This window comes from Falco rusticolus, chromosome 6 (genome assembly GCF_015220075.1).
Source record: "Falco rusticolus isolate bFalRus1 chromosome 6, bFalRus1.pri, whole genome shotgun sequence".
NCBI classification, from domain to species: Eukaryota; Metazoa; Chordata; class Aves; order Falconiformes; family Falconidae; genus Falco; species Falco rusticolus.
The window spans coordinates 36,390,198-36,441,592 of record NC_051192.1 but is presented as its reverse complement, the minus strand read 5'-3'; the positions used below and the strand labels follow the sequence as shown (position 1 = coordinate 36,441,592).

The 51,395-nt window shown below is 40.9% G+C and overlaps 1 protein-coding gene across 2 annotated transcripts; it reads left to right on the top strand.

Annotated features, from left to right (window-relative positions):
* Positions 1–7,124: 7,124 nt before the first annotated feature.
* On the top strand, positions 7,125–40,100 carry STX7 (syntaxin 7). 2 transcript variants are annotated; one of them, XM_037392118.1, is made up of 10 exons: positions 7,125–7,254; positions 14,418–14,558; positions 27,571–27,640; positions 29,545–29,635; positions 31,331–31,468; positions 32,153–32,205; positions 32,952–33,042; positions 34,924–34,996; positions 35,952–36,034; positions 38,681–40,100. In XM_037392118.1, the coding sequence occupies exons 2-10, from the start codon at positions 14,477–14,479 to the stop codon at positions 38,804–38,806; spliced, it is 807 nt and encodes a 268-aa protein (XP_037248015.1). In that variant the 5' UTR covers positions 7,125–7,254; positions 14,418–14,476; the 3' UTR covers positions 38,807–40,100. The 2 variants fall into 2 exon arrangements, with proteins under 2 accessions (XP_037248015.1, XP_037248016.1); XM_037392119.1 differs by lacking the exon at positions 7,125–7,254 and adding an exon at positions 7,606–7,752.
* The last annotated feature ends 11,295 nt before the right edge of the window (positions 40,101–51,395 follow it).

Sequence of the window (51,395 nt, the reverse complement as noted above, 5' to 3'; positions counted from 1 at the left end):
CTGTCTGATAGCTGTCTCTGTAATGTCCATGTTAAGACAGGCCGTTCCACTGCATCAAAGAAATATCACAAAGACATCCAGGAATGAAGGCTGGTGTATCCACATCTTCAGCCAGCTTATACTGTGGATAGAAATGAGGACTGCTACGGAGGAAACAAGGAAAATCCAGAGGTACCTGATGTACCTCCTTCTGAAGTGAAAGACATGATTTTGGGGAGACTGAGGCTCAGGAGCAGGCAAGGGAGGCCTCCATGGGGTGAGGGTCACCGATGCTCCAGGATGAGCTGGCATTAGCTGCATCTTCTTGCAGGAAGACCCAAAGAAAGAAAATTCACAGCAACCTCTGCTATAAATCTTCAGAGATTCAACATTGACTGTAATCAGCTCCAAAGAGGACCCTGTCCGTACTTTTCCTGAAAGAGTTGCTGCCTGTTTCTGAAGAGACTTCCTTCACAGGCAAATGTCTAATTTTTACACAAAGCAGGTGGTGCTGATTTACAAAGTTACATGGGGCATATGTCGTTTTTTAAATACGAAAAGGCATAAGGATGCAACTACAGGTGAGACAAAATGTCTACTTAAGCTAGTGGTCAACAGTAGACGAGAGAGCAAGGTTATACCATTATTTTTTACATTATTTTTCTAGCCCACAGGGACATGTCCCTAAGCCAAGGGCTACATATGGAAGACACTATCCTGAATTCCTCAGTATTGACCTTGAAATCCATGGAATCTTTGTTTGATCTGTGTGTGCAAGAGGGCTACTCCATACCTTTGGACACCCTTTTTGCATTGTTCTCTATGTTTTCTACTCCTACTGCATAAAGAGAGTTAGAAGAAGGGGGAAGACGGACAACAAGAACTGCACGGGGTACTCCAACTCCAGATATCAATAGATGTTACAATGTTTTATGTTTTGTTCTTTTATTTTCTTTCCCCTGACAATCCTGAGATTCCACATGCTCTTTTGTGTGTTTGTTTCCAAACACATGAGCAGGCCAGCTTACAGACATAACTCATGCTTACATATTTGGGCTGAGCAAAGTATGTCAGCATAGGTTCTCAGTTTTCTTCAGCTATGTTTATGTGCTTTCATGAGGCCATTTTTAAAACTGTAGGTGCTGATGAGTTAAGATCTCTGTTCAGCAGCAAGCTGCATGGTAAAATTTTGTACTATTCATAAGGGAGTAATTTTCTACCTCACTATTATGAACATTTTGTCAGAAAAAAATTACATTGTAGTAAGCAGTCTCTTCTATAGAAAATTAACAAGCAGCCAAATAACAACTCCATTGATTTTGTCTTCTTTTTCTGTTAGTTGTATGTAAAACTATTATTGGGTTTGAAGGTTGTTCAGATTTTTAGTGCCTTCTAAAAAAAGTCATTCTGTCCTATAGTCAGCTGCATATTTTCTGAGTCACAAACACTAAAAGAACAAACAGCTACAGAAAGCACGCAACTAACAGTACAAGAGCAGCAGATGCCCATAGCTGACTGAGAAGAGTGGTCAATTTTTCACTACATGCAGCAGGCAATTGAATCAGGCCTTACATGTGTGAGAACAAAAGAAAGGAATTGCACATCAGATATTCTATAGGAAATCAGGGCAATACACTGATTGTTGTAGCAGCTGCATATTTTAATATATGCAATAAACTAAATAATAAAACTTTTTTTCCCTCTTTTTTATCTTCTTGGTATGTTTTTTGCATGGCAAGAACAATTTTATCTACTGGTACAAATGAGCTACATCTTTGGGATGTTGTAATCTGTTCTGACATCTGTTCATCTCAAATTCTTCTCAGTTTCATCCATAATCTTAAGACCCTGGTCAGAAAAAATATCAGTATTCAAAATACCTAAAGCTAAAGCATATGTCTGGAGGAAGGAGAGGAGAAAGAGGGCTTTTGTGTTATTTTCAGGGATGACCTGAATAGAGTGTGACCACAAAATATTAGTGTTTTTAAAATGAGACATTTATGAAGCCTTGTGCTTGGAGTTGCAGTGTCATTCCATCTTACCTCATTCTCCCAGTGTCTAATATCCCCCCAGTTTGCTATATTAGTCTCCAATGTTTCTTAGGACGGAAGCCAAGGCTTCTTCTACTGTTCCTCTGCCTATTCATGCTGTAGCAGAAGGTAAAATCCTGACCCCCACTGCATACAGCTGTAGATTTTCTATAATAAGGGTACCAAACCCAGGCTAAAGAGTGAAAGGCAGAATCAGATTCTTAGAAAAATCAGGTGTCAAATTACCATAGAAGTATATAGGAAAGCTGTAGTACATCTTGAAAGACCTAGACTGTGGGACAAATTTCGAGACTAAGGCAAATGTAGTGTGTATGGGTAGGTGTTTATATTAATGGTAAATGTCTAAGCACTGATTACAGCTACAACCAGAATGGCTGTTTAAGCTCAGGCTGTAGTCCGTGGATATTTAGAGGCTATGAATAGTTTGCCTAGTGACACCTAAGATGCCTTAGGGAACCTGAGCTGTCTACATGGGGCTAGCATCCAGCACCAATGAAGCAGCACCTAAGAGTCGGGTAGAACAGATCTGGACATCTAAAATGGTGTTAGATACCCATCTGTGGGGAACCAAGCTTAAGCAAGGCATATAATAGAAGTTTAGACATTCAACTATGTAGAAATTTGCAGGTTTCAAACCCAGTCATGTCTTCGGGTCATCTTAACATCTTTCATTGACACCTTTTGCTCTGAACTCACTGCAGAAAAAGCAACAAAGGGAGCTTCCACTGAGTTTCTGGTTGTTTTTTGAGACATTTTCTACCAGTCCTCAACAGATTACAGAGGGTATATGCCATAAATGCATTTAATCAGCCACTCCTTTTTTTAGCCCCATTGCATAATCTGTCTTTTATTCTGTGGAAGTGGATGAGCCTATTTCTTTGGTGGGTTAACGCCGCCTATGCTGCCACGTAAGGACTATGCCATAACATCATCCAATTGTTGACAGATCTCCATTTTGGCTAAACAACAAACAAGGCTGGAACAATGGAGAGAGGGAAAAACAGAACCCGGAATACTGATATGTACAGTGACAATGGCAGAGCAAACAAGTGAGAAGGAAAAGCTGCTAAAACTCTGGGGGTAACCAGAACTGCTTTCCCGATTTTCTGACACCACATTTTGCAACTATCATTAAATAACAGTTTAATAACTATCCGCCTCTGTCCCCCTGCTTTTGGTGTCTGTTTGGTTTACCTAGCCAAACTCTGTCAGAATGCCTTTGTGTGGTTTTTTTTCTTCTCCACGTTTCAAAAAGCAATGAAGGTAATTAAGAATTGTAAAATGAGAAGGAGTTGCTTCATCAAATGATGAAGATTGATTGCTCAACAATGACCTCAAATTTTCCAAATTAAAATCTATTGGATTCTATCAGAGCTAGTTGCTGGCCTCAAAGTCCCTATATTTTCTTCTTTTTAATATTTTTCCTTCTGTAGTTTTGTATTTATTTATCTGAATAAAATATTGCCATTTAATTTTATGCCCTTTATAACTCTTTTATCATTTCTAAATGGTCTGGCTTAAGTTAAAAAGATTATGTATTTGCAGGTACTACTTAATTAAAGATTGGGCTTTGAAATTATAATGTCAGCTCATTTCATTAGTGCAGATAAAATGCATATAATATGGTCTTCGAAAATTAAACAGAAAGGCAAAGTAAGACAAAGGAAGATTTGAAAATAAGTTGATAGTAAACTTTTTTCTTTTTTTTTTTTTTTTGTTAGGAAACATTAATATTGGGAACAGATTTTTTCTCTGTTTATTTAAAACATATGCTACAGTGTTAATTACTGCTGCTGGAGACCAAGTACCAGCCTAAAAAGTATGCAAATGGTCAATACAGGTTTTTTTAAACAAATTTGGTTTACAGGCCATTCTGCAATATAATTAACCCATAAGCTTGTTCAGGCTGGCAACTGTCAACCATCATAATTTTGACAGCATCGGGTGTAATAGGAACTTAATCTCATTTCAGGTTCTGCAGCAGATATTTTAATTAAATTAGCAAATGGAGATGATGACGACAATAAGAGGAATTCTTCCTGATGGTGGAATGCAGTAAGAACTACCTGGAGAGCCCTGCTCAGCGGTTTGCCGTCGGTACCAAATACTGGCAGCATTGCTCTTAATACCTAAAGGTAGAGGCACTCAAGTAAAATACGATAGCAGAGGATGAGATTTCCCCATAAGGTAAATTACACACCACGCCTTGGAAGGAGGACACTCATCAGGAATACAAGGCCAGGGCTGGGCTGCTTCCCCTTCATTTCATCATGCGTTGTGCAGGCATGGGGAGCTGCATGGAAATGAGTGCTTCGCTCCTGTGTCACCAGCAGCCTCAATGCTTGTGCCACCCACACTGCTGGGCCCACGTATGTACTGGTTAGGTGTCAGGGCAGAAGTAGGAGAGGGGAGGCAGAAATACAGATTCAGGAACATGGGACAGATTTGGATACTGGGCTAGGAAGAAGGTGTGCTCTTTCAAAATTGAACTGTGCTGGTGTGGTTTAACTTCCAACTCTTTCAAACATCTTATCAAACATACAGATATCAAACAGCATGTGTTTGAAGTGACATCCCTTTTAGTTCAGTTTTACACACAGTAACAGGAATATAACTAGCAAATACTCTGATCTTTGGTCAGTGAATATCCAGAGCATCCTTCATGGTATGCCGTGCCTATGCATAGCAGAGTCTCAACATTTTCCCCTTTCTTTCCCCAGAGCTTTCCCTGTTTCTTTGAATCAATTGATATCTGATCACACTCCAAAAGTAACAGGAAAAGTAAATGAATACATGATTCTGAACTCAATCCCCAGGCAATGCTGTTGGAAGCTCTAGAAAGAAGCTGATGAAATCAGTTTAGAGACAGAATTGTATAGCAGCACTTCATTTCAGCATCTCTGACAGTAACATTTAGAGATGGCTTCTTTACAACTCCTCTCCGTGCACCATTGCTAGCAGAGGAAACTAAAGGAATCTTCTTGTTTTATATAAAAGGGCAAAACAGTGCACGTTCTCCAAGTGAATGGCTTTTCTACAGGAGTAAACAGAAATCTTCCAAGGATATAACATGCTCTTAGCAGTATCTGATCTATAAATAGGACTTTCTGGCTGGTCTAGTAACTGTATCTTCATAATCATTCCATATGATTATATTAAAGAGGCTATTTAAATATTTTCGTAGTACGGACAACATTTTAATGAAAAGTTTGCTTTAGAATCCAGATTTTCCTCCCAGGCTGTAACATCTTTGCTGGAACCAGTTAAGTTAAAGAATGATATCACAAATATTTTTCATTATTTAACAATAAAAGGTGGATGATGATGGTAAGTGAGCTAACAGCAGGTGAACACCAACATTTTGTTCATAAAATATCCAGCATCAGTAGAAAGCATTTGGATACCCCTTTTCCATAGCATGAGAATGAACATTGATCAGTGATGACTGTGATGCTTCAAAAAATATACCCAAGTAGTCATTGCAGATGAAGTATTCTCAGTAATGAAGAGTCACTTCTTTTAATGGGAAATGCATATTTGAAATCAGATAGCAAAAGATTTATTGTTTTGTGGAGAAAAACTGACAGTGATCTTATCTGAAGGTTTATAAAGCAAGAGTGACTGGGCTCAATCAATGGAGTTTATATATATAGACAAGCATTTGGAGATAAAAATCAAGGTTAGGCCTTAATTCAGAAGGGATGTTCATTATACTCTCATTAGTGAACCATCTAGTGAGATCATTTTTGATCAGCTTCAGTATGTCAACAGCATGGGGGCAAAGTCCTGCACATGTAGCAGCATTAAGATTACTGCTAATCAAAGTAACCTATTAAAACTAGAACGAAGATGTATACAAGATTCCTGCAGCAAATAGAAGTATCAGAATGTTTTTTTTCCTTAGTAACTGTAATTTATGGAAGTGAGAAAGACATTTCTAAGCACCAGTTAACATAAGAACTAAATACAGGCATACAAGTCTCAGAAGGTATGTTGTCTCTCCTTTCAGCATGCTTTGAGACACATCAGGAACCACCTATGTAAAGGGTAGCCTTGTCTACTTCAGGCCTCAAACTTCACTCTATTGCGCTAGCAGTTTATTGGTCTTTTCTGTTAAGTGTTATTTGGTTAAGATGTTATTAACATTTCCACTTCTCTAGTTATTTCTAAATCCTAGCAATGACCAAGATCTGTGATGTGGCAGAAATAGACTTGCACTTTCCAGCATCTGCAGCTCTTCCCTAGGCAAGGTTGGGCTTTGTGGGGGAGACGGTATTCCCAGAAATCAGGTGCCATGTGCTGTTTTGTCTGCAGTATTTAATGCACTTGGGGGTACGCTGCAGATGAAGCAGCCTAACGCTGGGGCTCTGGGGAGCACCTGGTCCTGTAATTTTCCGTCTGAGGAACTGGGGAGGATACAGAAGCACCCCAGCTGCTCCACAGGCGGCCTCAAGGCTCACCTGCCGCTTCTTGCCAGGCAGCTGGCTCAGGCGGAGGGCAGTTTCCCTGTGTCCCTGCTCCCGCCGCTCCCAGGAGCCACAGCTGCCGCCGCCCTGGGGCCTGCTGCCGCGGCCTGGCCTGCCCAGCCCAGCCCAGCGCTGGGCACCGTGTCGGCGCACCCCTCATCTGTCATTGTTCTGGCATCGCTTGGCCCCTCGCTCAGCTAAATATAAATCTCTTCATCTAGTGGCACCTTTAAATGTACATTTTCGCTCACCTTTTACTAAGTGTCCATTCCCATTTAAAGACAAAGAGACCAAACTGAAGGCAGCGCTTCAAAGCAGGGTATTAATGTACTACCGCTGTATTTTTCACTGTAATGTTGTTTTCTTACTCAGGTTTTCCCCTCAACCCCCGGCACAACAGAACCTTTCCCTTACATTACACTCTCCCCCGCTCCACTTTTGCCACCCGCACAGGGCTGCGGCTCCCGGAGGAGCCTGCGCGGGGCGGGGTCTGCCCCGTTCCCGGAGGGAGCCGCCGGGCCCTGTCAGCACCCGCAGGCCCGAGCGCGGCCGCCCCTCAGGCGCCGCAGCCCGGAGACCCGCCGGCCCGGCCCCGCCCGCCCAGCCCGCCGGGCGGTGCAGCGGCACGGCCCCGCCTCCCCACGCCTCCGCCGTCACGGCCGGCCGGGGCGGGAACGGGCCGGGGCCTGGCCGCCCCTCCCCGCCCTGCCGCCGCCGCCGCCCGCCGCGCCCGGTGGGAGCAGGTTCGTCAGGGCCGGGTAAGAGCAGGGAGTACCGGCTGGGTGCTGGGGGTGTTCGCCGCCCGCCGGGAGGAGGAGGCGCTCAGGGCGGTGGCCGGCTGGCCGGGAAGGGGCGGCCGGCCCGGGGGAGCCTGTCAGAGGGCGGCGGGCAAGGCCGCGGAGCCCCGCGGCCCTCGCTAGGGTCGGGGCCGCCGCCCCCTCCCCCGGGCCGGGACGGCCCGGCGGTGCCGCCTGGCCTGGGGCGAGAGGGACGACTGTGGGCGAGCGGGGGTGACCGGGCTGTGAGGTGGGCAGGGCCGGGGCTGCGGTCGGTTGTGTCACCGCCACCCTTTCCCCCGCACCCATCGCCGTGACAGCCCCCCGGTGTCGTGGCCTTGGGCTTGGCGTTGACCCTGATGCTCCAAGGAGAGACTCGGGGCCTACAGCCGGGGTTTTACAGCAGCTGATGTCGAACCGTAAGGCAGGATGGCCACCTTTACTGTGTCGAAATGCTCTCCGAGCTGTTCCAGATCCGAGGTGAGCAAAGCACATCAGTAGGAGGAAGGCAGATATAAAAATCACCTGTGTAAATAGTGAGCCTGGGCCTGGTGCATCAGGCCCCAGGCCCGACGTTATGACTGCTTGCCTGGTGAACCACCTACCGCTGCATCAGAAACGGGCACTTCTTGAAACTGTAGAAGGAAGCGAAGGGTTTCATCCTGCTTTGCATGGAATGCAAGGTTCTGTGTCTTGACTGAAGCTCATTTATAAAATCCCAGGATACTTTTCCAGGAGTGATGTGCTCACGTGTTGCGAGCCTCTCCACTGATGAACAAGCTGTGCAAAGGCAGCATGCCGTGCCAGCAGGGCGAGCAGAGCCCTCCTGGCCGATCGTCATCCAGGTGTGTGCTTTGCTGGCAGCACAGCCCTTCTGCTTGGAGCTTGAGGTTTTGTTCAAGTGCTGTTAATAGAAAAGAAGAAGAAAAAAAGTTATATGCTATATGTTAAAATTAGAAGAAAGTGATGCTAAATGGTGGCATTGTTACAAACTGTATTTGTGTTCCCGTCACGAAGACATCTCTTGTGATCTTGTATCTGAATATTAAGTAATGCTCTTTTTGGTGGCATACATTGAAGTGAAACTCTTTGGGGGAGGAGAGGAAAAAAAGGAGACCATGAGCTATATGTAGTCCTTGGCATCCTGGTTGACCTCAGAGAGACTAGACATCCAGCACAGTCAGATTTTGTGCGAAGATACCTTCTGCCTCAATGTTCTTTACCTGAGCATTTGGTTCAAAGTGAACAAGCTGCTGTTAGGAACTGCTGGACATCTTGTGGTTCTGGTCCTGCTTCGTTTTCCCATAACATGTTGTTTGTCTACTAGCAGTACAAGAAACTGTCATCTTGGGTCCGTTTTCAGCCCTCCTGTTCCCTCCCCTCCACAGTAGTTCCAGTGCCCAGTGCTTGTTTTCCTATCTACTGTCAGGCCTCTAAACACTCTGTGCACTCCTAGGGAACGTAATTCCCTTACTCAAGGCATTTCCTCAAGAACTGATATGTTATGTTACGCTTCTGAAAGCTATGTGCTTCCTTCACCTAGTTCCTTATAAATACCGGCGTGGATAAATTAGACAAGCATAATTTTTTTAGCTGTATATGCTGAGTGTTGGTGATACGTTATGCTTGATAGTATTTTAGGCTTCTGTAATTTAGTTTTGCACATTGGGCAGTTCTAAATGCCACTGTGTTATATTACATCTTTGTTTGTAGGGAAAATGGCTAAAACTAACCAGTGGCACAACCTAATAATTTTTTTTTCTTTCTAAAAAAACCCCCAACTTCTAGCCATTACACGATGTAAGCTTGACTTTGGTGTGTTTCAGGATGACTAATGTGGCAAGGCTAACAGAACTGGGCAGAACGGAACAAAAAATTGCCCTTTGTCATCTTTTATGTTAGTGTTGCTGCAGTAGAGCAAAGACAGTTTAAAATAAAATAAACTTTGCTTGCTTTTCCCTACCCTGTATGGTTTCAAGTTTGACTTCTGCCTGAAACTTGATGATAAAAGAAAATCTGGAAACTTTTTTTTTTCTTTCAGCAAAAGGAAGGATTTAATTTACTGCTATTTTGTTTGCTTGTTTATTATACTCCATGGTTGGTTTTGTATTATGGAAGTCTCCAGCCTGCCTTTGTGGACCAGGATTCCAGCACATTAGAAGTTGTAAAAACACCAAGCAGGAAATGCAATCTCTATCTTTAAATATTTCAGCCTAAATATAAGAGGAAAAAAATAGTTAAATTCAGAAAAAACTTCACCTCCCTCATCCCCACTAGAGGAAATAGTGACAGATTTAATGCTCACCTGTATATTGCAAAGTCAGTTGGTATGAGTCAGTTATAAGAATCCCTCAGGTGCTGTAACAGAGTACTTATCTTACAGCATAGGGTCTGCCCTTTATTCCAAGAGTGCTGGGTTTTTTTTTAAGGTTAATTTTGCTTGCTGCAAAGCTGCTGCTAAGGTCAGCAGGAGATGCTGTCTGAAGATGGTGATGTGTTTCAAGTTGGCTTAGGTAGGTGCCAGAGTCACTCCAGCGATTTACCTTGTCTCATCTCAGTATTCGGGTGGTAAAACCTACTGAGGTGAAATAGATCAAGCAGTGTTATGTTGCAGAAATTGTACTAATCATGGACGTAACCATGATACAAATTTCCTGTAGCTAACATTGTGACTGGCTGCAATATTTTTTTGCCAAAGTTTTTCAACAGTTTTTCATCTTTGCCTGTGTTTTCACCCTGTTTGAAGGGTTTTCACTCTTTCTGGCAGTAGTTTACAAAGGAAGTCCCATTTAGAAGTTATCTGGAGAAGCTTTGTTTCTGTGACTTTTATTTAGGAAAAAAAAATAATCACATACAAGTCCCATGACTTGCCTTTGGATATTTAAAGGCATTAAATCCTAGTTCAGATCAGCTTTAAATTTTCAAGTGTTTCTATGGAATGCAGCATGTACATTTTGTTCTTTGAAAGTGAAGGATCCCTGTAAACATTTCTAGGTACTGATGCTGAAGAATTGCTTAAACACTAAAATTATTGCTTAAGGATTCTTATCGTAGTGTATATGGGCTAGATTTATAGGACAGAAGGAAAACTTAAAATATCTAAATGAGAAAATACAGAATAGATTAGGTATTTATAAACTGTAGCAGACTGGAGCCTGCAAGATATTTAGGCAGCTACTGCTGAGATCTAATGTGTGCTGTGCTTCTCACACTGCATTATTTTGTCCTGATGGAACTTTTGAGAATGGCATTGGGGAGCTGCTCGGTGGTGGAGTTCCTGTATTCTTGTCTCTTTGTTCAACAGTGATCTGACTGGAAATACCAGAGGAAAAGTGTGTCTTTTCCTATGACTGACAAACAACTTTTCTAGAAAGCATGTTGATGATAAGGTTCATTTTTCGCTTGGATACGGAGTGACAGTGTGATGCAGGAAGCAGTTAATGCAGAAAATTAGGAAAAATGTATAGCAAACCTTTGAATTCTTTAAACTTCAGGTATGTACAGAGAGGTCTTGCTTCAATGAGTGTTGATGAAGTGTTCTGATTCTTTGTTTTGTTTGTGCCAGTAGTTCTTCAGACTTCCTTCAGCAGCTTGACAAGCCCAGTTGCCACTAGGTATACTTCCATTCAAAGACAGAGATGTTGAGTGGAAGATGAAAAGTACAATCAGAAGCTTACACCTGACTGAAACCTTTAGGGGAACTGAAGACTTACCACAGATGCAGCTCTGTTCCAGTTTGAATGCAAAGTGTACTTCCCTCAACTGCAGCAGGCTATTAACTTGCCCATTTTAAAAGTTATGCAGGCAATAGTACCAAAATATGTCATGACAGGGTACTTAAATGCTGTGGAAGTGAGAAGGGGTAATTTCTATGGAAATTCAGAGTCTTGATGAATGAATGATCCTATCACCTTGGTATGGAAGGAAATGCTTGGTGCACGTTTGTTTCCTTGTGATTGAAACCCTGACCTTGTCAAAGTCATTAGCAAAACTCCAGTTGACTTCCCAAGGGCTCAGCTATCTGTGCTTTCAGAGGAGTTTGAGTAACTCGTCGCTAACAAGCTAAGGGTGCGTGCGTAGAAGTAGGGTGTTAGTTTGGTTCAGATGCCCATGTTGCTGTGAGAGGTAGAATGGGGAGGATTCACACTTCCCATTTAATAATAATCAAATACAAAATGTATCTTCTCTATGAGCAGTTCAGTTTTGTTTTTCTTGACTTGGGGAGTTTGTGGTGAAGGCTGGAAGGTGATGAGAGCTGATGGCTGAACCATTACCTTTCTGTTTGTTCCCCAGACCAGTAGCTTACCTTGTTACCAACCTGTATTATTAATGTGCTCAGAAATAGCATTGCTGGTGGATTGATGAGTTTGTATGGAGTGAAACAGCTGTGAATTTACACTGCTATCCTTCAAATTTGCTATACATTTCAATTGAAATATGTGTGTTGATACAAAGAATTGTATCAACAATAAAAGAGATCTACACGTGCAGTCAAAAAGCTGAACTATATCCTGTGGACTTTGCAGTCATTCGTCTGAACATCCTCTCATTATGTGTTGTGTTTGGCTGCCCAACTATGTAGCTAGAAAGTGGAAAAGCTCAAAGTCTTATGTATTGTACAATTTGTCCATTTGTCAGCGTAGCTAGTTTAAAGAAACTTGGCTGTAGAAATTGTCAAGACAAAAAAAGAAAGTCAATCACTTCTTTTGTCAAGACTTGGATGAAATATTCTGTGTCTATCTCTTGATTGTAATGCTGTTGCTGAGGACAGTGTTACAGGCAGCTGTCTGGTGAATACAAATATGAAGGAATTAAAACCAATTGTAAAGAACGATTTCAGTTAGTTCTGTAGGCTTTCTACAAAAGGTAATTTGGTCTTTTGATGTCTCTTCTCTCATACAGCTGCATTTTAATGTTTAACATTTAACATTAAATATAATATTTAATTAAATGCATTTTTAGCCAGTGCTAGTGATGTAGTTAGCATGCTACTAACATATCTAGAAATAGCTATAACTTTAAAAGAAATTGTCAACAGTTCTGAGAAATCTTCTTTTTCAAACTAGCTTATTTTAGGTGGCTTCTTTGGATTTTATGCCTACAATTGTATTTTCCACTAAATTTGTAGGTTTTCCTTACGTGTGAATACACCAAGGCATAGAGCCATTTATTTGCTATGAAGTTTGCATGGGTTTGGTCTTACAATACAAATTCAATGAAATATTACCTAGAATTTCCAAAAAAGATCAAGGGTTGTTATGCCAGCCTCAGACCAGATAAGTGGGATTTAGGCTGGTTGACTGACTACGGTCTTCAGTCTGTGACCCAAAATAACTTGAATCTGCATGTGGTACAGACAAAGACAGGAAACAATACTGCAGAGAGCTAGCATGGCTTGGACGCTATTGTGCAGCAAGTATGTAGAAGAGTGCAGATACACTCCCTGTGGCCTCATCTGCAATCAGGTTGTTCATTACTAGGGGATACTTCAGGGCCTGAAGACTCCAAGCACAATTTGGGACCCTCATGCAGCAGCCATTTCAGAATCATGCAGGGTTTGTCTTCATGGTAGCTGCAGCTTATCCAACCAGCAGAGGTAACATAACCTGCAGGGCGGCAGGGACGAGCCTGACCTCTGTAGTTACATCCCTGGTGAAGTTCTGGTGGAAAGTGCCTGACCAGTGCAATGTCTTGGCAGCTCCACTCTAGAGATACTTCATATCAGAGAGAGGTGAAAACAGTCATGTTTAAAAAAAAAATAATCAGGATGTTGTTGTGCTGTTAATACAGGCATTTCCAAAGGTAAAAGAATATATTTAGCAACAAGGACTGTTTATTTGTTTTAAAAAAAGGTTCGTAAGGACTTGAGTCTTCAAACTGTAGCACAGCTGGTATCACACTTGACAAATCAGTTGGCCTTTTCATTTCCTTCTTTTCTTTTTAAACATTTAAATGTACTTTTTTTCTCTCCCTGAAACTGAATTTTGGCAGTACCTGTAACCAGAAGCTGACAGGCCAGGAGAAGAGGCTGGTGCTTGGAAGGCATGTGGTTTGGGTTGAACAGTGTAACTGCAGGGAACTGGTGAAGTTAAAATGTTCAACCCATGAAACTGGGGTGCAGGAGGGTGGAAAGGATAAAGTTAAGACTAAGCACAGCCTGGGTGAAACTGGGGGATTGTGTTGGGTGTGCATGTGTTTGATTAGCCTGCATTCTCACTGCAGAACAGATAAATTGCCACTGCATGTTATCCTTAGGTGTGTACTGTTAATTTAGATTTAGAGTATCTTTGAGCTTGTGGTGAAATGGGGTCTGTATGGATGGAAAGAAGGCTAAGACATCTCTAGTAGTTACATGCTGCATGATGGTATATGTGGGCTTTTAGATCAAATGAATTGGTGTGTATTTGTGTTGTCAGATTTTGATCTGTTTAGATAAGATATGATAGCTCTGGGTGCAAAAAAACCCCACCTCTAAAAATGGATTTGTATACCCACGTTGTTGAAGAATTAGTTTGTATTGAGAAACACAGCAGCTGAAACAGGATAAAACAAATGATTGCTGTTTAAAGGGAAGTAGGTACCTCCTTCATTCTGATCTCTTGTGTGATATCTGCTGGATTTTCTTCCAGTGGTTTATATATGCTAGGTTTTATTGGTGGGATGGGTGATGCATGGTATGGAAATAACCATATAATTGGCTTGGGATGTAATTCATCAGAGGACTTGGCATGGACATAAAATGTACAGCTTTTTTCTGGAATGGCAGCTAATGAAAATGCGTACTTCTTCTTTGCTTACAGTGGGGGAAATACATAACAAGTTTGTCAACTGATGTAATTTCTGTGATATAGCTGCTGTAGAGTAATTGCAGATCTGAAGCCATGTGTATTACTAAGAATCTTAATAGATTTATTACAGGAAATTCAAAAAGGATGTCATATTCTTATTTAATACTTTTCCAAGAAAGCATTCCCTTAAATTCTGCATTTGCAGTACTGTGTTTTTGGAGAGGCTAAATGTTAGTATATGGAGTTTTCTGTAATCTTTTCCTGTGTATTATTCTTTAAGATTACGAAGACATTTGTAAACCAATGACCAAGACATAACTCTGTTTTCTGGGGTGGGGGGGTTGGTGTCCTTAACAGGTGGAGACTGTCTGCCTTATTCCCATCGTGGATGACTGTGACAGCAAATCTACTCAGCCATGTCGTACAGTGCAGGTTTTGGGGATCCTAATCAACTAGCCCAACGCATAACTTCTAACATCCAGAAGATCACACAATGCTGTAAGTTGCATTTATGAATGTTTTATGTAGAACTTTAATAATGGTGGTGCCCTCCATTCAAAGTTAGCTTCTCAGATCCGTTCATGGGGATTCATTCTTTGACTTCATCTGCTCATTTGACAGATTTGTGGCACCCCACACAGCAGATGGTAGATTGAGATGTTTGCTGAGCAAGGATTATGTCAAATATTTCCTGGAGCTTGAATTGTTTAGCAGGGACAGAAGCTGTGCCTTGCAGCTTACCCTTGGAAGTATATATTAGATATGAAATAAGATTTTGCAAGTTTTAATATACCTGTGCTTAGATTAATGCCACCTAATTTTTTTAGCCACCTAACAGGAGTGTTTGTGTTAGCAGTAAGTTAGGCTGCTAAGATTTTCAGTCCTTTTCCCTTACCCTCCGTTTTCCATTATATTTTTAATGTGTGTGTATATATAAAGCAAATAGAACTTGATCTCACAAATTAAGCCAAGTGTACTGTTCATCAGAAGGGAGCTAACCACAAATAGCATATGGCTAGGTTTTGACATGCATGTTTTTAATGTTGTGCAGGACATAGTGTGCATGAATAAACCGGTAATTTATTATTAGAATTCATTTGCAGTTTTGTTTGGTGAAGTATGTCAGTTTTTATGAAAACTTCGATCTTTGTTTCTCAAGACAAGTTCTAGGAGTTGGTGTTTATAGCACAAATTAATGGCACAGATTGGGCTTTTGCCTGGTTTTTCATCTACTTTTTATTTCTTCCAGAAAGAATTTCTTTAAATCTCAACAGGAAGAAAAATTGCAATTTTGCTTTATTGAAAAGTTTCTGTTCATCTGGGTTGTATTTCCTCAACTTAAAATTCTCAAACTGTCTCTATAAAAGCTCTTGTACTTTGTTTCCTAAAATCTGCTCAGTGAACTCACTCAGTCTCATGGTTTCTAACTTGGTATTCCAGAGAGGCCTGCCAATTGTGTCAGATACTGAGGGTCCAAGATGTAAAAAAGAAGTCTCAGTTGTCAGGTGAAAATGTAAAGTGAAATCAGTGGTTGAAACTGGAGCACTGTGAAAGCAGTCTCTGAACGTAATTAACCAACTTGTTCTGGATGCAGTGAGTCCTTAGTCTCATCCTGCCTCTTCCATCTCCCTTCTTGCTTCTGCTGTGTCTCCCTTCATGACAAACAAGGCATACTGAAAGCAAGCCGCCGAGGCTTAGGAGAGACATGCCACAAGGCTTACCTGCAATCCTGCTTTCCTTTCCTTTTTTGAAATTTAGATGGCTAAAATATGAGCAATAGACAGGTCTTCTGCCATTCCAAGACCCAGACCCAAATCTTTCTTAGCCCTACTGCTGCCTGGCTTCAGAAACAGGAGCTTTGCCTTTAAAAGCTCCAGCCAAGCGCTTTTCAAGGACTGGTAGGTACACAGCTGGATTCAGTCCCTCATTCTTCTGTGGATCTGACTGAACTGTAGCCACCCAGTTACTCTTACAGTCCATTCTCTTCTGGTAGATTTTATGAGGATCTGGATTCCATGGGCGCACTGAACATGTTTTCTGGACTGAGCTCTCTAAGGGCTTATGTACACTTTTTTTTAGCTGTTTTGTTTCCATGTGTAGTATGTGTCTAGGTTTCTGTTCGAAGGTGTGAGCTGCAGGAACTTCCAGGTCAAATGGGGAGAAACCTGCAAGCTTAGGGACCTATAGTGCTAGACAGCTGCTGAGCAGGTGTCTCATAAACTGCAATTTGCGATCTTGGTTAGGGAGGGAGAGGGACAGAAATAGAAATCTTGACCCTAAATCCATGTATTTCCTTCTAAGCAGTTGTCTTGATTTTGCACTTCTGTCCAGAAATGCTTAGCATTTGTGAGATGTGTCAACACGTTTGAAATCTTGGTTAACCTGGACTTGTGTAGATATTCTGGTTTTCAGAGTGAGATTAATAGAGTGAGAGAGTTGTTTCAAATTACCGAACCATTTCAGGAGGTTCATCAATACTAATTTACACTTGTACTAACATGTAAGCAAACTGTGAATACTACTACAGAGATATAGATGAGATACAGATCAGTTGGAAGGAAGCTGGCCCTTTAACTTGTGAGAGAAACACAAAAGCACTTCCTATATTAGACAACATTCTGCTGCCAAGATTTCATAATACACCAGGGTTTTATAGGAAGTAACATTGGTCAGAACAAGTTTTTACTGTAACGTTTCTTCAGGGTTGAATTATTACAAATACCTCCTCTAAGTAATAAATTTGATGGTTCTTGATTAACTGTTTTTAATATGCCATACATATTTAATATGTATACAAGTAAAATACATATATTAAATACCTCAAATTTCATAACGCATCCACATCAGGCTGCTGTTGTATCAGTACTTCTGATCCTTACCTTCCATCACGTTCATGTAGCCCACTGTTACTGATTGGCAAGCAAAGCTCATCTCTGTGCTGGTTTAGCACACCAATAATTGAATTGCAAGAAAGTATGCTTTTTGGTTTGGGTTCTGTGTTAATGGAGAGAACCTTTATTTGTTTCAGGTAACAGCTGGGTTAATTTGGCACACTTTCAACTGGAAAGAACAGGTTTTGTTGATTTGTTGATCCAATCATGCAGTTAATTGTTGTGTTAAAGATGTGCTAAGAGTTGTAAATTGCTTCTGCCTTGCCTGAACTCTGGTGAACCACTACAGTAAATGCTGTCTGTAGTGGGCTGTTTGAGTTTCTTTGGAGGGGAGGGTGTTGGTGGGTCGTTTTTAGGACCTTGAAGATATAATTGAGCTAGCTAACGGAAGGCAGCATACACTGCTGTCTGCACTCTGAGCTCTCTTGGAAACTTAAGTCAGCAGGGCAAACAATATGCGTTTGGGATCCCAAACCCCAGAACATTCTATGAAAAGAAGGTTCTTTCAGCTGTTCTTTAAACAAGGATCTGTTTTGTGTCTCCAGCATTTCTGCAGAAATAAGTGATTATAACACCACTTAGCAACATCTAGGGAACAAAGTCTACTCTCCTAATCCTGAAACTCATGTTTTATCAGTGACATCTCCAAGCTGAGAGATTTAGGGAACTAGTCTGCCAAGCAGTTCTCCATGCCTTTTGTTAAAACTGTTCCACTGAGTGGCTGGAATTGCAAAACTTAAGGTTCTTGTTGACATCTGATGTAGAGCAGCAGGTCTTGGGCAGGCGAGAGGGAGGGTTAGGCTCTCGTTTTGGAGAATCCATGTGAGTCTGAGCAGTGCTCTAATATGTGAGGAGCCTGAATTACCTGTGCTTGAACGAGCTGCAGTCTTGTGTGCTGAACCTCAGCGACGTTAGTGATGCCTGCAGGCTATGTCTCAGTGGTTTGGTTTTGGTTCTGTGTTAACAGCGATGAGAAGCAGATCTGTGAACAGCTAAGGAAACTTCAGAATTAAACAATAAAACCAAAGAAGTGTATAATGAGCTTTGGCACCTGTTAGGCAGCTGCTACATTTCTGTCTTACTAGAACACGACTTATGATTAAAGTTTGAAAGTCTGTCTGTTCAGAATCTGGTCCAAAGTAACTGTATTTCTTATTCCAGGCCTATCTTATATCTGTTTATAAAATCTAGATGACACACATTGTGTTGGAATTCTGAAATATATGCATTTAAAGGTGGTTGAGATTTGTCCCTAACTTTCTGAATATGGAGCACATAAGGAACGATGCAAGGTATAGAGTTCCAACCTGTCTGGGCCTTGCAGATGGAGAACCTATAATCAAGGTGTTTTAATCAGTGTTTGCTGAAGGAGCGGTAGTTCCAGAACTGGGTTTCATAGGTTACACTCTCACTTAATGTGGCAGCTTAATGGCAGCTGCTGCCAACTTGAGAGAAATCTCAATGCCTTCCTTCAATACTTCCTTGAAATATTTCCTGTTGGTCACTCATTTACAGCAACTGGATAGACAAGAAATGAGTGCAATGCACAGAAACAAAATGAGCTAACAAAAAATATCTTTGTGTCAAAACATGTCCTGCCTGCTTAAAAATCTGTATTTCTACGAGACATGTTCATTTACCATACTAACGATATGCCTAGTAGGATGAGAGCCTTGAGTCCATACTGTGAGTTTTTTTCTTAAACTTTTTTCCCTCTTCCTCTCTTGAAGAGCATGTAGCAAATTGTACAAGAAGAAATCTGATCTTCCAACAAACAGAAAAATGAAAGTAGAATAAGTAAAACAAACAAAAAGCCCAATTTGAAAGCTTTAAATATGTTCAAACTTCTTAAACCGTGAAGGTGAGGGGGAACAGTTCTTTGAAATCTAATGGTTTTCTGCTTTTTAAAGAATTGATTCCTGTATGTAGTAAAATGAGGGAAAGTATTTTGTTTAAAAAGATATTCCCAAGAGGGAGCAAAATGGGATTTGCATTTGGCTACGGGGATAACTCCACACTTAGACGAGTAGGAAGAATATGCCTAGAATAGGGGGCTCTTCTGCTCAGCTGGAAAGATTTGACTCGTGTCTCTGACAAGAACTGTGCAAGAAGTAGTAACCAGCTGTGGTTTTTCCTCTCCCCACATACTTCTTGTTCTTGAGTGTCTCTCCCATGTATGGGTCATTGAGGAAGCAGACTTCGATGCCTTTGTTTTGCTTTGCTCCTAATATTTTCTTCATAGCTACCAAATACATCATTCAGTGCAATTCCTGAAGAAAAGCAACAGCACTACAGGCTAGATGAAAACTTATCACGTCTCTACTGGCATCTTAGGTGAGGCTTTGGGAACTGTTGGTTTAGAAGCAGTTCTAGTATGCTGCCTTTTGCTTGGGAACACAGAACAAAGCCTGGCATTGATAAAGTACACCCAGTCTTTGAGTTTTAGAAAATTTCTGGTTTGCAAACTGTAATCAGCTACAGAACCTATGCTAAATGAAGTGAGGCATTCATATTCTCTCTTTACTTCTCTCTTCCCCACTCCACCAGTTTATAAAGGTCGTGGCTGGATTTTGTGCAGTGGTAGTTCCAAAGTCAGTAAGAATGGCATTATCTACCCTTGCTCACTATTGGCAAGGTCAGTGATAGGGTATTTGACTTGTTCATGCACAGTGAAAATCAGCCCAGCTGGAGAAACGTATGCTGTGCATACTGCAAGACAATTAAAATAAAATAAAATTCAGTAGCTGCAATCCACATATGGCTAGAGGGAGTCTGCCTGGCTTTGAGAGATACTTTCTCATAAGGACTCTTGCCTTCTGCTGACTTTTTTCCTGTTTGTTAAGGTAGTGCAACCATCAATTCATATAGAGCACATTCTCAGAAAGTCAGCTTCAACCAGCAGAGATCCCTCTGTCATGTGATGTCTCTTCTGTGACACAAGTTTACCCAGTTTCTGTTGCGTCCCAGATTTTCTGTAAGCCAGTATTTTTGCTGAAATTTTACTAAAATGGGAGTTTAATTACATCAGTCGTACAATTTTCCCTTTCACTTTATGTAATTGTAGAAAATCATAAGCATAGATTCACTTATGATAAGACCCTGAAGAATAACAGAACCCTGATGTATGCCTTTTATTTGTGGTTTAAGCCCAGTAGGTAGCTAAAACACGCTGAAACATTAATGAAAAACTATCTGCCACTATGTAGCACCAACAAATTTGCATGATTATCCTTTAGCTACAGAAGGATACAGATGGACAGGTGAAAAGCAAATGAAATTGCCAAACTGTTGAAATCTGAGCCTGTATGAAAACAAAACTCTGTTTTGTCTGTATTTAAAATGTGGTTTTGTACATGTGTGGTTTTAAAGCAAATAGGCTTAAAGTAGATCTTGTTGAGACTTCTAACAATGATATTGTCAGAAATTTCCAATTAGCTGCTGTTAACCAGAATTTAACTTTGTGGGAAGATTCTAGTTGCAATAAATTTTTATTTTTAATGTTGTTTCTGTTGAAGTTTCAGTAAAACCTGGAAAAGGCTGGTTATTTAGGGGTTTTAAGCACCTATTATGGTCCTCCACATTCCATTTTGTGGGCTTTTCCAAGGCTGAGCAATTGAACTTGAATCTGCTATACCCAAGTCATAACCTGAATATGGAGGATAATAGGAGAAGGAATTCAGATACTTTGGGTCAAATGCCTATCTTTCTGCAAGAAGGTGAGGTCATGAAGCCCACAGTTCTTCTGGGGTCTTTGGACTGGTGTCCTGGATTTGATTCCTCTAGTGAACTGTCACCTTTGATTAAAGTAGGGTTAGCAAGGTGTACAACACTGTGGCATTGTGATTTATTTAAAGTTTTAGTGAGTGTGAACTACACTAGTAGCTTTAAAGAGATGCTTATGCTCATACAGAAAACTTTAATCTGCTGAATTTATTGCCACTACATTAGGTTGCTTTGTGTAACAGTTTTATAAAAGATTGATCCAGGAATGTTTTCGGCAGCATCTGTCCATCTTTAGTCAAGTACCCTCAGTTTAAGTGCAGAAAGAAAACATGTTGAATTGGATTTGGATAAATCGAGGGGGTCTGTTGTCACAAGACAGTTTGAACTGATGTAATTTTTACAAATAATTCTTCTATTCCAATAACCTGCTCTGAAGTGACTCTAAAGTTTATTAGATTCTACACAACTTAATCTGTAACTGGATGTGCTGTTTGTTGACTCACTTGTTCAGCTGGAAACAGGAAGGAGATTTCTTCATAGTTACCCTAAAGGTGGCAGCGAGCGTAAGGTCTTTGACAAAGCATTTTTGAATGTGACTGTCCTGGTGTTGTATTTACTGCTTATTTGCCTTATGAATCCATAGCTGAGCCTGAACCTCATGTGGAGCAGACTTTGCATGTGGTATGCACAAAGGAACACTTTGCTGATTCTGTTTATTCTGCTTGGGCTCAGGAACTAGGAAAAAGACTGAAAATCAATGGCTTTAAGTTCTCATTATCAGTTTTAGTCCTGTGAACGTTATTCGGTGAGTTAAACCTTATCTGTCCCTTTTTAAATAAAAGGTGGAGGGGACATGACACCCTCACCATTACAGTTGATACTCAGGAACAGCCGTAGCTGCTGGTTGGAACAGTGTTCTGCTCCTCCTTCCTGTGATAGGTCCTAAGCCTTGTGGTTCTGTAAGGCAGGTTTCCTTGTACTCACCCTGCCTGCTTATCTGGTTCTTGTCCTCTGCAGTACAATGCCTTGGCGTTTGTTCCTCCTGTTGGTGCTGGTGTTTTTTCCAAGCACACCCAATGGGTGCTGCATTTCCTGTGGAAGCAATTAGACTGTAGCTTTATGAAACTGGGCAATGTGGTGGCTCAGGCTTGGACTGTAGCACTGAAGAAAACTGCTGCTGCATGGCTATGATGCAATCTTGTGTGATCCAAGTAAGAAATGAGATTCTAGGTTGCAAAGGGATAATAAGCAGCACTCATTAAATGTATTTTTTACTCCTAGTTTCATACTTCTATGTTGTAGCCTTCTTTTTAGAACTCTGGTTGATTCACCTTACTTTCCAGCTGTAAAGCTGCAACAAGCTTGGTCATGGCCACTTGAGGATTTAAAGTTTGGTTAAATAGAGTGGAGGTTGAGATAGGAAGACGGCTGGTCGTAGGTAACCTGGGAAAGCTTCTGTCCTGTAGCCTGTTCAGTGTTCCAAAGTACAACCATCCTCAGTTTCCCTTGTCGCATGCTAGGGATGAGCATGGTGCTTGGACACTTCTTAGTGTCTGCCAGAGAAGTTGGGTGATCTGCAGTCTGCTCTTCATTTCCCTCCTCTTAGTTAGTTCTTTGCCTTTCAAACATTAGGATTTTACTGAAGGGTTTGGTTGGGTTTTTTCCCCGCCTTTTTTTCTGCAACAATACTGTGGTGTTATAGCCTGTACAGTGACTACTAATTCTCAGTTGGAGATAACATTGTTTGCTCCTGTGTTCTTAAAAGTAAGAAGTTGTTTACCTTTTGGTCTTCATTGTATTACTTTATTTATTTGTATCTTTATTTTAAGTTGGAAACTTTCTGTGTGATCCTTAACATTTTCATATTCAAGGAGCAGAACCAGTAGTTACGCCAACTTGGATTTACCTGTGATAATGGAACAGCTTTGCAGAGCCAGCTGAAAAACAAGGGAAGAGGAGGAGAAAGGAGATTTCCTATCCAGCTAAAAGCTAGCTGTTAAGCAAAGATAGTGTGTGATCCAATATGTGAAATATGTCTTTATTTACAGAAAAATAGTATGTGTGGCAGATCTGGCAGGAGCATGTTTCTCAAATACTTTTACCTGTTAAAAAATTTAAGTGTTTCCGCTGTAAATCTCACTACTTCTGTAACTCAGGTAGAGAAAAGGAGGTCTTCTATGTGAGATACTATTTTTTTGATGTGCCCTTTTTTTTGTTCTCTAACTAGAGGGAGAGCTTTCACTGACTAGAAATGGAACCACTGTTTGGCTTAGTAAAAGTAAACATGAACTGACTCTCAAATAATTTTCTCTGCAGGAATTCAGGTTAGGTCTTAATTGTTTCTCTGGCTCATCATTAACCATGTCTGACCTGTTTCGGAGCATGTGACTGTTCTGAGAATAGCTTTCATCAGCTAATAGTTTTGTATTATGAGATCTAGACAAAGAGATTTCACAAAGACAAGTGAAAAGCCTTACTGACATTATATTGCTTCTTTATGATACAAGACTCATTTTTAGGTGGAAAGAATGAGATTCTTTTCATTTACATGTGAGACAGCAGTTGCTTGGAGGAAATGCATTTTGCTTGCGTGGTATCATGTACCCTGCTTCCTGCACCTGCTCAAATCCCAAGGGGGACTTGCCTTCTGTGCTGGCTCCTTGCCAGCCCACAGCTGGCAAGGTGCTGCTCCTGCAGGTTTGCAGGATAAGCCCTGGAAGACTTGTTGAGCTTCATTATATGCAAACATCTACCCCAGGGGTCCTCAAACTACAGCCCACGGGCTGGATATGGCCCCCCAGGGTCCTCAATCCAGCCCCCGGTATTTACAGACCCCCCTGCCCCCCCCGCCGGGGGTTGGGGGGGGGAAACCCAGCAGCCACAGATGGCTGCCTGCCACTGCATCTGCGCGCCGGCCCCCTGGTTAAACAGTTTGAGGACCCCTGATCTACCCTGATCTCCAGTGTGGAAGTGGCCACAGGAGTCTGCGTGCCTGTGACGGAGACTGCTGTATCCTGGTAACTTTGGCGAAGAATGCCTACGTGCACACAACGTGTGCCCTTCTGCAGCTCCTGAGCAAAGTCCAGCCGTTAGCTGTTTGTATCCAAGGAACCCGAGCTAAAGTATCAGATTTTGCACTGAAATGTGTTAAAATTGTGCACAAGGCCCAGTTGGGCTCTGTTGCAGGATTAGTGATGCCCAGAAGGACAGGAGGGACCTCTGGTAGTTGTATTACTCCTGTCTTTCAGAGCTCCTTAGGAAGCTGGAAGAATCAGGAAGTGCGAAAGGGAGAACTAAAGGGTGAGGTAACCTAAGAACCTGTTGAAACTGTGCTCTGATCTTTGGTCCCTGACTGTTACCAGTATGTTTATAGTGCAGAGCTAGGGCCTTGTGAGTTGGGCCTAAGACTTTGGCTCTCCAGGACACTTGAGCATTACTGATGGATTGAGAGGTACCAAAGCAGCTGCCAGGTGCCTTGATGTGCCAGCCTGGACTCCCTGCACAGGGGTGAAAAGCTGGTTAAACGAGGGAGGCAGCACCCTTACGAATTCCACCATCAGCAGTGAAGCAGGAACTTAGGGGCCTTTGTTTTATGAAAAGTAATCCCAGGTTTTCCAGTAGTTTTGCTCTCCTCCTTCAGTGCCAAGGCCCTCTCCCTGCTTGTTTCCCAAATGGAGCAGTGGAAGGAACCAGCAGAGGTGTTTCTACACTCTGACCTTCAGGAGGAGAGGCTAAGGCTATCCTGCTTTTCCCTTGAGGAGAGGAAGTGATACTGACTTTTCAACTGAGAAGTTTTGAAGCCAGTTCTTGGTTTCAGTCAAGTTCTGTAAGATCTCTGTGTCTACAGGTGAGGAAACCAGACACTTTACCTCTGTGATCCAGGTGGTAATATCTTAAAGCCTATTTTAAATTTTGTTTATCAGTAAAGCTGTACAAGTTCATGAGTCTGGACGAGTCATGGAATCATAGACTGCCAGGTTGGAAGGGGCCTCAATGATCATCTGGTCTAACCTTTCTTGGAAAAAACATGGTCTAGACAAGATGGCCCAGCAATCTGTCCTGCTGAATCTTAAGTGTCCATTGTCTGTGGTTTAGGTGGTTTTGTGATTATATGTATAATATTATATCAAATGTCTGCATGAGTAGTAGCCACAGTGAGAAATCTGTAAAAAACCAAGCCAAACCAAAAGAATTAGAAGACTATAAAGAAATACATTTTTAAGCCTGTATACACTCCAGCATGTTTATATTATTATTATGGAGTACAAAGGATGGATTTCTTTAACTCATCAACTGTAAATCAAGATTTCGGGAAGGTCAGCTTCTCTGCTTCCTGTGTTATACTGGTCCTACCAACTTGCTTTTGGCATTTTTATGAAGACAGTCTCGGGAGTGCTGCTGAAGACTGTTGGCCAAAATTTACCGCTTCGCCTCTTTTCTGTTTGCATTCTTGAATAAGCAATATTTCACTTTTGAATGCAGTATACTTCATATGAACAAAAATTTGAAAATACAAATGCTATTTTTTTCTGAATAATAACCTTATTGGGAAAGGTTAAGGTGGAAAATGCTAAATTACAGGAAGCATAGAAAAATTGATGTCAGTTCAGTCCTTGCTTTTTTTTTACTTTATTTTTTTCCCCTTGAGATTTGAAAGCCTGTTAGCGCTTTGCTATTTTGATGCATACTTAGACTCCTTGGTAAAATGTGTTTTAATTTTGTGCTGAATTCTTAAATTACAAGACCTGAACTGGGATAAACTTTCCTCTGCCCAGAATTGTGTAGCTGACCAGCTATGCAGTGCTGGCTTTTAATTTCCCCTCAATTATCTACTTGTGTCAGTTTTAGAATTAGGATAGATATCTAATTAACTTGGAATGTAAATATTCTAAGTATAGGCTTTGTTTCAGAGAAGTTTTCAAGTGAGAGCCTTTTTTTTAAAACACAAACCTGCATTTTCTTTATTTGCAGTTAAATAAGGCATCTCTAGGTGGCGGTAGGACACACGGGTACTTCTTCAGTCCGCAAAACAACTGTTAAAAGAGTGCTTGCAATTTTGTTCTGGTGTTGGTGTGTGGTTGTTGTTTGTTTTTTTTCTCCCTGTAACAGTACATACAGGATCACTGAGCTCCTTGGCCCTTGAATTAGAAGGGAGAGTGCCTTGGAACAAATAAAGGATAATTTGCATTCAGTTTTATAGGTATTAAAACCTCACACTGTTGGAGTTAACACCTGCCAGTTATTTTTTTCTTTGTTTTAAAAGAATGCATTACACTGAACATAAAACAAAGGCTTAATTATCCAAAGTCGGTATTTGTCAGTTGGTGTGACCAGCTCCAGTTGCCCAGACAAAGCACGGTGGGCCAGGCAGGAATTGGCTGGTGCTCAGCTGCAGGTGGGAACTGTAGCCAAAATTCAAAAATTTTCACTAATGTTTTGCTGTTTTTCAGCTCAATTGAGATACAAGCTGCGTGAAACACATCTTACAGTGATATTCCCCTCAGTAATTCTTTCAGTAACTTATGTCCACTCAGTTCCCTCAAAGGCTTCTGCCTTGAAGCATTTGATTTTTACCTCATACAAAACTTAGGTACTAACTTCCCCTTTTTTTGATGCCTTCGTTACCTGGGTGTTAACAGAAAGAATTGCCTATAATAGTTGCTGACATTGGGACGTTATGTAAAGCAGTGTAGAAAATCCAATATCATCTAATCTACCGGAGACTTGTTATGAAACAAAGATTAGAATTAATATTACTACTAAAAATTTTCTAAGGAATTCCAGTTTTAACTAACTGCGTGATGTAAGTCACAGGTAACACTCTTCTTGTAACTGAAGGTCTGTCTGTTACAGATCTCTTCCATAGTATATGAAAAAATACCTGTTTTTTAAATGGTTTTCTTGATTACTTGGAGATGCCTTTTTTTGCAATTCTGACTGCATTTAGAAAAAAAATATAGCGTGGTAGTAAAGTGAGGATCCCATGTACTGTCATGTTATATATTTTCTACTGACTGTGTGGTACACCAGTCTGCCTGGGGAGGGCCACAGAAATACAGCAAAGACCAGCCTACTCCTAGCTGAGGTTGAGCAAAAGTAAGTTGTTTTGCATATGTATTCTTTCATTGTAGGAGTTGTGAGGGTGTTAAGCTGAGATAAAGTGTGTTGAGGATACGAGTTCTGCAGTGTGATAAACTGCATAACCTTGAAGTGTGTGTCCATTTTTCTTCTTGCTTTCCCATGTGACATGTAAAATAATTAAGCTGAAAATAAGGCTCAGATGTGTCACTTCCTGCAGATCAAAACTAGTGTATTTTATGAAATACACTTTAAAATCACCAGTTGTTTGTATCCCACATTTAGAAATCTAAGGATCTCAAAGTTACAATTTAAACCTGGACTTCGGAGTTTGTTGAGTTTTTTTTTAAGGTACTGTAAGCCCGTTAATGCTTTGTTGCTCTTTATTAATGCACTGGTTCTGAAATATTTATGTATGATAATGTCATGGCCATCTTTCATATGGCTTTCCAAAATGACATGCATAAAATATAAGTAAACCAGAATAAGAATTGTGCTGCTTATTTTAAAAATTAATATTAAAAGGCCTGATTTATACTTATAGTGAAACTATTAACTGATCTTTAAATTGCCTGTTTCTACCTAGACACATGAATACATTCCCATCCTTTACAAGAAACCCTGGGCTTTGACGTGGCAAAATCCATTCACTAGTTGGTCTGACACTTTTTAAGGGGATTCTTTGTAGTAGGTAGAAACTGCTACTCAAGACTTTTCAGTCAACTCTTATGGCTTCAGAATGGTCAAGCAAAAATGCATAAAAATAAAGCGGAAATTGTCTGTGCCCCTTTAAAATTTCTCTTCCTCTTCACAAACAGCTGCCGAAATACAAAGAATACTACATCAGCTTGGAACACCACAAGACACACCTGAGTTGAGGCAACAGCTGTGAGTACTTCACATGACAATGTTTAATTTCATTGCATTGTAAACAATCTCCTGGTAGGTGATGAGGTATTTTTTTTGTTAGGCAGAGTGCTTGATCTTGCTGAGAAAGGTAAGTATAGAGAAATACTTGAAACTTAAATGTTGAGATGCACTTTTTAAAATTAATGTTGGATAGTCTGTAAACTAGTCAGCTGGTTTGCCCATGTGCATTGCCTGCCATATTAACACATCCATAAAATCTATGCTATATATCAGGAAAGGGAAAGTGTCAGGACCAGAAAGCAATTTTATTGTTTAAAAAACAAACGCCGGCACCCTTCCACTCCAGTCAGCTCTTCAAATCTAGCTGTGTAAGTTTCACAAGGTAATGAATATATTGGATTTTTTGGTGAGATGTGATACTGGGCAAGAGAGCGAAATGTCTTTTTAGTGATGAAAGCTACAGTATGGGATGACATTCTAGAATAAACATGTACCAGAAATACTAAAGTAGCAGAAGTGAAATAAAGCTCAAAGGCAGAATGCTGTTCCGTCACTTGAAGGCGGACTGCCATTAATGCACCACTGGCAGAGAGAGTCAGCTGCTTTCCACTTCTCTGCACGGTCCAATGAACTGGTATGATGTGTTCCTTTAAACCCCTTTACCGCATTAATCTCAGCATCATAAGTGCACATAAGCAATGTGTTGTGTTAATCCTGTGGGTGAGAAAGCTGGCAGTTTTCAATGTGGTTGATGCCACACTGTGGCTGTTGAATAGTAGTAGGTGTATACTGGACCAAAGGCATCACATTCGTTTTATATGAACAGCCAAATTGCTTTACAATAGCCTGAGCTCAGGGCCCGTAACATTCACCAGGCACAATCCACAGTGGATATCCTGCTGGAGTCTGTGACTAGGTGAAGATCAACATAGACAGTTTATGCAATACATACATTGCATACAGACAGGATCTAGGCATAAATTCACAGCTAAACAGGATAGAAACTGTTGCAAAGGACACATTCCAGTCCCTTTATGGAAGTAATAAATATGGTAAGCTTCCCTGATTTTTCATCTGTCCCTTTTTCACTTGTCTGAATATTTGGCCTTTCCTTTGATGTTGGTATGTATCTGAAGAGTTATTTGATTATTTTAAATATTGATGTTGGTTGGTTGCGAATAGCTTTCTAGATAAAACCTTTTTATATACATGGGAGAGCAGGATGCAAAGCAGGTAAAGAACTTGAGTTCCTCCAGGAAAAAATATAAAGGTAGAGTGTGTGATAACATAGAAGCAGAGAGACAAAAAAAACCCCAAAATAGCAGTGCTGTTGAAGACCAGGCTTTTTTTTAAAGCAGTGTTGAAGCTGTTAGCTGAAAACTTTAAGTTTGCAGCTATTCTGTTGTGTGAAAATATAGATTTCTTTGATTAAGCTTCCCAGTAGCTATCAGGAATTAACATTTCATGGGCTGTGGTAGCAGAATTATATTCAAGCCATGTATGTTCTTCCACACCAAAAAAACTTGGTCTTTTTTACAGTTATTCTGAACCATAAATGGTAAAAAATGACCAGATATTTCCAACTATTGACAGTCTCAACAGCACTATGAAAAGCATGTCTAGATATACGTAATAACTAGAAACCTGTTGCTGCACATTAGGAAAAGAGAGGAAACCTCAAAAAAAACCCAAAAAACACACACAAAAAAAGGTGAGGAGTGATGCTGTCCCACTGAGGAACAAAACTTCTTTAGCATCTGTCCTGTCTGGAATCCATGATGACACACCTTTACCGTGAAGAACAGAATAAGATGTCTTTGTGCACTTTAGAAAGCATTTAGTACTCTGGCTTTTCTGAGAATTGGTGAAATTCAAAAACAGTAACCCAGTGATCTCTAATGAAACTTTCTATTTGTTTGTAGGCAACAGAAGCAGCAGTACACCAACCAACTTGCCAAAGAAACTGACAAATACATTAAAGAGTTTGGATCTTTGCCTGCAACAAGTGAACAGGTATAAACCCAAAGAACATGGCTTTATTTGACTGTTAGGTTGGCTTATGTAGAGTATCTGAGTGACTTCAGTTCTGCATACCTATTTTTGTGCTGCTCACCAGACTTTCAAAGTGCTGTTTAGTTAGTCAACATACTTGTACAACAGGGACACTTACAACACAAGAATGTTTTGTTGCAGTCCAGACTTGTCCAAAAGTTTGTTTTTATGTATCAGGAATGAGGTAGTTTGACTGAAATGGTATTGTGGTGTGCTTGTGATTTCAGGTAGTTGGGCACTTTGTAAATCTGTTGTAGTGATGTTAAGTCTGACTCCACAGGCACTCTGGCTACTTCCAGGGTCAGGGAATTGTGTGCCAAAGCCTCTTGCAGGGCAGGTGGTCAGACCTGTTTACCTCACTGTCTGAATCATTTGATTACGCACAGTAGGTCTGTTATACATCACGCAGATCAGTTTATGTGCTATGTCTTGTCCACAGGCTTTTTCTTTCTTAAGAGGAGTGAACAGGAGCTGTTCTTAAAACAACTTTTGCAGTCTTTAAACTGCTTCTTTCATAGGTCTGTGTAAAATCTCATCAGGAGGTAACATGCAAAGTGGCTGTTGTTATTAGCACACTGCTCTCTGCCATCCTATGGTTTCTATCCTAGAAATAAAAGAAAAACTATCTTTAAGTAAGGAAAGAGCAACAGGATCCTAGAAAACACAGATTCGGGTTATTGTCACTCGAACGGCTTGCCTGGCCTGTGGGTGGTTACCAAGGAGCTTTTAGGGAAATGAATTGTCTTGAAACACTGAATTCAAATGGCAGGCCATGATCCATGTGGGTTCATTCTGTCAAGTGGTAAACTTCTAACAGAGGTGTTAACACTTGGTCTTTGTATATAGCCTCTAGTTTGGGCAAAGTATATTTGAGGTTTTTTTCTATGGTTTATCTGCTTCTTCGTCTTGGAGCTGAAAAGTTGGTGGTGAGATATTTCACTGTTTAATTTTACTCCTTTTATCATGAGCATCTTCATCAAAGCTACCTCCCAATGAAATGCATAAATAACAGACTGATGAATGGCAAACTATAGCCTATCAGAAATTTGGAAGGAAAAGTTAATGTAACATACGCATTTAGGGATATATGGTGGATGTTCTCCCGAGTGCCTGGTATTCCTCCTTCCTTCCCTACATCTTAGAAAAAAACCCCCGACAAACCCTGAAAGGTTAAAACGGGTATTTTGATACCAGTTCTTAAGTACTTGAGGGGGATGTAAACCAGCTTCTGGATGCAGCTCAATATATTTCCAGTGTTTATGTAAAACACATGTGAAATGAATGCCCTGTTCTTTCTTTTCTGTGCCCTTCCCCTCATTTAGTCACCTTTGCATGTTTTAGCATCCAGGTTTTATAATCAGCAGATAATAAGAAAGGTAGAAGCTTTCTTGTCCCTGCCCATTTCTCATTTCCAGCTGTTAAATGAAAATAAATTCATTGGCTTCCTCTTTAAATGCCTTAAATTGTGCAGAGTTATGTGATCTCAGAGGGAAGGAAGGTTTGGCCATGCAGTTGCAAATGGTTTTGTAGGCAGCCTTCCCTTACACATATTTAGGAAAAAAAAAAAAAATATGGCTTAGCATTGAGCAGTGTGGAAATGGCAGAGCCTTGAAAAGCCTGAGCTCATTTGACTTGGTAAAATTTTTTCTCTTATAGCGTCAAAGAAAAATACAGAAAGACCGTCTTGTGGGGGAGTTCACCACAGCACTAACAAATTTCCAAAGACTTCAAAGGCAAGCTGCTGAGAAAGAAAAAGACTTTGTAGCCAGAGTAAGAGCCAGCTCAAGGGTATCTGTAAGTATCAGAAAATATGCCATTATACTTTGTTTACAATGGTGTTGGTGGTGTTTGATGTCAAACTTGCCCCCACAATGCTGCTTACAAAGGCTCATATCTGACCCCAAATAGTGTAGCGAGTGTGCTATGTGATTTTATAGTAAAGGCTGAATGAAGTTGTAATAACACCCCCTCTGCCACAAGCACACTGAGAACTGTTACTTTTTCCTTGCTTTTGTCACACAAAGGCATGAACTGCCCCTGGGTTCACGTCACAATCTTGCAAAAGCAATTTTTAATAGATTTTGAAATGCTTTTGCTGGACCTTTAGATAACAACGGATTCTTCCTACAGAAAAGAATCACTTGCCAGATTTCTATGCAGTATGAAAGTGGGGAAGTACTGAGGGAGCTTGAGATGTTGAGCTTTTCCTTGTTAGCATACCAATTTTGCCTTTTCACTCTGTGCCAAATACACATTGCTGTACTTGTAAATTTTAGCAGGCAGTTACTGAGCTGAATGTTTTTGCTTGTATTTCAGCTTTGTGCATGCATCAAGCAAAATCAGGATGAGAGCATGTTAAATCATGTTTCAGTTTGAAGTCACTATAAACCTTGTAATACTGACTCCTTACAGAAATGCTGACGGTGCTTCTTTCAGGACCATAATAATTTATTATATTTTTAAACACTGATCATGTAGGGTGGTGCTTCTGAAGATAGCCACAAAGAAGGAACACTTGTCTCTTGGGACAGGTAGGCTGAATTTGTTAAGTCTTTACCTAGCTCAGAATAAGAAGTGGCCTGCAGGGAAGCCAGCTGCTGATACGATTTTTTTTTTTTTTTGTCTTATCAATTGCCTTTTTCTGGGGGGAGTTGGGATAGGTTGTTCAGTTAGGCTTTCTTCTATAAGGCAAGCGTAGAGAAGAGGCTTTGGTGAGATAGTTGTGAAGAAAAAGGAACAGTTCACATCATCCGCGCCCCCCCCTGCCCCATGCTTCAGCTTCAGTCATCTCTTTAAGCTTCCGTAAGCCTGTATTGGGGCTTTCTGAGACCCAAATTTAAGTAAGCAGTCCAGCCTGTGAATAGAGTAAAACTGTCAAGTTGCAATAAGGGTCCAGTGTTTACCCCATTGCTTTCATACTCTCCAAGAACTGCTTCTCAGTCCCAGATTGTTTTGTTGGCTAGCTGGCTTTTGCCTCAGATGGATATAAACTTTGCAGTTTATAATTCAGAAGAAACTTTGCCCTTGTATTCATACTTGGATTTTCCACTTACCTCAGTGTTATGTGCAGCACTGCTACAGCAGCAGCTTCCTATACCCAAGGTGTGACCGTTAGACCTTCCTTGTTAGCTAGACAGGCAAGGGTAAAAACATGCATTTTTTTAACCAGTAATTATGTAAAGTATGTGCTATTTACTTAACTGTCATTTTATTTTTCTGAGTTATTTCTCATTGTGTCTGTTCAATTCTGCGTGGTTGTTCTTTTTTTCTTTGATAGTCAACCGCAAGTACAAGTGCAAGATGAAGAAATCACAGAAGATGACCTCCGTCTTATTGAAGAGAGGGAATCTTCCATTAGGCAGCTTGAGGTAAGTACCTGTGGTTTTACAGCAGAACGTGCTTTTAGTATTTCCAAAGAAAAAACATTTCACAGGTGCATGAGCACTAATTGCAGACATTAATCTTGAGGAGTTAGGGTTTTGTCGTGGTTTAATCCCAGTCACCAACTAAGAACCATGCAGCTGCTCACTTGCTTCCCACCTCCCCTGGTGGGATGGGGAGGAGAGTCGGGGGAAAAGGTAAAACTCGTGGATTAAGATAAGAACAATTTAATAATTGAAGTAAAATGAAATATAATAATAACTGTAATGAAAAAGATAGAGGGAGAGAGGAATAAAACCCAAAAGAAAAATACCCCAACAAACAAGTGATGCACAATATGATTGCTCACCATCTGCTGACCGATGACCAGCCAGTCCCCAAGCAGCAATTGTGAGGCCCTGGCCAATTCCCCCCAGTTTACATTCTGAGTGTGACGTTTTATGGTATGGAATATCCCTTTGGCTAGTTTGGGTCAGCTTTCTTGGCTGCATCGCCTCCCAGTTTCTTGTGCCCCTCAAGCCTTTTCAGTGGCAGGGCCTAAGAAACTGATAAGTCCTTGACTCAGTATAAACATTACTAACAACATCAGTGCGTGATCAATGTTATTCTCGTACTAAATCCAAAACAGCATTGTACCAGCTACTGAGAACAAAACTAACTCTATCCCCGCTGAAACTAGGATACAAGGTTTGCCTGTGGGTGTGGTTTATCCTTCAAAACTGCAAATATTGCCTTTAGATGTGAAATGTATGTTAGAAATCTACTGCATGAAAGCCATGTTTTGATACTGTGTTTAACTTAACTAGTTCAGTTGTGCAATAAGAGAGTCTTCATATGATTGCAAGAAAAACTACATATAATTTTTTTCCAACATAGTGGTCATATTATGTAACTTTAACAGTGCCTATAAATGAATTATGCCTTTCCTCCCAGGTATTTATTCTCAATGTATTGTTCAACATCTTCATTTTGTAAGCAGCTTTTTTAAATGCTTCTGGAAATACAGACATACTCTGTTTCATTCAAACTTTTGTAATCAAGGGCTTGTCAAAAAGTTAAAAATGTTTAAAAACAAGATGTAAACTACACAAAAAATTGTCATGTGTGATGAAATACTGACATCAAGAGACTTCTCTGAAGACAAAATGAATTTTTCCAGCCAGTCTGGAACTCGCATCTCTACTATGAACAAGATAGATGCTGCAAGTCTTGCTGATGCATGTGACAAAATCCTTTCTATGCATAAATTTTTCAATAAGCTTTCCCTTGCCACCCACACTCTAACTTACAGTGAATCAAACCAAACGTGTATCAGTTATCAGTTAAGAAGAGATCATATGCACAGTGGTAACGTGGCATCTGTCACTTCATCATAACCAGATGGTAATAGGATAATGTAATACAGGTGCAATAGCCTGACCCTGTTATAGAGGTAATTTATGTAAACTGTTATGTTTATGAAATTTCCATGTCTTTAATAGGTGCACAATACTTTCTGCACATGCTTTTATTAATTTGGCTTAAACGGGTAGCTTTTAAGCAAAGCTGGCCTGAGCCTTTCCCTTCAGTTAAATTAATACAGGTATGTGTGTAGACAAGCCCTCGGCAATGAGAGGTCCTGTTTGTCATGTGATGTGAAGTGTACTTTGTGCATATACTCATCTTCAGTTAGTTTGATTATGATAAACTTGGTCTTGTAGTACCTAAAAGGCCTTCCAAATAAACATATTAAAGTGGTTTTTTTTTAACCTGTAGTGTAGAGTCATGGATACATACTTGGGAGGAGGAGGAGGAGTATTTGTATCTAAATGTACAGAGATGGTAGAATATATTATGTCAATTAATGCAATGATTTTTTTTCCTTGCAGGCAGATATTATGGACATCAATGAAATTTTTAAAGATCTAGGCATGATGATTCATGAACAAGGTGATGTGATAGGTAAGTCCAATTCAAATATTCTCTGAAACTTTTTTGTTCTCTTTCTCTGGAGAGCAACAACGTAGAACGAACTTTCTCTGGAAAAATTCCTCTAATGATAATACCAGTGCTAAAGCAAATCAGGTGCAACCTAATAAACTGGCTGAGATGACTGGGAATACGTTAATAAAGTGGGTTTAAAAAGTAGCTTTTCATGTGTATAAAGCATCTTTAAAAGCAGGGATTTTAACTGTTTGTACATAAACTTGGAGTTCATGTGGGGAGTTTTACTGTAACGACTAATGATATAAGTGTGCAAATTCAACAAAGGTTCCTGCTTTGCCCTTCAAGCAGACAGGTTTATTCTTTTAAGGAAATGTGTTTGGAAAATACATTTTCTGAGTCTGCTGCTAAGCCATGCTGTTGTCTTATGTCCAGCATATGTTTTCAGGGCTTTTTCTATTATCTTAGCTTGTAATCTGTTCATATTTTTCCAAGGAAAAAAAATAAAAAGTTGTGTCAGTATGATAGAATACCAAAGCATAGTCATGCCTGTTAGGGTGTTTTGTGTGTCTGTTTCCTCAGATTTCATAGGTCTTAGGACTATTTTAATCTGAGCAGAGGGTCGTCAGTAGCAAGTTGAAGGACAAGTTTAAAAAAAAAAAACCATCATCAGAAATAATGAAAGTTTCTACCCCAGTTGGTATCTAAGGTTCAGCTCTGCATCTAGAACAGGGGAGCTGCTACTGACATGAATTCAGCCACTTATTGTCTGCACGGTTCTGAAATGAACTCAGGCATAAGTACAGGACAGGTCAAACTTCCATAATACAAGGTATAAAACTTTGGGTGTTGATGAGGACACCAGCACTTGGGCAGCAGCTGTTACATATGCTTTCAAGTGTGTTTCAGCATGCCAAACCTTTGGCTAGGTTATAACTAATCAAAATTTGAAATTTTTCCTCTTAAAATAAAGACAGCATAGAAGCCAACGTGGAAAATGCAGAGGTACATGTGCAGCAAGCAAACCAGCAGCTGTCAAGAGCAGCAAACTACCAGGTAATGTCAATGCTGACTGCCAGTTTTGCGTAACTGTCCTTTCTCAGTAGTCGTGGCTTCCATTTTCCTACAGAGTTCAGATTTTGCTTTTTAAATTCCTCAAGGCTTGGAGACTTACTTAAAGGTTTATGTTAGGCTATGATGGTATTTCTAGGTCACTATAAAACAAAAGTCAGTGACCTCTGAAAGCTTCAGGTTTCCTGTGATACTAGCCAGGCTGTTTCAGAGCACCTGGAGTTATACCTTTATTAAAAAAAAACAGCAACCAAACCCAAAAAACCACAAAACCACAAACAAACCAACCCCTCCTTTTACAGCTCAAGAGGTAAAAGGTTCCTGTATATGGAAGGCAACTCTCTAAAGATCAGTGGAGTAATAGGGAAGATAGGCAAGAAAGTCTTCTGAGGATGCTGCCAGTTAGCAACAGTTTTTGCTGTCTAAAATATTCTCAAAGCTGTATATCCAGCTTCTGTTAATTGCTACCCTAATGCAAAAAACATATTTCAAACTCTCAAACTTTAAAAAAAGCCTTTTAAATACCACTTCTTTATATATATAAATATATATATAAATGCCACTTCTTTATAACATTTTTGAAACTCATTAGAAATAATCTTATTAGTAATAAGTCTTCCCTCTTCAGTCAGTTAGTCCTTAGACTTTTTTTTTTTTAAATCCTCTTATGTGTGTTACTAGTAGACAGGACAGTAAATCAATGACAAAATGTCTGAAGGATTTCCTGCTGATTTCAGAAGTGGGAGAGGGAAAGGGGTGGATGCATCCTTGAACTGTGTTCTAGGTGGCACTAATTGAATTGGCACATTAAGTATATATGGTTGAGGGTTGATAGCTCTTATTTTGATACTGACAGAGTTCTGGAAAAAAAACCCAGTAGCAGCCAAAATTTTGAGGAAGATGTTAGTTTTCTGGATGAAATTTAAAATGAAAAACTTCATGCTTTATCTCGAAGAGGAAAGGATCAATATCTTCTGATCTCAAAGGAAGGTTATCGAGACTTTTGACAAGCTTCTGTTTAGTGGGTCTTGCAGCAGAGACCAAACACTCTGCAGAACTGGCCTGTGTTTAAAGGGATTGTGTAGTGTGCTTCAGATTTGAACTTTCCTTTGCTTGAAAACTCACCCTTGTTCCAAGACACTGAAGAATCATTTCCACTTTCAGTAGACTTAGTTTCAGCCACTATTATATCTGTATGGTCTGACCCTCTCAAGGAAGCATTAGAGGCTGGCCCAGATGCGCTGGTGGGGCGAGGCTGCACATGGTTGGTACCCTCACAGCTCCTCTTTGTGCCTGGATGAGGTATGCACCACTCATTGCTGTGTGGGGTGCATTCACACAGCAGAGCCGTGTGGGCAAAGCCAGGCTCCACTCCTCTTCTTGCCCTCTTTACCACTGCCGCTTTGGCACTTGTAGAAGTAATGATCACTTGTATGAGAAAATAAAATCACTATGTCTTTAGTCCAGTACCTTGCTTAAGTAGTGTTACAGGGGAAATGTTTGACTTCAGTGCAGTCTTGACAGGAGGTGGTCTCCAGGATGAAAAAGGAGGAGACTGGGAGTGCAAGGAGACAACTGACCAGAGGTTTAAAAAAAGAAGGTACTTTAGCAAATGGATTGAGTTCTAGCAAGTAAAATGATGACATGAAGAAGTCTTAGCCTGAATGGGAGAAATGGCAGTGAAATACTAAAGCTAGAAGAATAGTTAAGAATCTTGGTAGTCTGGGTGGTACTGGGCAGAGAAAGGGCAGCTCTAATGAAAAACTGAGGGGGGGGGGAACCCAGAAACCTCTAAAACACCCAGGCAGAAGAACCTCTGCCAAATAGAGTAGAGCCTGGCTTTGCTTCTGGAGCTGTGGCCTAGTATCACAAGACTTGAGTGTTGTTATCCCTTGGCTATCAGCAAAAGCCTGATAAAACCAATGGTAATTCCCTTTCCTGCTGTAAAGGAAACTTTCAGATTCTGTATTCATCAGATAACAAATGATAAACTGCTGCATGTCCTGCATGCTCTGGTATCTCAAGTTAAAAATCTGTATGGGAGATGTGAAATTTCTGGACATGCTCATAACTTGCACTTTAGTGTTGTAAACATTTGGTCTTTAGTCAGGTCTTTTTGGGTTTTTTAAGTTGTGCATAAGAAACTTGACAAAAACAACTTTAAAACAACTCTGTGAATAGATGCAAAGTCAATCTTTCAGAAGTCTGAAATTGTAGTCCGTTGTCTCCTTCTGTATATACATTAATACTCCTTAAATATGTTTTAGCAGGCTATTTCTACCTCCACCACTGTGCAGATAGATTGTCCATTCTTCTTTGTATGTGGTTACCTGCTCTCATGTTTTCTTTCCCCCAGTGTTCTAATTACATTCATTCATTCATTATGTTACTGTGTTCTCTTTCATTATTTTGTTATGTATGCCAGAAAATACCACTGAAAACACTCTGTTGAATAATATAAGAGTAAGTTGTGGATAACTTTGCTCTTTCTCTTGAACAACTTCATATGAGTTGTTAGTAAGGACACGATTTATTTAGATTATGCAACCAGGAGCACCATAAAAGCATTTGACTATTCTTCTGATGTGGTGGTGCAGTTTCCAATCAACTTGTTGTTTTCTCTATTGGCAGCAAAGGTCCCGAAAGAAGATGTGCATCCTCATTATTATACTTGCTGTTGGAGTATTACTTCTTGGAATCATCATATGGTTTTCTACAAAACAAGCCTCTGGCAAAAGTGTTGTAACTGGTATTTAAATTATGAAAGGAAATTCCTAGTCATTGTTTGCTCAGTGTGAAGCTGAGTAACATAATGGTTCTGTACTTTGTCACACTTTTTCTATAAGACTTTTTGTTTTAACCTGAGAAGTAACATTCTCAGTACTACCGTCAGTATAACTGCCTGCCCTCTTGGATGTGGGTGCTGTCTACTAGAAAAAACAGTCAAGGTCAGAAACTGTTCCGTTAACTTAAACATAAAAAAACTTCTTAAGGTTTAGGGGCTAATCAAAATCCTGATAAATTGTTTTGATGGGCCAGGTCATTATCTTTTGTGATGTTGCTAAATGTTGCTGCCAAAATAAACTCCGAAATTGTTGCTTGAGGCAATGAATTCACATCTCAGAATTTATTTTTAAGTTAGAAATGTGTCTCTATCTCTTTCCCTTCCATCCCACTCACCTGCCCATTTGATACGGGTGGTTCAAAAATAAAATGTAGATTGCTGAAGTTAGTGTGATCTCTCTTTTATAACTGAGGCCTTTGAATGAAGCCTTCAGTTTGCCTGAAATCTTTTAGATACTTCATATATCTCATTATCTGGCATTGAGTATGGTTATGCCTGGAAGCCTCTGGCAAAGGTGGGTAGGGTGGATGATGTAATTATGTGGATTTTTTGTTTCAGTTATTTCATTAAGAAATACTGTGTTTTATGTGCACACGTCTGGTATCTTTGCATCTGAAGTGTGCATCAATGAGCTTGGCTAGATGAAAGTAAGCTCTAGCCTATGAATTCTTAGATTCACTGGGAAGAATAGAAATTCCCAACTTCCGAACTGCACTTGAATGTCACTGTTCTGAAACTGCTGTGATTCAGTTACCACGAACAGGTCCAAAGTTGTATGTGAGGTTTTTCATAGAGCTGAAGAAAAGAAGATTATGAGCCATTCCAGGTTCAACAGTAGTATTTGAAATTAAGTTGAAATCGGTTGAACTGATTCAAACGGTTTAAGATGTTTGATGCTTATAGCCTTTAAAACAAGCTTTTTCCTTTTGTGCCATTTTGTACTAATATATTAAAAATGTAACAACACTTTTTTGCCAATTAATCTATTTGCCTTTTTAATTGATCTTGGTGAACTATTCTGGAAAGCGTGCAGATGAAAAAGTCACTTAATCTCTATTTTATTAAGTTCTTGTACACCAGACTGATAGAAAATGCACTGTTTACAGGCTGAGTTATGAAATATTATTTGGGAGCAAACTAACAATAAGCATAAATGAACTTTAGAACTGTAACCGTACAACCAAAATAAAGATCTTTAAAAGAGTACCTTTTTCTAGTAGTTCCTTTTTTCAGAATCCATCCTTACAAGTACAGCTGTTGTCTTTGCCTTTATGTAAAAGAATGAAATTTCTCTGAACAGCTCCAGAGAATTTCAGCTCTGCTGGCTAATCAGCCCAGAGGGATCATGTCCTGCAGCTGTGCTGCACTTCACATGGTTAATGAAAATGCTCCTGGATCTTGCATTCCTACCTGTGTGAGCCCAGTCTCAGGAGGAAAGGCTGCTTTGCTCTGTGTGGCTGGTGACAGTGGGTGCTGAGGGTAGACTGTGACGGGCTTTCATTTGGCATAGCATGAAACTTGAGGGATGGGAATAGACGGTGCAGGCAGGAGATTTGTGCTGCTGTATTTGGATTCTGAAAGCAATGGAGGAAAAACAAGTCCTGTGAAACTACATGACTGTAAAGTGGAAAACATCTCTGATATTGAAAGGGGAATTCAGATTAAGTTGCAGTATAGACTGTGTGTTGACATCCCAGCTACTGTGTTCCTGTGGCTGCCTTTGTGCTGAGAGCGAGGCTGGGACTCTGTTTATCCTTACTTGTTAACCATCAGATCTGCTTTGGGCCACTACCAGCCGCAGTAAGGCTGGCACTAGTGATGCTGATGCCTTTTTTTTTTTATTTGTTTCTTGACTACACCACTCTAAACTAGAGGATCAGTCAGCATTTTGGCTAAGTAGCTTTCTCACCAGTGAATTGTCTAAAACTGACTTCAGAAGTTTCCTGACCTTAATGTTTAACAAACTCTTTACACCATTGCAAACAGGTGCAGAGGAATGGCTTGATCCTACTTGCCAAAGACAAGATCCTTTTCTCCGTTGCAATACCTCATACCTGCTTCTGTCAGTGACTGACTGATTCCACTGACATGCTGGGGAAGAAAAGGCAGCACTTCAGCAGCAGATCTTCAGCTCTGACTCCTGGCAGATCAGAAATTCTGTTCATGCTTGGTACTTGTCACATTTCATATGCGTTTCAATTTGGTTTTCTGCTAGGAGGGTTCTCTGTTAAAAAGTTTACCAAGTTGAAGGATATTGCTCATCTTGGGGTTAAACGGTATATTTACTGATTGCCTATTTACCTTATAAAGGGATGAATACCCTCTTTTACCAAGTTTAGCCCGCAGTGACTGCAAAGCAGAATAGCCACTACATAAAACTTTGTCCACCTGGAGCTGCTGAGAATCAGGCCAGTGCAACAGTTTTGAATGACTTAGAAATTCTGTGAGTTGCAATGCATTCTATTTCCCAGACATCTGCTGCAGCCTGCTGCCTCTGTTGTCATTCTGTGTCTGATTTGCCTGCGTGTCTTTATTTCCCATGTGGAGTTGGCTTTGTATTTTCAGAGTCATGTGCCTGTTCAGATGCTGTCCAGTGGTAGTGGTGTGGGCACTGTCAGGGAGAAGAGCACTGCTGAGGGCCGTGTGTGCATTGCTTGCTTTCATTCATGATCTACTCAGAGTTTGCTTATGGCATGGGGGTGCCTCGCCCGTGCGCTCTCAGATGAAAGATTTCTTCCTATCTTTAATCCCAGTGGAGGGGGGGATGCTGGAGTCCATCACCTCAGGAAGAGATGAAGGGCCAGCTGTCAGAAGTCACAGGGATGTCTCCACCTGGGTACACTGATGGGGGCTGGCTGGTTCCAGCAGGCTGCGCGGCTGCTGCTGCCGCTGGTCCAGCTGTGAGGTAGGGGGTGGTGGGGGAGTCGGCACTGGAGTGAGTATTCACACACAAGCTTCTGTACCTGTTGGAGACACCAGCCTGCAAGGCCCTAATTGTTCATTAAGAATCTTGGTGCTACCAATTTTCAAACTCGATAAGGCAGAAACAAACGGTTGGGGAGTTTTGTATTTAGAATGTCCATGTTGGAGAGCATAAATACTCCTTTTCAAGCTGCTCTTAATGGAGCCCCTCTCTACCTTTTCCCTTCCCCTGCACGCCTACACTCTTAAATGTATAAAATGCAATTTCCAAGTATTTAAAGAAAGTTTTAATATCTATTAAGAACCCAGTAAAACATCTGGATGTAACATGTGTGGTTTTAGAACAAAGGTTTTGGCTGTTCCAAATTATCCATCAATATCTGTCAGATTAGCAAGGCCAAAAAATGCAAAGCACCCTTCGTTTTACTGAAGGAACCTGGTAAGAATAGCTCCTTTGTGGTTATCTTAAACCACACACCAGGGGTGCTTCTCTATTCTTTCTTGCTTTTCCAAAGAGCTGAAAATCACAGGGGTAGGCAGCTTTTTAAAGGCACTCCTCCCCCTCCCCCTCCTCCTTTGGAAATGGTTTTTGATAATCAGCAGGGTATACAATATTCACAAACTATAAAGTCATACCTAAGAGCCTTCTTCAGTCACCCGCACACACTGTACGTGTGCAGTTGGCAAACATGCTTGACGTCCGATGCATGGGCTGGATTTTGGGTGTCAAAACTAGTTTGAAACCATGAAAAAATTTTTATCTTGGGAAGTAAGGGGTCAAAAGGTGGTGGGAAGGGGGTAATGACATAATCTGTTAGTGAAGTTTGAAAGATCAAGTACCCTCATACTTGACTGCTGGTTTGGGATGTTTCAAGGACTGTGTTACTGGGTATCGTGTTTGGAAGCGATGACTTGTTTTGTTCTTGTTTAGTCCTGGCTGAACCTATTTGATGCTTTCAGGGTTAGAAGGTTGGTGAGAGAGGGAAGAGCAGAGATCTTGCTGGATATCAACAGCTGATGGCTCTCTGTTTCTTATGATACCTACAGTGCAAAGTGGTGCTTAAGTGCACACCATGCAGCTTTCCTTTTCAGTTTGCAATTAAGTCCAAATCTCTCACCCAAAGCTATTGTGGAGTGAGGAGTAATTATTCCCTGATGAGGTGCCAACCTGCAGAGCCATTCTAGATGCTATTGCAACATAGAGTTGCAAGAATAAATATCTGAAAGTGATCAACTTTCAAGCATCTTTGACCTTGTACGTGTCTCTGATGGTGCCCCTGAAGCTGCAAAAGTTTCTGTAGCTTAAGAATGCAGATAAGGCATTTATTTAGTTTTTTGTGTGTCCTGAACATGTTCAATAAGAAAGGAAGCCAAGTGTTTGCACAATGTTAAGGAACTCTGCAAACCCAGAAATAACCAGAAAGAATAACAAAATGTTCATTTTCGAAAGGCATGTTGCATTGCCTTAAGTAGAACATCACGAGAGCACCAAACGATGTTGTAATTTGCTATTTATACAAGTGGCTCTGCTTTTCCCGTTGGCTATTTTGAATTTCTAGGCTTGAACACAGCTGCAGTGATTCATTTTGCTCCCATTCCAAATATCAGAAACTACTTGAAATACCAGAAAGGTACTTGGGGTTAGGGAATGCGTCGCAGTTTTTGATACGGTATGGGTCCAGAGGAGGGCCACAAAAATAATCAGAGGGCTGGAGCACCTCTCATATGAGGAAAGGCTGAGAGAGTTGGGGTTGTTCAGCCTGGAGAAGACCGGTGAGACCTTATTGCAGCCTTCCAGTGCCTAAAGGGAGCCTATAAGAAGGATGGAGAGAAACATTTAGCAGGGCTTGTTGTGATAGGACAAGGTTAATGGTTTTAAACTAAAAGGGTAGATTTAGACTGGATGTAAGGAATATTTCTTTTATGATGAGTGTGGTAAAACATTGGAATAGGTTGCCCAGAGAGGTGGTAGATACCCCATCCCTGGAAGTGTTCAAGGTCAGGTTGAACAGGGCTCTGAGCAACCTGATCTAGTTGAAGATGTCCTTTCTTATTGCAGGGAGGGTGGCCTGGTTGAACTTTAAAGGTCCCTTTCAACCCAAACTATTCTATGATTCTATATTTGCAAGAATATGCTAAAGAAGAAATACTCGCTTTAAGTGTCTGCTCTTTAATAATCATGTCTCTGTCCATGAACACAGCACTTCTTTGCTAGTGCTGATAAAATAGGTTTTTCTGATTGAAGAAAAAAACCAACCCAGATTAAAAGGCTTGTAAGTGCAAGAAGGTTAATAAGATCACAGCTTTGTTTATATTAATGTCACATTTTAAAATACATCTTGCAAAAAGTGGGTGGAAAAAGGTAAAAATAAAAAATAAATTGGAAGTTGCTAGCAGCGTTGTTCACCCCCACCTCACCAAGTTCCTCAGGATTCATCCTGGACTGACTTACGATTATGTTTTTCCTTGATTTAATGTTTATGCAGATCATGTTTGGTCTTTGGTAATGCAGACTGAAATCTTAAGAGGTAACAAGGGTGGGAAGGAGAAGGCAAACTGAATAATCCAGGAAGTATAAATGGTAATATACCTTCCTGCCTTTATTCAAAAAAGGAAAACGTGCTGGAGCTATTACTGAAACTGCCAAGCTTGCAGTTTAGGAGGGAGGACTCAGCTACACTCAAGATCCACAGTGAGTTCCTCAGTGTCAGCTTCAGCTGCTTCTGAGCCCTGCCCACTGAGTGGACCTTCATCCAAAGGAGGTAAGCAGGGACAAGGAGAGGATCCTTTCTGCTCTAAAGGAGAACATCAGCAGCCCGCAACTTGCAGAGAGGATAGATAAATATATTCCTTGCCATCTGCTCTGTGTTGGCTCCCTCCCACCCCCCCACTCTTCCTCTCTCCCCCTCTCCCCTCACATACACCTGGATGGTCCCTCTGCAGAGGGAACTGAATACCAAAGCTAGGTTCCCAGAGTCCAGCGCAAGGGAAGAATTACAGCTTCCTATCCTGTGTTCTTCAAAACTTCTCTGCCACAGTGTGTCACTGAAATAGGGAGAAGCCTCATTGTCTGATACGGTATTCCCTGACAGCTCTTCTTCAACCAGATAAAGACTAAATATAATCTTGGAGACAAGCCACTGTGTTGTCAGGGAGATTTAGACTGAAGAAGCTTGGAGGATTAGAAGTGTCTATTAAAAAGTAGATTTAAACTGTCTTTGTAAGATGACAAAAACAAGTTGAGGCTTACTTATCCTGTGTCAGCCTTAAGTTTTGATGTCTTCAGCAAATCAGTATTTACACCAATAAAATAAGAACTTTAAACAGAGAATGAAATGAAAGGATTTGTCTCTGATGTGCATTGTTTCTATTAATTTGTAAACTCCCAAGCAGGGAACCGCAAGCATTGAAGCTCTAGGGGGAGAGGGGTTATCTCTGCAGCAGTGAGCCACTGTCCTACTGCAGCCCCACGGTGGCATCCCTGGAAAAGGGCAATCTGGCACCTGAGCGGCCAGACAAAAGCGCAGGGCATCGTGAATTTCCAAGTCTTAAGGCAAAAACAGGTTTTTTACCTAAAGGGTGAAATAATTCTAAATACCATCTGCTGCAAGAGGAATAGATGCATGCTTCTCTGATGCCTGAGTTTTAGTCAGGGAAAGGGCTCTTCTGCAGCTTGGTCAGCCAGCATGTGCTGGGCTGGGATGTAGTAGTTATTTAAGCTCGTCTGGTTGAAAATAGGAATATAGTCAGGTCCTTGAACACCTGAAAAATCTGAGACTACAGTGAAAAAATGCAGCTGGATTACTGGAGAGAACCACCTGGGTATCTCTTAATAGTTGCTTGGCAGATGAGTCTTTTTAAAGTCTGTGGTGCCTTCAGAAGACTGAAGAATTTCATTGTTATGTCTTTGTGGAAGTTTCTTTCACAGTTTTGATATCCGAATGTTTTAATGAAGTGTAGAAATCACCTTCTCCTAACTTGTTTTAAGGAGTATGGATTTCTTTAAAAATATTCGGAATATAAAATATATTTTGAAATATACAGATTTATTTTCAGTGCTGTATAAATTGAGGGTAGTGCATTATATGCTATTTGGGATTTACTCGGGAAAGATATCAGTATGATTCTGTAAGATATGTAAGATATTTTCTTTGTTGCTCCTTATGCTAAACTAAACAAGCAGCTACCTAGAAAGATGGGCTGTTTCAAAAGGTTTTCCACCACCTTTGTTTGGGGCAGGTCATGACTGTCCATAAGGACTGAGACCCTGCCAGATGCTGCTGGGTTGTTCTACTTAACCATGTAGTGTCCCTGTCCCTTTGAAACTGTCCCTGTGAAGCACTGCTTACTGTCCTTCCAGAAACTTAACAGGAGAAGCAAACACTTTTTTTTGCAAGGGGTGGCCGGGGGTTTGTGTCTGATTCACAGAGTGGGGGAGGTGCACAAACCAGCACAGAGAAGGCAGCCAGCGCTGCAATCTACTTCTCAGGCTTTGCCACCCTTGGAGTGGTGCCCTCAGAAACTGAGGTCCCTCTCCAGGACCCAGACTCACCTCCTTCAGCATCTTCCCTATGCTCCCCACACCAGCTCGCTCAGACAGGAGGCAAGTTTTTTGTTTTTTGTTTTAAAGCAACTCTGCACAATTTATCCTGATCTTGCCTTTCCTACTGGCAGCTGTTCCCCTCCTCCAGCCTTTGCCTGGAGCCGGTATGGGCAGAACCAGCTCTGCTTTAAGGTTCTGCCCACCCCATTGTGCCGACTTTCTTTCTGCAAATAAGGTCGTTTAGGTTGGCTACATGATTGCTATGCAAGTCAGTAGTTTTAGGGTGAGAACAAACGTTTTATTCACTCAGTGTCAAAGGCATTCAGTGATGGAGCAATTTGACATCATCAATTCAGTAACTTCCATGAACTTCTCAACCAGTTGTAGCCTTGATCCCAGCATAGCTCTTCCCAGTAAAGAAGAAAATTCAGTTTGTTTTTTTCCAGCAGACGCTGCAGGAAGATTGTTTTTTTTAATCCCACAGTTCTAATTTTGTGATGGAACTGCACCTGGAAACAGGCAAGTGCCCACTAAGCCAAGCATTTCCTTGCAAGTCAATCCTCCTGTCGCCTCCCCTGCTTCCCCCTAGCTGCCCCCAAATTTACTTCTGAACATTGCCAGGACAGTGAAGTTTGACCTCAAATTTCTCTTTTCCCCCAGATATAAGATATATATAAATTCTCTAGCTAAACTGCACCTCCTCTGGACTTTTGGTAGAAATTCTTTCTTAAAAAAAAAAGGGGGGGGGGGGTTTGTGAGTCATCCATTTGAAAACACAACTCTGCATAAAAAGGCTAAAGGGATATTTTGTAAACCATGCACATATACTAGAAGAGCTTTGAAAACCCAGAAATATTACATAAAGACCACAGGACTAAATGAAAGTATGAAAAATATTTGAAGAGAGAGGATGAGGTAGGGGAGACAGGAAAGGATCTTTCTATAGCTTGTGCTATAGAGAAGGGCAGAAACAAATATAACAACTGTAGGTCTGAGAAACTGGACATGACTGCGGAGGGTTGTGCTGAATAACACTGTGCCACATTGTTCTAGGCACTAAATGGTGGCTGACTGTCACGCAGTACAGATGACTCAAATTTTGGAAATTGCTCTTCTATGAATAGCCTTCTAAAGCTGGCCTTTTCTACAGCCAGAAAAACCATCTTTGCTGTTGTTTTACAGCCTTGGGAGAGAAAAAGAACAGGAACTTGCCTGCATATTGTGTTTTGTTTGTATCTTGAGGATTCAGTAGTCTGGCGGAGTGATTTTTATGAGTCTAGAGAAGTGCTCAGATCCCTGAACTTTTCTTGACTTCCCGGTTACGTTCTTGTTTTCTGGCAGGGGTCTGTTTGGAGTGAAAACCTAAGGAGGATTGGGGCAGAGGCAGGATGTCTTAGGAAGGCTTGTAAAAGGATTAGGAAGACCAAAGCAGTGGTATCTTAGCAACATCAAGAAATTGAGATATACAGGCATAATTCAGTTTGGCTATTCATGAGTTGTTATAAAACAAAGCATATACCATTCCAAAAAACTTAGCACTTAACAAGTCCATTATTTTATTAAATCATATTCAAAATTTCAAGAAGGCATAAATATATTTGCCTTGACAGCATCCTTAAGGTTGCAAAGGGCCCAAGAGTGTTGGTATTTTAATTACTTTTGTGCCTCCTCATCTCTGCTGTTCTATTGGGAAGGTGCTGGTGAAGGAAATGGGCTGTTCCCAGTTCATGTTTGTTCGTTTGTGCTTTTTGCCGTGATTCCTCTGCACCAGCATCATCATATCTGCAGTACTCCTGTGCTATTCTTTTGGGATGTTTCTAGCAAGAACTCTGCCCCAAGCTGTGTTGTCCGCTGGATGCAGCAACTCTGATCCCCAAAGGAATGCACAGGCAAGACTGATCAAGACTGATTTTTTGAAAGGTGTGTTCAAAATACCACGGCAGGTACTGAATATAAGTATATAAGCAAAATCTTACACTTATCTGACATGCTGCTCTTTGATGCCAAGGACACCTTGAATATTTTCATCTGGCAACTAAACCTGGGGGTTTTTGGGGGTCCCCAAATTTGGGCTGGCCTTCAGTAGTCATTCCTAAAGGGAGAAGTGAGAAGTTTCCTCAGCTTGGTCCTCAGTCTTTCCTGGTTAGGCTTTGCCCTATAGATACGTACACAAGATCTTTTGATGAGGTCCTTAACAAAATCAGCCTACAAGTGTTTAAGAAAGGCAAAAAGTACAACGTTATCAAATGCTTTGTCAGGAAACCATTTACCGGATGAAAAATTCCTGAGTACTAAAGAAAAAGCTTATGGAGTTTGTAAATCAGAATAGGAAAGAACACAAATTTAACATGGTTTAACCTGACCTCTATCATCGGCTCTTTTTAGGAGGTGTTTGTTGTTTTGGTTTTTTTCTACTTATCCAGGGTTGTAAAATTTTCTGAGGACATGCATTACAGAATGCTTCCCACTGGGCTGAGTAGTGCTTAATGAGTATTAGTCATTATGGTGCTAATAGTACTGATTGGCTTTTAATGGGTGCCAAAGTACCTTGAGTGTTTACTTTGTTAAAGATGCTGTGGGAAAGGGGATGCAGTAGACTTAACAGGATGACACAAGACTGGGGCTACTATGGGTGCTGCGTGTGTGTCACCTCGGATGAGAACAAGTAGGTGACAACTGCACCTCAGAACTGTGCTGCTTCCAAGGAAGTCATGAGGAAAACATTTTAAAACATCATTTTAACAAAAACTAAGCCAAACCAACAAGCCTTAACTGTCTGCTTGAAACTCAGGCAACATCCTAGGGGTAGAGTCTGAAGCCCGAGATGCTGTGCCGTTCCTACCTAGGCTGCCTTTTCACTCACAGAGGGTCAGAGCAACCTGGGCAACCTGCACACCAGTCACCCTATCGGTGACATTTTCCCACCAGCTTTAAGATCACAGTTTGGTGATATGCAGGGCAAGATCTGCCCAAGATCTGCAGCCCAAGATCTGCACTTGCTGCCTGGAAAACCCTTGAGGGTGTTTTTTAGATAATTAGTCCAGATGAAGATTTGCTAGAAGAATAAACAGGTGACTGTGGATATCTCTTGAACTAGCAGCGATGAACTCCACAGAGAAACCTCTGACAAGAGGCTGCAAGCACATAAACTAGCAATTTGCAGGGAAGTCTGGGTTTGGACTGTAACCTCTCATCCTACCAGGGATAACAAAAGTATGGTGTTAAAATAATACAGAACCTCCTGAAAAATGCTGAGGAGTCAGACTCTGATCTATACTTGGCACTTTGAAATTACAGTACAGCACGAACAAACCAAAGTTCATTACTCGTAGGCCATCTATTTAATGGCCTTGATGGAAAATCTAGAGTTTGGCTGTTGCAATGTCAGGCTTGTAGGAGTAGAGAAAGATGAATGAAGTTAAATAACAAAAAAACATTATGATTTAAAGTCCATGAAATGCCACTACTTAACTGAAAATTGTGCAGCTAGGTTGGAAAGAAGCAGTTAACAACAGCATTGGTATCACGTGAGTTTTCTGAGGTTGTGACCACAGATGGATGTGTACTGTGACCTCCTTCTTCATCTTCCACAAAGGATTTGGGGGAAAGCACTGAATTCACTGCTTTCTTGAGGAGCTCTGCTTCAAAAGCAGAGCTAATATGGGTCCAGATACGTGAGCTCCAGAGCATTATGCTGCCAGAACAAATCACTGTCTGCTGGCAATAGTGGTATTGATATTTTAAAGTAGATGTGTAAAACACTAATAGGGCAAAGGGCCATCAAAGCAAATGCTTGCTGTTGGTAAGTTTTGCCGATAAGTGCTGGTAGTGTGTTGCCTGGGAAAGGAAGATGTGGTATCGGGAACTGGTGTCTTTAAAAGGCTTAGCTTTAGAGATGGCAAGTCTGCAAAGCGGTGGTGGAAGTGCAAGTTCCACTGGGCAGGGTTGCTGAGACCAGTTCCTGATGGAGAGCTATCCTGTGCCCAGAGCAATTCCCCAGCGCTGCTGTTCTCAGTCGCCTGCCTATTTTTATCATATATATTCCTTCCCGAAGAAGAAAGGTAGGTCCTCTCTAATGGAATTGCCCCTCCCAGCAGGGATTGTAATTCCCGGTATTTTTCCCTGCTGAGCAATTTCTGTATCCAGTTGATCTCAACAGGGTGATTTTTCTCTTACTGGGAGAAGGAAAAGGGGGGGTGGGGGGGTGGGGGAGGGGGAAGAAAAGCTTCTTTTCCTGCTCTGAGCTAAAGTACTGTATGAAAATATCACTTGTTTTCAGAATGCTGTATGATACAGAAATCATGGACTGTGGAAGTATTTTCTGTTTGCAAGGTGCTTCACGGGCCATGGCATCACACAGCATCACCCAAGTCAGCTGTCTGAAATCTTGGCACCAGTATGGGGCATTTAAGGTAAACAATCCTTTGCAAAAATGCAGTTTGGGGATACAGCTAACTCTGACCTTCGTTGGGAGGGAGGTTTGAGAAGATTGTTTTGTAGCCACATATTCCCATATCCAGGCTGCTTCAAAGCCACTGCTCTTATATTTGTGCTGGTAATAGATTGCTTGTGCAATGGGTGCAGGAGCCTTGCTTGCCCAGCCCCCAGCGCAGCCCCGGAGCCGCCAGCTTTGCGAAAGGAGCCCTCTGGCTGATTTACAGCTTGTCGACTGGCCAGCTCCAACCATCAAGCCTGCAGGAATGGGGAGCAGAGCAGTTTTTCCTATCTTTATGCCTTTTTTGCATAGAAATCTTTTCTCTCTGGGAGTGGGGAAAGGCCAGCCCCTGCTTTGACACTTCAGTAGGAGAGTAAGAGCAGGGATGGGATCTCCCTGTCTTCTTGTGCAACCTATTCCCTGCTTTCCCCCACCCCAACCATGAGGTGACCACACAAGTTAACCTGAAGTAAATTTAGGTATCAAGTAATTAGTCCTGATCCTTGTATTTAAAAGTAAATGTTTTCCTAAGTAAAAATAAATATTTAAGTTTTGTTTTGTTTTGTTTTGGGGTTTTTTCTTTTTTTTTTTTGTTGTCAGC

Bases quoted from the DNA above. Each gene is read 5' to 3' on its own strand.
- STX7 (XM_037392118.1), top strand. From the start codon at position 14,477: ATGTCGTACAGTGCAGGTTTTGGGGATCCTAATCAACTAGCCCAACGC. The intron at 31,469-32,152 runs GTAAGTATCAGA...CTGATCATGTAG, and splicing joins GAGCCAGCTCAAGGGTATCT to GGTGGTGCTTCTGAAGATAG. The intron at 32,206-32,951 runs GTAGGCTGAATT...TTTCTTTGATAG, and splicing joins ACACTTGTCTCTTGGGACAG to TCAACCGCAAGTACAAGTGC.